Below are 72,089 nucleotides of genomic sequence, written 5' to 3' on the forward strand. Positions count from 1 at the left end.
GCTACTCGGGAGGTTGAGGTGGAAGGATCACTTGAACCCGGTGCATAGAGATTGCAGTGAGCCATGATCACGCTGCTGCACTTTAGCCTGAGTGACAGAGTGAGACCCTATCTCAAAACAATAAAAAAATTGAATTTAAATTAAAAAACAAAGACAGCCTTTGAAACCTGCAAATATAGTGAATTGCATTGCAGAAGAATCCTGAGTATAAAGAGCCCAGGATTTTTATGATGGACAGCCAGCATGAACTTTGCTCTAGAGGAAGACACTGGCTCTGTCTTCCATTGGTTCTCAGCAAACCTGCACTTTGTTGTAGCAGGAACCACTATCTTTATCTTCCAAGTATTAACATTCTAGAAAAGACAGTTTGGAACAGAGGCAGTCAATGTCTCTGTTTACCAGACACGTAGAAATGCAAGAACTCAACTGTTCCTTGTTCCCACCAAAATATCTATCCCTAGTTTATACACTGCTTTGGATTCTGGTGAATTTTCCCATAAAAAACACCACTCTGTCAGTCACTCTGATTAACCTGCCAGAAACAGGCTAAACCCAGATATGTTCATTGTGTCTTCATAAAACCTATTCAGGTTATTATCAACACAATGCCAAGCGGCAGGATGAGGCTAAGCAAGGGTACTGATTTTAACCATGACCTCCTGGGTCCTGGACCCAGACAGCTGAACAAATCTCTCTAACAACTGTAGTATACCTCAGAAAAATCAAATGGCTTTCTCAGCTTTCCGAATTGGCCTTTCTGTTTTGCCTGAGGATTTAACGCAGGCATAGCAGGATGTATTAGTCATAGCACAACTCCTCCATGTCCCAGAAGAAGAAGTCTAGGGAAATTCTATCCTCCATAACAACACTGGCCGGTGACTTGAGGCTAGGGTGGTTTGCCTTTCAGAGATGATGTCATTACCACTGTAGCTAGAACCAGGAACCTAACCCATACCACCATTTCTAATTCAGTGATTCCCACTGTAGGGATAACTGTGCACAGGGCATGTTGTCCCTGTGTGTAACTCCCCACAGTAATCAAGAGGAGTGTCATGTTGAGGAGATCCCTGAAGTCATCTGAGAGCTACATGAATTTCTAGTGATGTTTGCATAAGCACTTAAAAGTCTCTTATTATCTTAATAAGGTGCAAGCTACTATTTTGGGGGGAGTGAGGCAAGTTAAAAATCTCAATTCTATACATAAAGTATTGTCTCAGATTCCTTGAAGGGTAATGTTTACAATTTTTTTGTGTGTGGGAGAGTGAGCGGCACGGACTATTCTTGTAAGTGCACAAGTTGACAACACCTCTGACAGGGCCCTTCAGCTAGTTAGTAAGTCCCAGATCAGTTTCAGTAATTAAGTCTGTTTCTGGTTTTATAAGACATTTCCTGAAGGCAATTCATCATACCTGTACTGCTTGTCCCTACCACCAGCCAGGTAGCATTCACTGAACCACTGAGTCAGGGCCAATGCAATGGGGATGGAGAGACATCGGGAGGTTCCCCATCATGATCACGTAGTTCCTTTAGAGTATCCTGCCTCCTGGTTCTTTTCAGAATTTTTTTGGTTATATGAAAGCAAAATGTTCAGACTCTTCTCTTATTTGGTCATTTTAGAAGTGAAATGATTGTACAAGCTAACAAATATCACTTTAAAGAACCAAAATCATTTTCCCCCAATCTCTGCATATTTTGTGTTTATATATGTATAAGCACAATTCTCTTGGTAAATTATTTTAATATATATATAGAATTGGACTCTCAAGAGAAGATGAAATCTGAGTTGTCTATATGTGTCCAAGTACAGATGATCCCCAACTTAAAATGCTTTGACCTATGATTTGATTTTTTGAATTAGCAATGGGGTGAAAGTGATCTGCAACCTGTACTCTCTTTGATTTATTATGCTAGGGTTTAATGTCCAATAAAACTAACATAAATTGAGAATATGGTAAGTCAAAAGATGTAACCCCATCGTAAGCTTTGTAGCATCTGTACAGAGTTTTGCAGATGATGGTGTTAAACCCAAATGTGGGAAGAGGTAGATTAAGATTATTGAGCTGAGTATGATATGCTAGCATCAACCACTGAACTCAAAGGCTTTATTGGAAAGAGAGGGGTTAATAAAAATAGATTCTAGGCATTTCTATTGGTTGAAAATGAAAACTCATCTAATATAATACTTATTTCATTACAATTTTTATTGTCATTTTTTTTTGTTCAGATAGCTTTCAGTCTTATGGACCTGGATTTACATTGTTATATAAAAGGTAGTTCTTAAAATGTTTATCTTTTTCTGAGTTTTGCAATAAAATGCCATTCTAAAAGTACTGACATCTCTACAACATTTTTAAGTCATGTATTTAGATTGTTTATTTTTTCTTCTATTCTTTGTCTACTTTTCGAGAGAATCAATGGTTTTACTCCGTATACTCATTAAATAAATTGTCTTTGTCTATGAAAGTGTAATTATTTGGAAATGAAAATTAAATTTAAAACATAAATGCGAAAATCCCATAATTGGTCAAGTTTATTGTTAACAGCACTTTTATATTATGGAGGAAAAAATATGTTTTCCATTTTATTTAAATCTTCTTTTCTTGTTTATATCCTGGATTCTTCTTGTCACATAGCCATAATTAAAATAATTGATTCTGTGAAGGGATCCAGCAGTGCAATGCTTAACAGTCCATATCAAAAAGGTCAGACACCAATTACTGTAATTTTGCATAAAATGAAATAAAAAAAGCTGCCCCTTTCACTTCAAGTGAGAAACGCTGGGATAATCAGAATTCTCACAAGGCTTTTTCAATCAATACATGCTTCAGTAAATGATTGCAGCCCCAAAATTGAAAGAACATTCTATTCAAGCCTACGATTATGGTCACACAGAATCTAAGTCTTTTTAAAAGGACTGTTTTATGCTTGAAAAGATTGATTTTGGTTGTCCATAATCCTCATGTTTTCTTTGACATGTATTTTGGATTATTTCCGCAGTTCAGTTCCTTTTGTGAATGTTTGCACTCACTGGATTGACTTTTAACTGAGATGTCTGCAATTCTTTGCAAAAAGTATACTTTTCTCATTTAGACATTCTGGGCTTTAATGATTAAACAAAATTTGTAGCGGAATGTAATACTGCAACCTTGAGAGTACCATGAAAGTCAGTGTATGAAAAACACCATTCATGTTAAAATAGAGCATTGAGCCTGCATAAATTCAATTCCTTTTTTCCAGTAAAATATCATTTTATTTGAGAACCAACTACCCATACGCTGGATTATAAAGTAAATATTTAAAGGGTGAATTTCTAGGTGAAGGCTGAGAAGTTTCAAGAAACACATACACGTGACGAAGCAAGTATTGGCTGACAGCATTTTGTTGAGTGCTAAAGGCACAAAAATTGCCCCTCTCTCCCACTTGCCCATTCTTGTTGAAAACTATAAAACACAAAGTTGGATTGGAATAAGGAGGTATAAAGAAGCCATCAAGTAAGAATAAATTTTCTAAATGTAGAACAACATGACTTATTGTGTTCACTCTGACACTTAAAAAAAATTCAATTTTTGAGGGGTCTTGGATATCATCTAGACCAATTTCTTTATTTTACAAGAAACATACATGTAGTATAACTTTTTATTTTTTTCCTACAACAACTCACCAGCTAAGAACAGGCTTCCGTTGAAGGAGGAGGAACCCCATAGATCTGGAACAGTAAGCTACTTCCTGAGGAGGGTAGAGCTCTGTGGCATTCCCCACAAGCAAATCCAATGCTAGGGTCAAGATGCTGAAAGGAGAAATGAGTGCTGGAAGGGCAAATAAAAAAAAAGCAAAGAATTGCTTCACTTCCCAAATTCTACTAGACTTTAAATTCCACCTACCCTGGAAGCTCACAAACAAAAATGAGAACCCTAGGTCTAAAATGAATTCAACAAATGAAATTCTGATGCTGAATAAAATTGCCACATGCATTTCTGAGGAGCCTTGAAAGTACTCCTATAAAAGGTGGCAATAAATACATGTCCTTTTTCAAAGGCAGACCTTTATCCTCTGTCCTCTCATAACAATGTTAAATCACACACAAATGAATAGGGAATGAGCGAAATCACTCTTGGGAGGGGGAAGGGGGCCCTGCAAGCTATTCCACTTGAGTTTAAAACAGTAAAATATAGCATTAAAAATATGTGCTATTTCACAATTAAAGAATGTCATTCCCCCCACCCCCCACACAGAAAAAATCACTTGCATTTTGAATGACCAGGTATAAATTCATAGAGAATGGCATTTTATATAGGGAAAATATTTCATTTTGCTGGAATTATAGATTTGTGTGGAATCATTTCAGATGGGTCAAGGGGGAAAAAAAAATTACCCTACAGAGAAATTCAGGTGCCTTCAGCGTGTGTTCCTTCTGGAGGCTCTGAGGGAGGATCATTTCCATACTTCCTCCTAGCTTCTGGTAGTTGCCTGCGATCCTTGGCACTGTCTGACTTGTAGTTGCCTCTCTCCAGTCTCTATCTCCATTGCCACATAGCTGTCTTCACTGTGTCTGTGTCCCTTTGTCTTCATGTTGTCTTCTTATGAGGACATCAGTTTTACTGGATTTAGGTTGGACCCTAATCCATATGATTTTATCTTAATGTAATTAAGTCTGCAAAGACTATTTCCAAATGTCACATTCACAAGAGGATACTATTTAATCCATTAGACTATAATAAACTTAAAAATATAAAAATCTCATGTGCCCTAGGTAATCCAGCCAGTTTAGTGGAATAGATCAGAACTAAATTTAGATCTGCTTGGTTCTATACATAGTTTTCAGGCTGCTTCACCTTGATAGTATACAGTTGTAAACATATTCTAAACTTTATAGAAGGCTCATTGCTATTAGAGCTCTTTATTTCTAATATCCAAATCCCAACTCAGACATACATATAAACCACCTTTAATTTTACGGTCAAATTTCTAATGTGGGTAGAAAGCATGAAAATAGCATGTTTGACATTTGTGAAGCACAGGAAGAGAATATAGAGTATCTACTTTGGCAGACTGTATCTGGGCTTGAAGTTTACAAGGGCATATTCTCCTTTTCTCTCTTTTTAAAATTGAATTGGATGCAACATGATTCAGAGGGTAATTCCACAGTGACACTTTACAGGAATGGTTCTCTAAGTCTGATCCCTGAACCAGGAATATCAGTATCCCTTTTCGACCTTTGCTAGAAATGCAAGTTACCATGCCTACCAATCTATCTGTGTTTTAAAAAAACGTTTCAGGTGTTTGTGATGGACACTGACGTTTGAGAACTACAGCTCAAAAAGGGATTTGCTTTTCTTTTACTCTTGTGCATTTGTTAAAAGAGCAAGATAAATCCATGGTGTCTCACCTGGCCCAATTATATACAACAGGGGAAGAGACCAGAAACACATTTGTTCTTTGAGCATAACCAACGGTATTAAAATTCGTATTTTTGCTTTTTTTCTTTTACATATACTCTTCCACACCCTTATGTTGTGGTGCTACTTTAGGGAGTGGTTGGTTTGTGAGATCACAGGAACCTTATGTATTCTATACCACACACATTAAATTTCACCTCATAGTACACATATTTAGGTACTAGACTTATCTCTTTTATGAATATAAACACTTTTAGGGCAGGAATATTATATTGTTATTCTTTTATCCTTCCATAATACCTAAAAATAATAAATTTGCCTTCCACATATTAGCTACTCGGGACATTATTTTAGAGAAAGAGAAGTGAATTAAATATATAACCTTAGCAAAAAATAATTTTGCAAAAGCAATTTTGTTTCCCATGTATTTAATCATATTGGCGTTTTGCAGTATTTATCTGTAGATTTCAAAGCTAATGCCTTTCATTGGAAACAAAATAAAATTATCTACTAAACACATTTCCATAGTTGGGGAAAAAAACCTTTTAGAGCAACATGAATCAAAATGTCCTTTTGAATATAAAGTACAGTGACAGTAATAATTGAAGTTTCTAGAAGCAAGTAGCCATAATGAGCTCCTGCCATAGCTGTCACATACTCACTTATTAAGCACGGAGGAGCTGTTTGCTGCTATGGATAAAAAGAGCTAGACTCCTTGATCATTTGCTTAACTCCACTTTAGATAAAGTCTTTAGAAAATAAGCTTCCATTAAGGAGAATTTCTTAAAACCATTTAACCTGTCCTGCCTTCCATTTAATGCTTAAGATGTCAAATGAATGTGCTTCTTTAGGGTTCTCACTTGCTAATTTATCTCTGTCTTTCACAGAATGTGATGTTTCTCTTCAACCTCAGGAAAAAAAGGATATTGCATTCCTCTTCCATCTTATACTTTAAAATTATTCTTTTTGCTTCTCTACATTTATACATATATATATATATTCTAGTTTCATTATAATTTTGTTGATCTTATTTCATACTTTGCAATTAGAAATTCTTTCAAAAGCTTGTTATTACCTTTGGATAGATCTTGACATATTTTGGAAATTATTTAGAATATTGTAGTAGTCTGTTCTCACACTGCTAATAAAGACATACATGAGACTGGGTAATTTATAAAGAAAGAGATTTAATTGACTCACAGTTCTACGTGGCTGGGGTAGCCTCAGGAAACTTAATCATGGCAGAAGAGGAAGCAAACACATTCTTCCTCACATGGCAGCAGTAAGGAGAAGTACAGAGTGAAGTGAGAGTAAAGCCCCTTATGAAACCATCAGATCTGGTGAGAATTCACTCACTGTCAGAAGAACAACATGGAGGTAACCACCACCATGATTCAATTACCTCCCACTGACTCCCTTCTACGACACGTGGGGATTGTGGAAACTACAATTCAAAATGAGATTTGGGTGGGAACACAGCCAAACAATATCAACTATTATATCCCAAAAGGTAGAATTTAGAATTTAGAATTTAGAATTTTATTGCATTTATCATTGATTACCAGACTAGAAAATACACACTCGCTAATATTTTACAAACTGAATAAATTAATTTCATGACAGGTAAATTTTAATTAGAAAACAGCTACCCAAGGGATAAAGTATTCTGGGACTATTGTGTGTAGTAGGGGAGAGGAAAGCTCCATCTTGGAGCCTGAATGAGACAATACTAAACACAGGCTGTGGGCAGAGAAAGCTGCCCAGTAATTATACAGAGTGTCCCTAAATAGGTAGATATGGGTGAGGTTATGTCAATAATTTATTTTAAATTTAGTCAGCTTTTGGTTAATAATTTGAAAATTATGGCATTATGGAATTTAAAATTCTTGTAAAGCAATCATAGGCAACATCAGTATATGATAGAAACCACCACAACAAACCCATTTGCTGCTGTCTCTCTAAAGAGCAGGTTTTGTCCCTAAAAGCAGAATAAGCAATTTAGGATGACCAGTTATCTATAATTTACACTTACGTCAAGTTTTTTCACTTTTAGACGTCATCCAATTCTTCCAGTCATCAACTAAGTGTAATGTAATTTATCCATAGCTGAACTGGGGTATAATCACCTTAAAGAAGTAAAAATGACTTCTTAGTATAAGAAGATGCTTATCCTCTGACATGTCTACTAAATATAGGTGCAGTCAGAGTTAAGAACGTCCAGATTCAAAGGATCTCATACATATAAATTAGTCCGTTCAACTGTCTTCGCTTTTGCTCAGTCCAGCCAAACAGGTGATTTTCTTCACATTCCCTCTCACCTCATTTTCTGCTCTGCAAGTTACTCATTAGAGGAGCTCTTCCAGAGCCACAGTTTCTAAGGGATAGCACAGACAAGTGTCTGAAGGAATGATTTAACCACCGCTTTTCTTCATTTTCAGATGATTGGTTACTCCTTCATTTTCTTTTTTCCCCTGATCTTATCATACATTTTGTCAACTTTTCACTTAAAAAAAAGCATTGTGTTCCCACTCCATCCTTTATCTTGCCTCACAAAAATATTTTATTTTTGCCTTCTCTTTTCATCCGTATATGGGCCAAAGTTTACCAAATTAGGATTATGTATATGAAACATGCTAAGGATCTATCTGAATCGATCAAATTAAAGCATAGACTTTGGAAAGAAATTCTATTTACTAAAGACCCATTGCCATCAACTGATAAAGTCTTTCAGAATTAGCCTATTTTTTATTTGCCCCATTATAATCTAAATAACTTTGACCCTCCTTGAGCTACAATCTGTAATATTAAAATATACTTGATTCTTAACATTATTAAATTATCCAAATTTTATTGTAACATAGTTTCCATTATTTTTCATTAAATGCATATTATTTTAAATTTAATACCAGTGGAAAATATTATGTTGACCTAATTTGGAAAGCATACCATTCTTTATTGCTCTCATAAGAAAATAATCCCAGTTTAGACAAATGAGTTATAAATGGAATATAAGATCATTAGCAAATGACTACTACTGAGAAGTGTTTGCTGATTCAGAATTGCTACTTAGAAACTTGTTTATGCAAGAAGTATTTGTATTCTTAGTCATCAAAAGGATGGTTAGTACGCAGATTACAGAGTGTCTGACCCTAGAGTTTAGGATATATGAGAATTTGCACTCTAACAAGGTGCCAGATGATGCTGATGCTAATGATCATGGGATCATAGTTTGAGAACCATTGGGGTAGCATGTGCATTCTTCCTAGACCTACATGAACCATAAAAGTAAGTGAACTGCAATTCTTTTGAAAACCCAAATATACTATAGTAGCATACTAGTCTTTAATTTGTTAAGATGTCACTGACAGAGGATAGTTATATGTTTTATATTTATTATGTGAAATTTGTTTCAACGTATTGAAGAATTGTATTCAAGATTCAATGAACCCATAGCATGTTTTCATAGTAAAATTCAAATCTCCAACATTCCCAAATTGTTGGACTCATATACCTTTGTATTACTAAGGTGCTAAATATTTTTCTCTGGATTTGGGGGTTGTAACCTGTTATTGGAAGTCCTTTCTTAAAAAATAATTTTGGCTTTTACTTCTTAGTACAAATACTCTGTTGGGATTTAGAGAGCCGGGGAGACTTTTTTTGACTTGAGAGTATATATGTTGATTATAACTTCTTCATCTGAGTTAAAAAATGCTGGGTGGAAAAAGATTGTAGCGGATTTTAGCAGAATGCTTAATTATGGTAGTGATTTGGGAAGTCAAACTGTTTCCTTCTGCATGCAGAGGGCTGGACTCAATGAAAATCTTATCACGATGAAACCAATCACAGTAGTCAGTTAAAAATTAATTAATTAATAAAATAAAATAAAAACTAAAGAAGAAACTGCAACCCCTCTACTCCTTTGTGCAGTGAACAAAGGAATAACTGAGGAATAGGGACATTTTTACACATTTTTTAAAATTCCTTCATTGGTTCCCAGTTCATTTCCTCGTATTCTGTCTGTCATTATGCTCTCTGCATATGCTCTTCCTTCTTCTTCACTCTTTACTATTTCCTTGTCTATTGAACTGTTGTCTTCAGGACTCACCCTATGCCAACTTTCTCAGGGAAACATTTCTAACCTCTAGTAAAAGTGAATTCTCCTGTCTATGCTCCACAAATATGTAGGTATATTCTCCGTGTGTGTATGTGTGTTTGTATGTAGCACACCATATTATCTCCTTCACAACACTTGCACTCTGATGCTTTTTAACTACTTGTTTATCATCTCGTCTTTCTAGTTAAGTTACAAACTCATGAATGCAGACTGCTTTGGTCAGTACTATATCCTTGAATTTAACAAAATAAATGTTATGTTGGTTATTATGTGCTGGATACAAAATAAGTATTAATTACATGTCTTGATGGGTTGAAATTTATTTTGATACTAAGTATGCAAGTATTTTAGATGTAAATATCCTAACTCCACTGTATAAAGGGGAATATTTCATCATAAAATAAATTAGATCAGCCAATCAGTTCATTTGGAAAAGGTTTGATAATGGTACTATGGAATGGCTCACTTAATACAGACCTATATCCTAAGTTAACTAAGAATATATTTTACATCATAATGTTTTCAAGCCAAATTAATGTTTAATTACATGTTTTCAAGAAATAATTAATATGAGAACTGTAGCAAATACATTGTAGTAGGAATTTTTTTTTTTTATCTTAAAGTGGTTGTATCATTTTTAGTAACTTTCTAAATGTGAAACTCATCATAATTCTGGATTAAGATGGTGGACTGGATGCATATTAATCAATTTAATTTTTGTTTCTTTCTGGGAACCCTAGTAAAAGTTATTTTGGTTTTCATTGTTTCTGTTTTAAGAAAGGAGATTCTTAAGGCAGGGAAGAAAGAAAGAAATCAACAGCAGCAGATTTCTGGAAATAGAGTAGAAGATGAATAACTGGTCATTTACTTGGCTTAATACTAAATGACTTTTTAGCTGACTTTTTAGTTTGGTTGACTTTGTGGTTGTTTTGACATTAATGACTTTTTCATATAGCGAAAATGTTTGGAAACTAGGACCAAATGTATTTAAATGGCAGAAAACTCAAAAGTCACAGGAACTGGTGGCAACTATCACTTCTGTAAAATGAAGGTAAAGAGGCATGACTTGAATATGGAGGAACAGGGGCACATTATTTGGCAGAGTTAGAGCTCTACATCTCCGGCCTTTTACCAACTTCTAGGGATTGCCTTCTGCCCTTGTTCTAAAGTTTAGAGAGAGAACTGGTAGAAAGAATCTCTGAACTGAGAGATTCTAACCATCATTAGAGGCGTGAGCATCCAGCTGAAAATGGTGAGATTAAGGACCATAATCCTTCACCCTGAGATGCCCACTCACCATTCTGTTCATGTTGCTTCCAGAATGCCAGTGGCATCATATAGAAGACACTAATATTGAAGGTTCTCAAAGAGGTGGCCCAGATTAGGTTTGAGATGTGTATCTGACCTTCAAATTGAAATGTAAAGTAGGAATTGGATATTATAGTCCGGGGAATCCAGAAAAGTGCAGGACCAAAATAACAATTTAGGAGTCACTTGTGTACAATAACTAGAAGAAGAAAATAATACAGAGTTCCCAGAAAATACGACCAGTTGGATACCGAGATTAAAAATATTACAAATGAAAATATCATCAATGACATAAAGCACTGCTGAAAGGTGAAGCAAATAAAGATTGAGGGCTGACTACAGGTTCTAAACATATGGAAGACACTGGTGACCTTAGACACAAGAGATAATTTGGAAACAATGGACAAAAATAATTTTGAGATGTTTTTCAGTAAAGGGAAGCAGAGCAATTTGATGATTGTTGGAAAAAGAAGTGGAGATTGAGGTTATGGTTATTACTTTTATTATTATTTAGGGAGGCCTGACAAGATGTTTGTTGGCTTAAGGGAAAGATATATTAAAGATGAGGAAGAGAGAAAAGATAATTGCTAAGAATTATCCTGGACTATGTGAGACAGAAACAGAATATATGAATGGGAGGTTGATTTTCACTAGATTTACTCACGATTTATTCAGTGTAATAGGAAAAATGTCAAATATAAGTGTATCAATATTGAGTGTAATTTTGGTACACTTATACATTTTTCCTAGTACTATTTCCATAAGTAATAGAAAAATGTCAAATCTAAGTGTATCAATTTGAGGGTAAGAGCTTGCGAGATCTTCAATTTTTCGATTTTTATGCGTTAGGACTATTTGGAAAAGATTTTGGTGGCTGGGACTATAGTTGTTTTGACATTAATAGTGATGAGGTATGAGGTACAGGCTTCAAAGTGACAGTTAAGGAGGACTGTTTCCTATTTCCTCAGTTTAATCTTCTCAGGTGAGTTTGAAGGTGCCAAATAACATAGATTCCAGGATTTGGAAAGACCACACAGGTGTACACTGAAGTAATGAAGGATTTAAAAGTTGTGTTGGAAAGAAACAGAGTGAGCACAGAGATGAGATTTCAAGGAATAAGGAGGAGTAAATCACGGTCAGTGCTACTGGCAACAAGAAAAGATTGACTCATGGTATGAAAGTCCAAGCTGAAGGCGGAGAGGGAAGGTTCTAGAAAAAGCAATGCAGAACAAAGAAGTCACATCCTTCACTTTCAAGCCTAGGTGTATGAGTAGTGAGGGAGGAAAGCACGGGCATCCCTGAGAAGCCTGCTGGAGAATCAGCATCCTCAGGGGACATTCGAGTTTCAATCAGAGCAAGAAGGCAGGGACCATTTGGAGAAACTGTTCACAATGAAATACTGTGTTTGTCTTCTCAGTAGTTGTTTATACTTACACATTGTAGAATAATTTCTTAACTTATGCTTATATTTAAAGAAGATTAAATGTCTGAATAATCTGAAGGAAAATAAAATTTTGAATTTTCAAGAGATACATTACAACTACGTGATATGGATATTTAAGAATACCTCGAAGGCAGAGGATTTGTTTCCATATAAAAACATATTACATACTTTATACTTCTCGTTTTTCATATATATGCAACATGCCTGCTACATCGCACACCCTGAACATTGTTATATGTATTTTTATCTGATTGTGTGGCAACATAGCTACTGTATTCAAGCACTGACTCATTGATTAGGAAATTTTATATTGTTAAGGAAGTTCATAGTCTCACATTCCTTAAAAGTAATTTAAAACAGGTCTACTTGAGGCATTTCTGAGTTGATTATTTTAAGTTCAATAACTCCCTTTTCTATTATTCCTCATTATGTTTAAAATTTATTTTGAGGTGATTCAAGGTGTAAGAGCCTCCAGCTATATTTGAATGAGAGCAATAGTTACATAGAGAAAAAGCTTTCTCCCACTCATATTGCCAGGTCTAAGCAACTGCTGCAGTCATCACACTATCGTTGCTTTTCATAATCCCTATGATGTGATCTTTAATAGCACTTTCATCAGGACTATGTGCACCACACAAAACAGAACACCCACATGCTATCACATGTGACTGTGTCTTTTAAAATACTAATCAGGCACAGAACAATCCTTGGCAATCTAAAACTCTTGCAGATGGACTTCGATGTCTGTGAAATAGCTAAACATTAATCTATGACAGCATAGTATTCCTAGATATCAGCACACATTTGACAATAGAATCATAAACATGAGCACAACATATTTATCTTAAACTGTTGTGAAGTCTTGAAACTAATATTTCTTTTTAACTACCAGCATCTGGTTGTCAATTTAATAGGTGACTTTCTTTGTGGCTTTAGTTTTTACCTATAGAGCAGTATTTTACTATTATCGTTTAATGAAGAAGAATTGTTCTGCTCAAAAATATAGACATTCTACATTGAAAAAAGAAATTAAATCAGCAATAAAAGTTGAGACAAGTATATTTCAAAAGATGGTCAATTGAATTTAAAATCGCAGTTACGTCTCTAGTATATATGTTTCCAAAAGTTAATATATAAAATATATGTAAATATATCTATCAGTGAAATTTGCTCAGAAAGGAAAAATAAACTAGTGTATCTTTTTTAATGTCTTAGAGAAAATGCTTTGAAAAATATAAAAAATGAGAAATGATGTGTTAAAGAATAAGGATGATTCTTCGTTCCTACCAGGCTTCTAGTCTTCTTATGACCTATTTTTTGTTACTGACGAAAGTCTAAGCTTTTTCCTAAAGGGGGTGATTACACAGTCATCACTGGTCTCTGACTGTCCCAGAGCACTCTGCTGAGGTTACTTAAATTAACCTTTGCTGGAATAAGTTTGGTTAATACGCTACCTCCAGAGAACCTCTAGCAAATGTTAAGTGTTTTATTGAAGTTTGCCAGAAACATTATATCACATGCTAACATATTTCCCTGACTTATATGAATATTATTCAAACTTCAATTGTTTAATAAACAGAATCTTATTAAATATTCACAGAAGATTTAATAAACAGAATATTTGAAAAAATGCAATTTTTCATAACAGATGGAACCAGAAATATACCAATTTAATTAAGGGAAGAGACCATGACTAACATTAGTTCTCTTTCTTTTATCTAATAGTATCCCAGAGGCGCTTTAACCAAACCCTGGAGAGAGAAGAAATGAGGTTTGAAAACCACTAGACTACATATTTGGATTAGACAGCTATTGCTTAGAATAGGACAGACACTTTTCAAAGAGTGATGTGTGAATGAACTGTCTAGAGATATTAAAGGAATAAAAGTATATTGGTTTAGGGTATCGTTAGACAGCAGCCCTAAAGATGTGGATATATAGGTAGCCCTAATGAAATGCTCCCAGGATATTTGTAAAAAACATGCCTGCAGTTAAGGAGACCTGGAGAGCAGCCGGCTACACTTGTAGCTTGGTTTAAAACCAACCCTTTCTCCTCTTGCCCATTCTCACCACAACTTCACACAGGCAGGCCATTCTAAACGGAGCCCTGATCAAATCTGAAAAGTACCACTAAAGAGTGTTCAGCTATAAAAATATAATCGTCAAAAGATAAACCACATAATCTTGAGTTTATAGTAAGACTGGATAAAACTGTTTTAACAAAGGGGAACACATTCAACAGAAAATGTGCAATATGAAAACGATTTTTATGTAGTGTGTATGGTTTTACATAAAAGCATTTGGTTGTGATAAATAATACATTTAAACTTTTTTTTCTTAAATTGGAATTTTTTTCTTGGCCTCCAAACATTTATAGTTGCATATCTAGATAGAAATACATGTAGTGTCAGTTTTTCTTGAGGTTCAGTTCAACCTAGCCTCAATGTGGACATACTCAAAAATGTAATTATCAAATGAAGTCAGGAAACCATTGGATGTATTTAGTACTTGGTCTACATCTTCATAGTTACTCCTTTAGCATCAGCATGCTATTGTTTGACAACTGCACTGTATATGTCTATACAAGATGAGCCCTGGTGACTGAAGCAACCCTACTGGTAGTCCTCCCACTTAATGCAACTATTTCACAGGAGTTCCATATACATCTCTTCTATGAATGCACTAATCTTAATTCGATGGTGTGCAATGTACATTCTCTAAGATTACTTCTCCAATGTTAGCATTCAGACTAACCACCTGAGGGCTTGTGCATGCACAGAGATTTGGCTCCAGTCTCAAAGATTCATATTCAATAGGATGAGACAGGACCCAAGAATTTCTAACAATGTCCAGATAATGTTGCTGCTGCTGGTGCGTGGACCACATTCTGAGCAGCCGTTCGCTAGAGGAATCCTCTGGCATCCCTCATCTAGGACAATGCATGAAAGCAGGACAGGCTTTTGTGTAGTTTGTAAAAATATTTTATTTGGTTTCTTCTGTCTCCACCCCTGCAGTATATTACTTTGTCGTCTTTGAACACCAAGAACTTAGCATCATCCTCTTGTATTTTGGATTTTGTTTCCTATTTCCTTAGTTTAATCTTCTCAGGTGAGTTTGAAAGACAAAAGCTCTTTACGTGTTAATGGATGAGGAGTTTTAAGAATCTTTAGAAATATTTTCCTGGGTTCTTGTTTCTTGAACAGGGGTAGGAAAAGTATATGTTAATATTGCTTAAGTTTTTTTTTTGATAAGTCAAATTCTGGAAGTAGAAAATAGAGAACAAGAAGAGGAGTTGTTGTGTCCAGACCCTCTATTCCCCAAAGAAGACCACCAGAGTCCAGAGTCAAAGCCAAGCGGCAAGGATCTTTACGACAAGTTCGAACTTGGTCCCTCCATTACACAGCATACAAGAGGGCCCCGAACAATGCGAGTGTTTGCTTTTTATAGCCCAAAAGTTACAGGGAAACAAAGGAATTCTTTTTGGTTCCCGCGCTTTCAGTAAAACTTTGAACGGCTGCCTCCTTATCGGAGACTTTTCCAGGTGGTGTTTGTACTAGGCTCAGGAAGTTTGAGAGATATATGGCGATATGTGGTGGGATGGGAGGATGGGATGTGTTTGTACTGGGCTCAGGAAGTTTGAGAGATATATGGCGATATGTGGTGGGATGGGAGGATGGGATGTGTTTGTACTGGGCTTGTTTGTTTTGAGCCCGGGGCTGAGGAATGTGCCCGGCTCCTCTCATTCCCCCCTTCTTTTCAGGTATCTCTAGAGCCCATCTTGGGTCTTACAAGTCTGATTCTGTTTCAGCGTCTACAGGTTGGTATTGGGCTCTGAGGACCATGAGTTGTACAGTGTCAAATCTTTCTCTAACGAACCGCAAAATTCTGTTAACAACACAAGGTCCTACGGTAAGCAGAAATAGAAGACTCAGCAGGGGTCCAAGGAAGGGGGCTAACAGAGAAAACATAGATGAGTTCCACCATTGTCTGCAGCTGAAGCAAACTGCCGTGTTCTTACTTCTGTGCTTAACTTGCATAACTGTTGGACCCGGTCCTCCACAAGTCCTGATTCATTTATGTAGAAACAACAGTCTTCCTTTAGGAACATACACGTACCCCCTTTTTCAGCAGTGAGTAGGTCTAAGGCCCTCCGGTTCTGCAAGGTTACCTGTGCTAGGGACGTGAGCTGCCGCTGGAGGGAGGCAAGGGACTCAGCTGACTCCTCCATAGCAATGGCAAATTGTTGGTACAGCTTGTTACTTTCTATGAGGGTGTGACCTAAGGCTCCCCCCGCCAGTCCGGCTGCCATGAAGGATGCGGTGAGGGAGATTCCTGCAATGAGGGGGAGAAATATGGCTCGTGCAGGTCTCGGTCTAGGGACTGGGTGAATAACAGCACTAGTCCAGTTACCGGTATACCCTAGGAACTCGCCAGCAGTAAGTAGAGTCAACCGGGGAACTAATGTGACAGGAAGACACAGTAGGTTGGTAACAGAGGGGCTTGATAGGTTTTTAGATAATGTTCCATTACACCAGAAGAATATGCCTGACGGAGCCCTTAAGGTGATATTAGGGGGCGTTGCAGTGATGCTGCAGAGGCTGGAATTAGCTCCTGAGAAACAGTAGGGAAACTTTTCTTGACTGGGGTTTAGGTATAGTGGCACGTTAGGGATAGGGGCATATGAGAGGTTTCGGTGGTGGTTAGCTTGGGCAGAGGTAGAGGATCCCCACGGCAGGGGGACAGCGGTTAGCAGTGGACGCCCTAGAGTGGCACACAGAAAGCAGCCAGACAGGCTGTGAAGTCCTGTAAGGTTAGCAAGTTCTAATCCTTCTTGCAATAATTTTAACCAGGAAAAAGGACGTAAATCTTGTGTCAGGCGGTTTTCTTGTCGCTGGATATTTCCATGGACCAGGGGCCGTACCTGCACTAGACCCCGCCACAGATAGAGGTGACTGCTAGGCCATGTGGAGGCGGAGGAGTAGTATACAGCCCCGTGTTGAGGCGTGGTCCAGCGGGAGTTCCAGGGGTCTCTAACTATCCATGTATATGAAAGGTCTCCATCTCGTCTACGATGGAAGGGCCATCTGGGATTTATCTGTTCTTTTCCACCCCACCATTGGTATTTATGGACGATAAAATAGTTATAAGGGCAGCCGGCACTTTGGTGCCACCAATAGTGCTTACAATTGTATTGAGTCTGATCATACTCGAAGCATATCATTGGTGCCACTGGTTTGGCTATTGGGAAATCGGTAAAATTTAGTAAAATTGGGCTATTGCACCCTGAGGAGGGGCAATCTGCACTGGCCACTAATTTCCCGGGCTTATGAGGTTGCCCAGGGTGGGTTTGGTTTTCATAAAGCCAGAATCTCCAGACAAAGGGATTAGGAGCTGGCTTTATGTTTTCCCCAGCGGCCACTAGGGCGACCAACGTTAGAGTCAGACTACCTAACTGCATGTTTGCAGTGAGCTATGCTGTCGGCGCAGGGTGAGTTTTAAGGGGTTGTTCTTAGCTCTGTCCACAGTCCACGTGTCCGGTGCTTCAGCCGCCGCCGTGATTGGTCCCAGGAGGTCGGAGGTTGGGTCCACCGGCTTGACGTGGGTGTAGTGGATCCACGACGCGATGCCTTCTACCTTTAGGGCGGTGGGTGTGGTTAGGAGTACCTGGAGTGGTCCTTTCCACCTGGGTTCTAGGGTCTCTTGTCGGTGTCGCTTGACCAGGACCCAGTCTCCTGGCTGGTACGGATGGGGTGTCGGCGGGGGACCGGTCTCATATAGTTCCTTCAGCTTGGGCCAGATTTCTTGATGAATTTTCTGCAAGGCTTGTAGGGAAAATAAGAGTTCAGAGACATTTTCTGTTTCAGACTTGAGCAGATCATCTTTTAGGCTGGGAACTAGGGGTGGGGGTCTACCATACATGATTTCATAAGGGGTAAGGCCCAGTCTGTAAGGGGTATTATGGGCCCGGAACAGAGCGTAGGGGAGAAGGACCACCCAATTAGCGCCAGTCTCCATAGTCAATTTAGTTAAGGTCTCTTTTAAGGTCCGATTCATCCTTTCTACCTGTCCTGAACTCTGGGGCCTGTAAGCGCAATGGAGTTTCCAATTTGCCCCAAGGATGGAAGCCAAATCCTGACTTACCTTAGCGACAAAAGCGGGCCCATTATCTGACCCTATCTGGACGGGGAAGCCATACCTGGGAAGGATATCTTCCAGAATTTTCTTTGCTATGACCTGAGCAGTTTCTCTTTTGGTTGGGAATGCTTCAGTCCACCCTGAAAAAGTATCTACAAAGACAAGTAAGTACCGGTACCCGTACTTTCCTGGCTTTATTTCAGTAAAATCTACTTCCCAGTAGATACCGGGCCTGGTTCCCCTGAGCCTTGTTCCTGTTGCAGCTTGAGATTGGGGGTATGCGTTGTTAAGCTGGCAGACTTTGCAACTTGTCACGATACTGCTGGCCGTCTCAGCTATATGTCTGATTTTGAGCTTGGAGCGTCTGATCAGGTCTATCATCCGCCGGGCCCCCAGGTGGGTGGTTCGGTGGATGTGTTCTAACACCTGTTGTCCTAATTTTTCTGGTAGGATGGTTTGGTCATTAGTATCAGTCCACCACCCATTCTGGACTTGTTTCAGGGGAAGTTTGTCAATCCACTGGAGATCTTGTTCTGAATATTCAGGGAAATTTGGCAAGTCCCGGGGGCCCGGGTCAGGGAGCTGGAGTGTAAGGAGTTGGCTGGGAGCCTTTGCCACATTCCTTGCAGTTTGGTCTGCCAGAAAGTTGCCTTGAGCAGTTGGAGTAGTTGGTTTCTGATGCCCTGGGCAATGCACAATGGCTAACTTTTCTGGCCTCCATAGGGCTGTTAGCAGGGCTAGGATCTCTTGCTTGTTTTTTTATCTCTTTTCCTTCAGCCGTCAGTAACCCTCACTCCCTGTAAATGGCCCCATGTATATGCGCCGTTGCAAAAGCATATCAGCTGTCTGTATATACTGTCAGCTTCTTCCCCGCCCCTAAGGTAAGAGCTTGGGTGAGCGCAATCAGTTCGGCCTTCTGGGCCGATGTCCCCGGGGGCAGGGGTTCCGCCCAGATTACCTCAGTCTCTGAAGTCACTGCCGCTCTAGCGTACCTCTGGCCCTGATGCATGAAGCTGCTCCCATCAGTGAACCAGACGAGGTCGGCGTCACGAAGTGGGCGGTCCTGCAGGTCTTCTCGAACTCCATGCACCTGAGCTAGTATCTCGGTGCAGTCATGGAGTGGGGCGTCCAGGTCCGGGTTGGGCAGCAGCGAGGCAGGGTTTAAGGTCGTTGGGGGCAGGAAAGTTATCCTGAGAGGATTTAGTAGTAGTCCTTGGTAGTGGGTGAGCCGGGCGTTACTCATCCATCGATTAGGTGGCTGTTTGAGTACACCTTCGATGGCATGTGGAGTAACGACCCGCAATTCTTGTCCCATGACAAGTTTATCAGCATCTTGCACCATCAGAGCCGTGGCCGCAATCATTCGGAGACAAGGGGGCCACCCGGCAGCCACTGGGTCTAACTTCTTTGACAGGTAGGCAACTGGCCTCCACCAGGGGCCTAAGTTCTGAGTTATTACCGCCTTGGCGACACCCGTATTCTCGTCCACATATAGGTGGAAGGGCTTGGTAACATCAGGTAGCCCCAGTGCAGGCGCAGAGAGTAAGGCGGTTTTAATCTGTTGGAAAGCCGACTCGGCTTCGTCTGTCCAATTAAATGGCTGCTGCCCCCGGGTTGCCTGATACAAGGGTTTAGCCAGTTCTGCAAACCCAGGTATCCATAGTCTGCAAAATCCCACCGACCCCAGGAATTCCCTCACTTGTCGGGTGGATTGTGGCCTGGGGATCTGCAGAACAGTTTGTTTCCAGGCGTCTGTTAACCAGCGCTGCCCTTCTTTAAGCAGGTACCCTAGATATGTTACCTCTGGCTTACAGATTTGAGCTTTCTTTGCCGAGGCTCGGTAGCCCAGATTCCCCAGAGCTTGTAAGAGACCCTTGGTCCCTTGGATGCAAGCTTCTTGGGTCTCAGCAGCAATTAGGAGGTCATCAACATACTATAGTAAAGTTATTTCAGGGTGTTTGTGTCGGTACTCACCCAGGTCTTCATGGAGGGCCTCATCGAACAGGGTAGGAGAGTTTTTAAATCCCTGCGGCAGCCTGGTCCATGTCAATTGGCCACTTATGCCCCTATCAGGGTCATTCCACTCGAAGGCGAAGAGCTTTTGGCTCTGAGGGGCTAAAGGCAAACTGAAGAAAGCATCTTTCAAATCTAAAACAGTGTACCATTGATGTTTAGGGTTTAAGGTACTCAGGAGGGTATACGGGTTAGGCACAGTTGGATGTATGTCCACAACCCTCTTATTGATTTCTCTTAAGTCTTGTACAGGTCTGTATTCTCCACTATTAGGTTTTCATACCGGCAACAATGGAGTATTCCAGGGCGAGTGACATGGGCGAAGGACCCCTTGGTCAAGGAGCCGGCGGATATGCAGGGCAATTCCTTTCTTGGCCTCTATGGGCATCGGGTATTGGCGTACCCGCACGGGGTCTGTCCCAGGCTTAAGTTCAACAAACAAGGCAGGACGGTGTTTTGCTAGTCCTAAGCCCCCCGTTTCCGCCCAAGCTTCTGGATATTGCTGGAGCCAGGTTGCTATGTCCTGGTCAGGGGCCGCTCGCTCCTGGTGGAGCCGGTACTCATCTTCTAAGGTTATAGTCAGGACGGACACGGGCCGATTGTGGGAGTTGGTCACGACCGGCCCTTCAGGGAGGAAATAGATCTGTGCTCCCATTTTCTAATTTCTGGAGTTTTTTTTTAATATCTGGGGCTGCCTGATTTACGAAAGACATTACAACAGCTGCCTGACTTCCTGGAGCCTCTGGATCTATGGGGGTGTACTGTCTAAAAGCTTCCATTAATCTTTCTAAGTAGGTGGCTGGGCTTTCTGTCTTTCCCTGCAGAATAGAATATACTTTAGCCAAATTAGTGGGCTTGCGAGCAGCTGCCCGGAGACCTAGCATTAGAGTCTGGCGATAAAGGTGTAGCCGTCCCCTACCTTCTGCCGTGTTGTAGTTCCACGCCGGCCTGGTCAGAGGAAAGGTCGCGTTTATGAGGTCAGGGTTGGCAGTCGGTTGACCGTCGTCCCCCGGGACCAGCTTTCTAGCTTCTACCTGTATTCTCTCTCGCTCTTCCGTGGTAAACAAGATTCGGAGAAGCTGCTGGCAATCATCCCAAGTGGGCTGGTGGGTGAACATGACACTATCCAGTAAAGCCAGTAAATCTTTGGGGTTGTCTGAAAACCGAGCACTCTGAGTCTTCCAGTTATACAGATCACTGGTGGAGAATGGCCAGTACTGGAGCCTGGGGATTCCTGTGTCATCTGGGGGTCCTATTTCCCGAAGGGGTAAAGCCACCGTGGAGTCAGGCGGCTGGGGGGGGCTAGCCCGCGAAGTGCGCCCTTGCGTCCGCCCCGCTGGCCCTTCAAAGTTACCTTCCCTGTCAGCCAGCCCGTGTGTGCCGGCCGCCTCCCCTCCACCTGCTCCCTCCCGCGACTCAGCCCGGGGGGCCGGGGCCTGGGGCCCGGAGAGGTACGGAGGGTGTTCTGTGAACAGTGGGTCCCCACTATCAGGTAGAACAGGATGGGGGGGGGCAGTTGGTTGCTTGGATTTTAGTGGTCGAGCAACCAGTGTCTTACAGGGTTCAGAGGCTAATTGGAAAGGGGACAGCCAAGGAGGCGGGTTCTCAACAAGGTCCTGCCATATGAGGATATATGGGATTTGATCTAAGTGGCCCGCACGCCCAGGTAGGAAAATCTTGGACTTTACCCTAGTGATGACCGCAAGTCGGAAGGTCCCTTCGGGTGGCCACCCTACATCAAAGGCAGGCCATTCGGAGCGACACAGAGTAATTAGCTTTCCTTTCCTGATTTCCATACCAAGATCATGGCCCCTTGCTCTTACTTCTTTGAAATTATTTGTAAAGAGAGATAGAGGAGTGCTCTGGGTATTACCCATCCTGTAATAATTTGTAGTCCCTTCCTGTAAAGGAATGTGGGTTTGAATCCCTGCAAAGGAAATCTGATCTTATTAATGATATTTGGTCGCGATCATGCTCCCACAGCCCAGATCAGAGACAGTTACTGCCCAAACCGCAGACCGGCGCTCGGGGCAGTTCAGGTCAGAGACAGCTACTGCCCAAACCCCAAACCGGCGCTCGGGGCAGTGCAGATCAGAGACAGCTACTGCCCAAACCCCAAACCGGCGCTCGGGGCAGTGCAGATCAGAGACAGCAACTGCCCAAACCCCAAACCGGCGCTCGGGGCAGTGCAGATCAGAGACAGCTACTGCCCAAACCCCAAACCGGCGCTCGGGGCAGTGCAGATCAGAGACAGCTACTGCCCAAACCCAAACCGGCGCTGGGGGCAGTGCAGATCAGAGACAGCTACTGCCCAAACCCCAAACCGGCGCTCGGGGCAGTGCAGATCAGAGACAGCAACTGCCCAAACCCCAAACTGGCGGTCGGGGCAGTTCAGATCGTACTAGATCAGACGAGCGCCAGGGGACGTCTCCCACCGGTCCCCGCTGGCTGTCCTATAGCGCGTCCGCCAGGACTGTGCCAGCTCCAGTTTCAGACCTCGCGAGTCACAGATTCAGATTCAGAACAGACACAGACAGACAAACGGAGACGAGCCGGCTCACCTATCAGTGGATCGATCCTAGTAGATCCGTTGACCAGGGGTCTGGTGGGCTTGGAGGAATCCCGGACGAGCACCCAGATGTTGTGCCCAGACCCTCTATTCCCCAAAGAAGACCACCAGAGTCCAGAGTCAAAGCCAAGCGGCAAGGATCTTTACAACAAGTTCGAACTTGGTCCCTCCATTACACAGCATACAAGAGGGCCCCGAACAATGCGAGTGTTTGCTTTTTATAGCCCGAAAGTTACAGGGGAACAAAGGAATTCTTTTTGGTTCCCGCGCTTTCAGTAAAACTTTGAACGGCTGCCTCCTTATCGGAGACTTTTCCAGGTGGTGTTTGTACTGGGCTCAGAAAGTTTGAGAGATATATGGCGATATGTGGTGGGATGGGAGGATGGGATGTGTTTGTATTGGGCTTGTTTGTTTTGAGCCCGGGGCTGAGGAATGTGCCCGGCTCCTCTCAGAGTCAGACTAGGAAGTTAAAAAAAAAAAAAAAACTCCTGTAATCCCAGCACTTTGGGAGGGCTAGGCAGGTGGATCACCTAAGATCAGGAGTTCAAGACCAGCCTAACCAACATGGAGAAACCCGCCTCTACTAAAAATACAAAATTAGCCAGGCATGGTGGCACATACCTGTAATCCCAGCTACTCGGGTGGTTGAGGCAGGAGAATCATTTGAACCCAGGGGGCGGAGGTTGCAGTGAGTCGAGATCGTGCCCTTGCACTCCAGCCTGGGCAATAAAAGCAAAACTCCATCTCAAAAAAAAAAAAAAAAAAAAACGCATTAAAACAGAGCGCATTAAAGAGACCAGGAAAGGGGTAAAATAATTTTATAAATGTAAAATACTTTATGAGAGGTGATTTGTAGTATCAATGATTTTCGGTTAATAGAAAAATGCATAAAAATGAATAAATACAAGTGTGCAATAGAATAAAAAATAAAGTGATATAGAAATTAAATCTAGGTTAGGCAAAGATTGTGTATAACCACTATTTCTATGGGGGAGAACACAATGAAAAAGTAATACAAAATTAAGAACACAGAGCTGTGTTTTTTATTCGTTTATTAGAATAACGCTTTTATTAGAGCTGAGTTCCTAATATTAAAAAAAACCTTCTAAAAATAAAAGACTATCTTACACATCTAGGCAGAACACATTTAATTCTTGAAGCTGTGGAGAAAAGTGAGACAGGCCTCACTTCTCATAACACTAGACAACAGAAGATGGTAAAATATAATTTTCAAGTTTTAAAGACACATGGATATGTTTAACATTTTCTACCTATCCAGAATATTATCCAAGTTAAAAGGAGCAGGAAGATGTTCATATGCACATAAGCACTGAGGAATTATAACATTCACAACTTGAAAAATTTAATTGAATTTTTGTTCCAGCAATCAGTAGAGATAAAATAAAAACTAATAAGTAAAGTCTTCATGAAAGAGCTGGCTACTCTTTTTAACAATATTTTCTTTAAACAGTTATGGCAGTTATATTAGATTGAGTCCTAAAATCTATTAAGTCAATGATAGGGAGTATGTGTTTTAAAAATTATACTACCAACCAGCCAGTTATATCCATGAAAAAGCACTAAAGATTACAAAACAGAGTACACACTTAACCATATTTATGACTGTGAAAATCCACAAAAGAAGCAGAATTAAAGCAGTTACATTTTGTCCTCAGAAACTGTGAGATACTATTTAAGTAAATTATCATTTTGACCTACACCAGCCAATACAAAGTTCTTAATTAAAACCAGAAAAGTTCTAACCAAGACACACTAACATTAGAGCCTATGAGGGCTTGATAACTAACCTCTTATTTCTGTTTTTTTTTTTCTTCTTCCAATTTTGACTCCAGTCATAAGTCGTAAACATGGCCTTGGTTATTTCCTTCCTTATACCCATGGCTTGTTACAATGTGACTTTGCGGTTCTTCCCCATCAGTAAACAGAAGCCATTTTCTTACTCCTTGCCTCTGGATAGGCCTTGTGACTTGCTTAGAGCAACAGAATGCATCAGAAAGTGACCTCATGCCAGTTTCATGCCTTGGCCTCAGGAGGCCTTGAATAATCTGATGCTCCTTTTGAACCTTCTGAGTCACTGCTTAACAAGCCCCAACCTCTCCAGCTGGGAGATGAGGCATAATACAGAGGAGAGGGAAACTGTCCTAAAGAGACCACCCTAAGCCAACCCGTCCAGATGACAGGAGGTTGACCTTGACACATGTGTAAGCCCAGCCAAGGTCAGCCAAACCTAGTACAGATCAGAAAAACCATCTATCAATGCTCAGCCCAAATTTCCAACCCACAGAAATATGAATTAAATAAATGATTGTTGTTTCAACCGTCTTGATTTTGAGATGCTCACACAACTGACAGCTGATTGAACTGCCATCTGGCTACTTGCCAGGTTTAAAAATCACAGTTATGTCTGCATATGCACGCTATTCTCACTATTTTGGATGGGCCTTTTCTCATGGGATTCTCTTTCTCAAACACAATTGAATTATCTTTTTATTATGTTTTCTCCATCCAATTTCTAATTCTTTAAAATAAACATTCTGTGTGGTTTTCTGTGACCCCAGGTCACAAAAACCTATGAGGTTTTGTCTAGAAATATGAAGGAGAAAAAGAAGCAAATAAGAAAAAAAAAAAAGACAGAATAAGAAGAAATCTTCTAGTAGAGAAAACACACACACACACACAATACTTCAATACATGAAATAGCCCAAGGGATAGAACAGAAGCCACCGGTTGCAGCAGAATGAAGTAGAGGCAAGTGACTACATAGTTTCAGAAAACTGGGCAGGCTAAATTGTGAAGCGGCCTGTAAACCATAGTAAATTTTTTGGTATTTGTTTCTTAATTGCACCGGGTAGCAACTAGAATATTTTAGGTAGGAAATTGGCATGAACTGATTCATATGTCAAACATATTATTATTGTTGTATGTTAAGTGAATTTTGCGTAGAAATTGAGGAATAGTTGAGTCTATTCCAGTGGTCTGGGGAAAAGAAAGTTAAAGACTTAGATAAAAATTTTGCCAGTGACTATATAATAACATTAAAATATATTTTGAGGGATAAAGTTGTCAAGACTTGATGATGAATTGGATTTGTGGAATAAGAGGGAATAGGAAAGAATAATGAACTAAAGTTTTGAGCTTAAGCAAGTGGATAGCTGCTCATTACTCATTCTTTAAAGAACAGATTTAGGTAGAATTGTCACATAAAAAAATTAAAATAATAATTGGCCATTAGGATGACATGTTTTCAATGTGTTCCATGGTGGGCCAGATGAATATTACAATCATTTGGGGTAAGTCAGCTACTAAACATTATTCCTATGGAAATGGCTATATGGATAGCACAAAGTTGCTTGATAATTTCTGTTCATATCGTAGAGGGATAAACATAGTTTCTGTTGAAATGTAATTAATTCATCAGCTTTATTGAGTGCCTACTCTGTTCTAGGCAATATGTACCGTCACTGTACGTTTTGTAAGAAGAGACCTCATGTCTAATTTAATCACTAAACCTAACACAGCATCTTGAATGTAATAGTTGATTATTAATTATCTTCGAATGAAGAAAAAAAATGAATAACAAATGGATAGAGAGATAGGCAATTTGAATGAAGAGTGAAATGTTTCTCATATTGTGGTTGTTTTTACTTGAGAGATTGCAAAGTGTCCATCTAATATCAAACATTTTCTTCAGAAGGTTATGGTGATGGTTAAAAACCAATAATACAAATTGATTTGGACTCACAGGATCAGTTTTCTGTTGCCTCATGTGAAAATTAGTCACAGAAAATACTCTCCAGCAGGCCCACTGGGAAAGTGAGGACAAATGAAAGCAGCCACCAGAAGTAGCCCACAGCTGCATCTGTGATTCTCTAATACTGGTGGATGAAGATAATTTCATTCAGGGTAATATTCACAGTATAAACTGTTTTCACTAATTGCTAGAGTATATATTAAAGAACACTTAAGATAATTTCAGCAACTATTTTATAGTAAAAGGGGAGCAGTTAGCAGTGACTGGTTGTTGATAACAACAAATGCCCACATCCCATTCTCCAGAATTTGTGAATATGTCACCTTACATAACAAAAGGGACTTTGCAGATTGAAGGGGTGGCCTGCCCCTCCACACCTGTGGGCGTCTCTCCTTAGGGTGGAATGAGAGACTTGAAAAAAGAAATGAGACACAAAGTATAGAGAAAGAAAAAGTGGGCCCAGGGGACCGGCACTCAGCATACAGAGGACCCGCGCCGGCACCAGTCTCTGAGTTCCCTCAGTATTTATTGATCATTATCTTTACCATATTAGAAAAAGGGAAGTGGCAGGATAATAGGATCATCCTAGGGAGAAGGTCAGCAGTAAGACATATGAATAAAGATCTCTGTGACATGAATAAGTTTAAGGAAAAGTGCTGTGCCTTGATATGCATATGCAAACATCTCCATAAACCTTTTTAGTGCACAAAGAGCAGCATTGCTGCTAGCACTTCCCACCTTCAGGAGGTTTTCTCCTTTCTCAGTAAACGGAACATACAATCGGGTTTTACACCGAGATGTTCCATTGCCCAGGGACAGGCAGGAGACAGATGCTTTTCTCTATCTCAACTGCCAAGAGGCCTTCTTTCCTCTTATATGAGTCCTCCTCAGTACAGACCCTTCATGGGTGTCAGACTGGGGGATGATCAGGTCTTTCCCTTCCCACGAGGCCATATTTCAGACTATGACATGGGGAGAAACCTTGGACAATACCTAGCTTTCCTAGGCAAAGGTCCTGCTACCTCCTGCAGTGTATGTGTCCCGGGGTACTTGAGATTAAGAGAATGGTGATGACTTTTCACAAGCATACTGCCTTCAGGCACTTGTTTAACAAAGCACATCCTGCACAGCCAAAAATCCGTTAAACCTTGTGTCACCACAGCACATGTCTCCTGCAAAGACAGGGTTGTGGGTAGGGTCACAGATTAACAGCATCTCAAATACAGAACAAAATGGAATCTCTTATGTCTACTTCTTTCTATATAGACACAGTAGCAGTCTAATCTTTCTTTTCCCCACACAGATGTAATAAAGATTAATGATTAGAGTTGGGAATATTATTCTAGAGTATCCCTGAGGGCCCAATCTAATCACTTGAGTCCCTAAAAGTGGAAGATGAAGGTAAAAGAGTGATTAGAGAGATGAGATGGAAGAAGGAGCAGAGACAGTTTAGCGTCAGAGGAACTCAATTTACGATTACTGGCTTTGGAGATGGAGGTACGTGACCATGAACCCAGGAATGCAGACAGCCTCTAGAAGACTGGATCCACCTCACAGCTGACAGCCAGCAAGGAAATGGGACTTCAGTCATACAACCATATATAAATGAGTTTAGCCAACAATCTAAATGAGCCTAGAATCAGATTCTCTCTTAGAGCTTCCAGGAAAGAATGCAGTCCTAGTCCTAGCTAGAGCAACTGAACGAGAGACAGAAATAAAGAATATCCAAATTGGAAAGAAATCAAATTACCCTTCTTTGAGATAATATGATCTTATATTTGGAAAAATGTAGATACTCCACCAAAAAACTATTTGAACTGATAAATATACTCAGTAAAGTGGCAGGATAGAAAATCCACAAACATCAACCAGTAGCATTTATATATGCCAATAGTGAACAATTTTAAAAAGAAGTAAAAATAATAATGGCATCTACTATAGCTACAAAAAAATTAAATACTTAGGAAGTAACTTAACCAAAAAGTGGAACCTCTGTATAATTAAAACTATGAAACACTGATGAAATAAATTAAAGAGACACCACAAAAATGGAAAAATATAATCATGTTCGTGGATTGGAAGAATCAATATTGTTAAAATGTTTGTACAATACAAGGTAATCTATAGATTCAATTCAATCTTTACCAAAATACCAATGACATTCTTCACAGAAATAGAGAAAAACTTCTAAACTTTATATGGAATCACAAAGACCCATAATAATCAAAGCTATCCTAAGCAAAAATAACAAAACTGGAGGAATCATATTACCTGACTCCAAAGTATACTACAGAGGTATAATAACCAAAGCAGCATGGTACTGGCATAAAAACAGACACATAGACCAATGGGACAGAATAGAGAACCCAGAAATAAATCCACACATGTACAATGAACTCTTTTTTGACAAACGTGTCAAACACATACACTGGAGAAAGGACAGTATCTTCAATAAATGGTACTGGGAAAAAAATAGATCTCCAGATGCAGAAGAATGAATCTAGATCCCTCTCTCTTACCACAAACAAAAAAATGCAAATCAAAACCACAATGAGATACCATCTCACACCAGTTAGAATGGCATTATTAAAAAGTCAGGAAACAACAGGTGCTGGAGTGGATGTGGAGAAATAGGAACACTTTTACACTGTTGGTGGAACTGTAAACTAGTTCAACCATTGTGGAAAACAGTGTGGCGATTCCTCAAGGATCTAGAACTAGAAATACCATTTGACCCAGCCATCCCATTACTGGGTATATACCCAAAGGATTATAAATCATGCTGCGATAAACACACATGCACACATATGTTTATTGTGGCACTATTCACAATAGCAAAGACTTGGAATCAACCCAAATGTCCATCAGTGACAGACTGGATTAAGAAAATGTGGCACATATACACCATGGAATACTATGCAGCTGTAAAAAAGGATGAGTTCATGTCCTTTGTAGGGACATGGATGCAGTTGGAAACCATCATTCTCAGCAAACTATCGCAAGAACAGAAAACCAAACACCACATGTTCTTACTCATAGGTGGGAATTGAACAATGAGAATACTTGGACACAGGAAGGGGAACATCACATACCGGGGCCTATTGTGGAGAGTGGGGAGAGGGGAGGGATAGCATTAGGAGATATACCTAATGTAAATGATGAGTTAATAGGTGCAGCACACCAACATGGCACACGTATACATATGTAACAAACCTGCATGTTGTGGTCATGTACCCTAGAACTTAAAGTATTAAAACAAACAAACACAAAAAAGGAATTAAAGACTTAAATCCAAAACCTCAAACTATGCAACTACTACAAGTAAACATTAGGGAAAATCTGCAAGACATGGTTCTGGGAAAAATTTCTTGAGCAATACCTTGCAAACACAGGCAACCAGAGCAAAAATGGACAAATGAGATCACATCAAGTTAAAAAACTTCTGCACAGCAAAGGAAACAATCAACGAAGTAAAGAGATAACTCACAGAATGAGAGAAAATATTTACAAACTACTCATCTGACAAGGGATTAATAACCAGAATATATAAGGAGCTCAAATAACTCTATAGGAAACAAATATATAATAATTCAATCAAAAATAGGCAAAAGATGTGAATAGACTTTTCTCAAAAGAAGACATACAGATGGCAAGCATGACTATGAAAAGGTGCTCAACATTGATCAAATGAAATGAGGATCAAAACTACAGTGAGATATCATCTCACCTCAGTTTCAATGGCTTATATCCAAAAGACAAGCGAAACAAATGCTGGCAAGGATGTGGAGAAAAAGGAACCCTCATTCACTGGAATGCAAATTAGTAAAATCACTATATATGGAGAACAGTTTGGAGGTTCCTCAAAAAACTAAAAATTCAGCTACCATATGATCCAGCAATGCCACTCCTGGATATATACCTCAAAGAAAAGAAATTAATATATCGAAGAGCTAGTGGTGCTCCGATGTTTGTTGTGGCACTGTTCACAATAGCAGAGATCTGGAAATAACCGAAGTATCCATCAACAGATGAATGAATAAGGAAAATGTGAGTACGTATACAGAATGGAGTACTATTCAGCCATAAGGAAAATGAGATTCTGTCCTTTGCAACATGGATGGAACTGGAAGTCATTATGTTAAGTGAAATAAGCCAGGCACAGAAAGACAAACATCACATGTTCTCACTTCACTTATTTGTGGAATCTAAAAACCAAAAAATTGAACTCATGGACATAGAGAGCAGAAGGATCGTTACCAGAGGCTGGGAAGGGTAGTGGGGGGATGTGAGGCAGTGGGGATGGTGAATGGGTATAAAATATAGAAAGAGTAAATGCTCAAGCCTAATTTTCTAAAAGTCCTGTGTTTTAAACTTTTTTCATTGCATATCACAAACACATCTGAAAATTTGCACGACTTATTGGATATTAAAAATAAACTGTAAGCTGCCAGGCAATGTATATGTAAGTGTGTGATATAGTTTATATATATGAATACAGTTTGTATATGCAAATATACTTTGTGTATCCTCTCACAGTTTGTATATTTGTCTCCATTCAAATTTCATGTTGAATTGTAATTCTTATTATTGAAGGTAGAGCCTGATGGAGGTGATTGGATCACAGGGATGGACTCTCATGAATCATCTTCTTGGTACTATCCTCATGATAGTGAGTGAGTTCTCACAATATGTGGTCATTTAAAAATGTGCAGTTGCACCTCCCCCTTCACTCTCTCTCTTGCTTGTTCTTTCACCAGGCGATATGCCCACACACCCTTTGCCTTCTGCCATAATTGTAAGCTTCTTGAACCCTCCTTAGAAACAGATACCCGTATTATGCTTCCTGTACAGGCTGCAAACTGTGAGCTAATTAAACCTCTTTTCTTATAAATGGCCCAGTCTCAAGTATTTCTTTATATTATAGCAATGCAAGGACAGCCTAACACAGTGTGAAATTGATAATTCAATTTCTGGGCCACACTTTGAAGATCCAAAAATGAAAAAGGTGGAATTTGATCTCTAATACTCTCAGTGATTCTCACCTATTTGTCAATACCTTTGAGATAAACAAATACATACCAGACAATTTATGATGTTTACAGCTGTGTCTTCAAAGCTATGACTTCAACAATATAGTATGCAAGGGCACTTACTTTACTAATATGGTGATTTACAGGTCAAAATTTTTTGTGACACTGTATATGATCAGACAAGAATTAAATATAAAAATCATCAAAATACACTGATTACACTCCTGGTATTACTTAATGCATTATATTGGGTGCTTTAATACATTCTTATAATTTCACAGTGATCCAGTTAGGTTGGTACTAGTACCCTACTTTGAGATATAAAGTTCAGAGCATTGTAGCTAAATTTCTCAAGAAAATATATTTTATATATAACATCATATAATTATATATTGTATTATATATTATATAATAATATATGTTAATACAGTCTAATCTAATATATAATATATATGTATATACAAGGTTAGTGAAGAAACTAGAACCCAATCTTGAAATACATTATACTGGTCGGGAGCAGTGACTCACAGCTGTAATCCCCGCACTTTGGGAGGCCAGTGCAGGCAGATCACGAGGTCAAGAGATCATGACCAACTTGGCCAACATGGTGAAACCCCGCCTCTACTAAAAATACAAAAATTAGCTGGGCGTGGTGGCGCGTGCCTGGAGTCCCAGCTACTCTGGAGGCTGAGGCAGGAGAATCGTTTGAACCCAGGAGGCAGAGGTTACAGTGAGCTGAGATTGCACCACTGCCCATCAGCCTGGCAACAGAGTAAGACTATGTCTCAAAAAAAAAAAAAAAAAGAAATACAATATATTGAATTTCATTTGCTTATAAGTAAAGCACAGTATACACTTGGTTCACTGAATTGTGAAATTCAATATTTTTTTTCTTCAAGGTAATGGAAGATTTTAAATAAATGACATTTTGTTCCACTACATTATATTTGGTGGTATGCCATAGATAAGTATGGGAAAAAAAGCAAAACTTTAAAGCATTTACATTTTTTAAAAGCCTGCTGTATAATCTTTGTAACCTCCAAGGTATTTTTCTTTTACTAAAATAAAAAAAAAAAATCTTTAAGTTTGTACTGTGTGTGTTAAGTTAGCTATTTTAAGATGATAAGCATTTCATATATTAGACATTTAGCATAGCTAAAAACCAACACTTTAAAAAATGGACTGAGGGGTTGCCTACCAATTAAAATGTATTATGCTAAAGTTAATGGCAAAAGTTGAGATGTAATTAGCTCAGAGCATAAAGCTGTGAGAGAAACCTGTCAATACACACCCCCTCATTCCTCCTACCTCCACTCTAGTTTAAGCTGTGAATACTCACTCTTAACTCTTTTGCAACTTCCTACGCTTTCCTACTTACCATGTGAGATCCACATCTGTTCAATTCCTCCATGTATCTTTCCAATCTCTCAATCATTTAATCATTTTTAAATTAATTACTCATTCTGACCAACTCTTCTTTGTGGGCTACCAGCCACTGGATGGAAAAGATCCCTTGCCTACAACACGTCATGTGAGTCGATCAACAAAAGTAGACAAGTCTTTATGACTGCATGGAACTCTCACAATTCTAACATTGCATATATATCACATTTATAAATCAAAATTTCATTCATCGCACTCTGTAAAACCTCGGATGCAGAGAGATATGCACAAGGGTGCTATTCCGAGGACAGACAGACAACACGTACTGTCTGTCATCATTGGCCAGCTCTCCTTCTCAAGAGGGAGGAATTTCACTTCCCACCCACCTAGTCCAGGCTTTCTTATCTCTTGTGCACATTTCTGCATTTTCTGCATTTCTCCATCTCCAAGCTCATCAGCCTTCAGCTCATGCCAACACCACTGCCACAGCCTTCTTCCTAAAATACCTCTTTGCATATGCTAAACTTCAGCACCAGAACTCCATGTTTTATCATCACCTGTAGAGTACAGTTCTAATTGCTACACTAGATGTTCACAACTCTCCAATGATCAAGTCCAAAGTTATTTGTTAAACTACTTCTGCTATTCTAAAAGCAATCTCCATACTTCTGAGCTGGTCTTTTTAGCAAACATTGAAACGATGTTATATATTTTTCCAGGCCCTCAAAATGTTAGGCTTAGATTATCTTTCTCCTTATCTACACGCACCTTTCCTTCAAAGCTCAGACCAGTTCCCACATTGCCCATGAAGGTTATGGCCACCGCTTTTAGTGATATCTTCCCTGTTGAACTCTTATATACACTATTCTCTGCCTTGATCACTTGACTTTTGGTAAATGCTATCCCACGATGCTAATTTTATGTATATGTATTTTTCCTTACTAACTATAAGCTTAGTGAGACTAGGAACTAAATACATTTGTTTCAATTTTGATAGAAAAATTAAGATTATATGGCCATATTTGCAATTAAGGACCTTGAGGATTAGGTTCTAAATAATCAATCAATTAACAAACCAATATTTATGAGTGACTACTTTGTTTATGAAAGACACTAGATGGCAGGAATTTTAAAAATGAATAAGAAATAGCCTTTGTTCTATACTCAAGGGAATAACAATGTATTCTTAATAATATACATGAATATAAATTATTATACTTCAAAAAGTGCAACTTATTATAAGATAGATAGAGAAAGAATTAATAATGTACCTTGTATTTCATGTTAACCTTCAGTTTACCTATCAAAATGTCTTTCATTGGTAGATGTCTCCTTGAGATGTGAAGAATTTGGAACAGCATTTACATAAAAAAGAACGGCAATTAGATTCCTTCTTAGACATGTCTTGAATGAACCATCCACACAAACTTAGATACTGCCAGGTGCTTAGAACAATCTGAAATCCTGAATCCTGATGTTTTAGTCCCAGATTTTATTTTACTTAGTACAATACTATTAGGATCTATTCTCATAAATATTCCCAAGACCCCTGCTAATTGACAAGATCCTGCAATTTGGGTGTATAACCTCTATCCTTCCTTACCAGACTGCGTAGATCAGGACAATTCTGGAATCCATGGAAAGTAGGGGGTGTGGAGAGAGGTTCAGTCTAGTTGCAATCCTTTCATGAAACTACTGTCCAGATGTACCCATTGGGACAGGGGCGGTAGAGGGTGGAAGCATTGGTAAGGGAGGGTGGTACATGTCTTCGTCTAGTAAGGAAAATTTTGAAAATGTGGGAGTTTGGAGTTATCACTCTTACTTGTGTTTGCCCACTTTCCTCATCTTGTAATTGAGATTCTGACTCTTGGCCCACCAACAGCCTTCATACCCTGGCCTCAGATGCCCAATAATGGCGTGCATGAATTGAAACTGTGGTCTGGTCTGCAGGGGTTTCCATCAAGCCCTGAGCCTGAGGCTCAAACATGACTTATATTCAGTTGTACGCATTATGGAACATTTTTGAAGCTTCCACAGAAGATTTCTGGTTTTCCTCTTGTTGTTACATGATTTGGGAAATGTTAAAATCTCAATTGTCCTTTTCTCAGTGTACTCTTTTAGGGCAATTCGAAGCAGCCAGTCACTTTACAACCATGATAATATCATCTTTACCATCACAAATAAGCACTATGGCCACATTATCACTTCCTGTGTTACCCTTCATTCCATGCCCTCAACAGTGACAACTTAAGTAAATGTGACACTACCACAAGACACATGTTAACACTGTATCACTTTTCCTAGCAATTTACATGTTAATGTTATCAAATATTTGCATAACCCATTTCCAGAATCCCACTTTGAGATTCCAGCCCTGCCCACTTATGGCCAGTCTTAGTACTCATTCCAACCCCAGCCACTTATGGCAACTCTTAATACTTATTTTATTATTCAACGTTCCCACAGAAAGTATATGTCAACACGAAATTAGTGATTAACAAAAGTTTAGTGATTAACAATAGTGACTCTTAAAAGGATTAAGAGAAACCAGTAAAATGAAGCAACCCACGGTTAGAGTGTGTGAGAATTTTTCCCTAAGACTGAATGGGCAGCAGCTCCCGCAGTGTGAATCTGAGATCCCACCTTCCACACCCAACCCTCAGGCTCCCTCTTGCCAGGGAATGCAGCAGACTCTTCATCTATAGACCATTTGCAGACACTGAGCCCTGATGAGCCGGGTGTCTACTGCACATTCCCTGCCTTCGTATTGGTGCCAATGCCCACCCACTTCTGGCTCTCACAGCTCCAGGGTTCCTGTGGCCACAGATACATCCTGCTGAAAATGAGGTGTGGGGATGAGCCAGGCCCCAAGAACAACTGTGATTTTGTTTTTTAATGTGTTGACACTTCACACTTGTGCAGTACTAAAGACCAGGTTGTGCTGCCTGTGAGATAGTGAACAATCCCCAGGCTTGCAAAGGAACTCCAGAGTGACCTCGGGGATAGATCCTTCGGAACCAAAAGGTCAAGCTGTTAGCAGAGCACGGAATGCCCTAACTACGGTTCTTCCCAACCCCCTGCCCTCTCAGAACTACCCAATCCTTGCAGCCTCAAAGTTCGCCTTTTCATTTCAAGCATAAGGCCATAAATGCCTGCAGCAATGGTGGGAGAAAGTAGTTGCTGGTCAAGAAGAAAAGGCAGTTTCAAAGCCAATTCATTTGAAGAAAGTAATTTCCACCTTACGCTTTGAACATTCACAGTCTCAGTATCTGTCTCTGGGCATAAGCTGATCCCCATCTATTCAGGAAAATAACCTCACTGGGTTTGTAGAGACACAGCGTATATGCCTGTTTGAAGCTTTTTCCTCTTGGGTCCAATGGAGTTACTTGGTTGAGGTAGCAAAACGTTGACTCTTCTGGGTTTGTTTGTTTATTTCTTTACTGAGAGTTCTTCCCCGACTTTGGACTTGAGAATGATTCTTATTTGTACTTGAAGCTGTCTCCTTGCACCTCACCTCAAAGCAAATCTCATGTCTTTGGAAAAGAGATTTTTCAGACCACAGATCAAAAATCACTTCTTAAGGTGATGGTACTGGGCGCCAGGAGGAAAAGGTGCCTGCTGTGTACTCTGGGTCAGTGGTGTTGAAAACAGCCCTTTTCTCGGCTTGCTGTTGAGAAATACGTGCTTGTGTCTTGTCTCTCATGACACTTGTTTTCTTCCCTGCCCCTGTGGATTGGCTTCAAGCTATTGACATCTGGTATTTGCAGATTTTGCAATGTGGTTCTACTTCTTTTTTGTCTGTAGGTTATTTCTCCGGGAGCAAAGAAAATAATTTCCTAAATCCATGCACATATGAAGAAATGTAGTATATTACTGGTTTTTATTCTTGTCATTTATAGAGCAAAACAGAAGTAGAAAAAGGAAAAAAGGACTCAACTTTTGAATTCACCAAGCAAGTTGGAGAAAGTTGGACAGTAACTATGCTGTAGCAAATGAGGAACAAACACACATCAGAATTTCAAGTACACACAGAAGGCAACTCTAATGTCTCCTTCCATTACAACTTTCAATAGTCATTAAGCAATATAATAGTAGAATATATATATATGTTTTACTATAAATTATCACTCTTTTATCCAGTAAGTGAATAAAAGCATTGCTTTATGTAAAAGGAATCCCTGATGCAGGTAACTTTTATGCTTGAAGAGAAATCTCCAGGGTAAAGAGTAAGTTTCTAAATAATTAAGAAGCAATGAAATAAAATTGTATTTAAGACTGCCTTCTATATTTAAGATGCATGTAATTTCTGAAACCAAAGTATTTAGAGTTGTGTTTTTAATAGGAACAACACCCTTGTGAGTCCATGAACCTTTGAGAGGAGATGATGGTAAGGCACTTGAAGTTATGATAGAACCAGATACAAGTGGGTCAGCACTAGGAAGCTCACTTGAGCAGGTCTGGGGTTACAGCTGAGAAGGGTGAAGTGACGTAACAGAAGAGTGAAAACCAGGCACGACTCATTTACTAAAGACTGAACGAATTTCTGCCCTACTTATCTGAGGTAGAGGATGCACACCCTAAATTCTTAACCTTTTGGATATGGTGCAATGTAATGAGTGCCCTTAGGTATGTTACAACAATGGGAATTGTAGATTGACTAATGCATATTTAGAGAATCAAGTGCAAAGAAAGTGGAAATGGGCCATCAACAATACATCCTAACTAAGATGCTGGGAAAGAAAGGCATTGATGTCACTACTCCTTAAAAAAATTAAAATTCCAAAACACAAACAAAAAGGAAGAAGATTTGAACCTCTATTTCCACAAATTAGTATGTGTTTTCCGACTATTTTTTAAAATTTCATTTTCACAGCCGCTTATTTTCTAGAGCCTCTCCAGCCAGGCTATGTGGATGTGGGTCTTAGCTCCACCATTGACCAGTGGTATAAACATCAACAATTTCTTTAACATTTCTGTGTCTCAATTGGAGTAATAATCATGCCCTCCCCCCACAGAGAGCGTCACTCTGCAAACAATGTGGTTAGAAAACACTTAAGATAGAAGAGAAATGAGCATATAGTAAGTGCTTTATGTGTTAGCTACTTTTACTATTACATGTAAATACAGTAGAATTAAAAAGCAAACAAGTATACATCTGTCATCAAAGCTTAAATGGGATGGAGCAATGTGAACAGAAGGAAAGAATGAAGCAGTAATATATACAAAGGCAATATTACAAAGTATTAATTTTAATATTTATGAGGGTATACTTACTTCTATTGAAAGCAGTCAAAATTTACACATGACACAAAGAAAAACTAGGTAGAAATGAAAGGAGACAGTACATTTTTAAAGTTAATAACTAATAATAAGTCTAGTTTCTATCTTAATATTTAATATAAATTTAAAACATATTATTAATGCTACTGAGCAACATAACTTACAGATATTAAGAAAAAGTAAAAGGAATAATGTGTATTATCATAATTGATAGCAAGAAAATGTTATATTTAAGAGAAATCATATAATCTTATAATACATAATATGAATTACAATATTAAATATATAACCTTAGCAAAGAATAAAGATGAAAACTAAGTCCATCTTTAAACTCTATTAGTTTTCATCTTTACAATTGCAAAGAACAGTGTTTTTAAAAAGCAAGGGAAATTAGGTATAGGAAATGAATAAATAAAACATGTGTCAACTGAAATATAAAACAAAATCTTGTTGAAAAAATAAATGTCTGAAAGATTGGCAAAATTGAGTAATTCCACCTAAGCCTTACTAAGGCAGAAAGAGACAAGATAAGAAATAAAGTCAAAATCATAGAGTAGATACAGAAGAAAGTAAGGGAATTATAGGCAAACACTAAGTGAACTATATAGTAGCAAATTTTTAAATTTAGAAAAAATTATGTATTAGCAAAATACAAATTACCAACATCAAAACAAAAAATGGGAGAATGTGGATAACAATTTACCATTGAAAAAATTGGAAATATCCTCAAAGCTCTAATATTGAAAAGAGCACCCAGGAACAGATTCATCAATGTTTTTTGTTTGTTTGTTTGTTTGTTCATTTCTGTCTGTTGAACAACAGAAAATGCTATTGTTTACAATATTCCAGGCCATGGAAAAGATTCTAATTTGTTTTATGAGTATAACTTACTCAAATAACCGACAAAGTTCATTCCAAATACTAGTCTGATAGAAGAGTAGTTATGCAGATATAGCAAATAAATATTAGCACAAAGATCTAAGAAGATACAAAAGGATATTATTTATATTATTCAGTATTTTTATCAGGACTGCAGAATTTGTTCAATATCAGATTATTTGCATGTTTTACCTCGGTTAAAAAAAAAACTAAAGAAAACCCGTATAAATATATTAATAGATACAGAGAATTACTTGATTAAAATTCCATGACTATTAATAAAATCGCTACATAAAACAGAAAAAAAATTCATTGGGAAATTAATAGGATTCTCACAATATTTTCTGCTAGAGAGACTCGCACTTTATTAGATAATAAATGTTGCTCCTGGAAGGAAAGGATGTGATTACAAAAGACCATTGGAGCTTTTAACTTTATTTCAACATCACTTAAAATATTAAAGATGAAACATTAATTAAACATAGAGAGATATGGTTTAAACATTAACTTGCAGAAAACTAAGAGTTGTGTTAAAAGGAGAATGAGAGTCATTATCTAGTGACTGCTTGGGGAGAGATTAATTCTTCCTCTGCATTTTACTTCACGACAATGTCTTTCCCACACAGGTGTGCGTGAACTGCAGCTACTGCTGCAAAATACAGTGTGAGAGCCAAGGGAGTTTCCATTCCAATGTGTAACTCTGATGTTTTCCACGGTCTCATTTAGTATATTATCTTATAAGATCTAAGGTGGAGCAAATATTTACTCAATGGTTGCCATTTATTCTCAGAAAATGGTCCCCTGAATTGGACTACAGCCATTGAGATTTAATATGAACCCTGGAGTTTTCTTTAAAGTTCCTGGAAGTTTTGTTTCAGTTTATTATTGTATATACTCTGCCAATTAAAGAGAAAGTAGGTATTATCTTTTTTTTTTTTTTTTTTTTTTGAGGTGGAGTCTGGCTCTGTCACCCAGGCTGGAGTGCAGTGGCGCGATCTCAGCTCACTGCAACCTCCGCCTCCCGGGTTCAAGTAATTCTGCCTCAGCCTCGTTAGTAGCTGTGATTACAGGTGCCCACCACCACGCCGGGCTAATTTTCTTTTTGTATTTAGTAGAGAGGGGGTTTCACCGTGGTCTCAATCTCCTGACCTCGTGATCCATCGGCCTCGGCCTCCCAAAGTGCTGGGATTACAGGCATGACCTTATTTGTATCTTTGTGCATTCAAAAAAAGGGAAGGGAATAATTAGTTGGTCATACCAGCTAAGATTTTAGAAAATATCTATAAGCACTATCGATTAAAGTCAACTGAATGTAATGGTGCCTTGATATTATTAATTGCATTCCATTTGCACATCCATTTGCTGTAATATAAGTATATTAGAACTGTGTTTGTAATCGTAAAAAAATGAATTAAATATACAATATTTAATTAAATATAAAAAAGTGAACTTGTGCTCTTTAATGAGATAAAAGAAAACATATTAACTAAGCTGTTCAGAAGATGCTGTATCTAAGACAGACTATTCCAAAAAAGTGAGGGGGGATATCACCCTATCCCACTCAAACAAAGCCTTATCTTTCTACCAATTTAATTAGTAAAATTTAAACTTCCAAGTTGCATATAAACTATTAGCATTATCTACCTCAGTATGAAATCACTCTCCTAAAAATAATTACTCCTAAATCACTTTCCTAAAAATAATTACCCAATGACACCAATCATGTATTCATAAAGTGAATGAATTAGATGTAAGGTTTTTGATAACAGCAGTCTTATCCCAACATAACTTACAAGAAGAGAAGCAGGGAGTCTTTAGGTTCAGAAATCTTCATTTAACAATGATTTTGTTTCAGGACTTGTGCTCAGCCCTGGAGATGAGGAGTGGAAACACTCTTCGTTTGTTGGAGAAAGGTCCGGACTAAGGTAGGATACAAACACACAAATCAAAACCTGTGAGATAAGAGCTGTGGTATAAAGTGGAGTGCTATGACTTTATAGAGCAGGGACATTTCATTCTGTGAGTAAAAGGAGACATCCAAGGGGAGAACATTTGGGGTAAGAGGAGAAAGAAAAGATAATTAGCAAGGTAGAAAACGGCATTTCAGGCAGGGAGAAGATCTTATTCAAAGACCCAGCTAATGAGACAGTATGACTATGCAGAAAATAGTTCTGGTACCATAGCAACAGTAGAGGAAAGGGATAATGACAACCCAAGCTAAGCAGTGGCAACTGGCAAAAAGAAAAGAGAATAGAATCTAGAGCTATTTCAAAGTATAACTTGTAAGACTTTCTGGCTAGTTGGATGGGAGAAGGAAGTTGGAAAAAGGGTTCATCTAAAATAACTAATCTAAAAACTGGTTAAAGAGCAGAGCAGTGCTACTCACTGAGATATGGAATTCAAGAAGAATATGGGTTTGTTGTTGGGAGAAATGCCAAGCTCAGGTTGCAACACGTTGAGTTTAAGACTCACTATCTGGCCAGAGATGATGGTAGGGAGATGGATAGTTAGACCTGGAGAAAATCATTTGGAGACAAAGGAATAATAGCCAAAGCCATGGATGAAATGTCTATAAACTGTGGGAAGAATTAGATATCAGGTTGAAATTATTAAAGGTCACCAAGTCTAACCATCTATATAACACTTCACTCTGCTTTTAAGTATTTACCTGTAACAAATCCAAAAAATAGAACATCTTATCCCCAAAACCAGTCTGTTGAAATTTTTTTGTTATGGTTCATTAAAATCACTTTTTAGATTGAATTACTTTTCCTTGATAATCTCTTTTTATCCCCACCCATTTATTTAGGGACACCAACTACACGTATTTTGTCTGCTTGAAGTTGAAGCACAACTCACTGTTGCTCTGTGCATATTTTTTTGTGTTTGTTTTGTTTTTCTGTGCTTCATTTTGGATAGTTTCTATTGCTATGTCCTCAAGTCAACTAATCTTTTCCTATGTAATGTCTATTTTGCAGTTAAACCAACAAATGTGTTTTTATTGCAGAAAGCGCAATGTCTATCTCTAAAAGTTGAATTTGGGTCTTTTTTTTTAAAGCTTTGATGTTCTACACAACATGCCCACTCTTTATTTTAGTTATTTTATATGTAATGTAGTTAAGATAACTGTCTTAATTCTCTTGTCTGCTAATTCTGACATCTCTGTCCATTAGACATTATTTTCAATTAAATAGCTTTCTCATTATCTTGGTCAATTTTCCTGCCTTTTTTTTTTTTTGCAGGGTTAGTAACTTTTAACTGGATAGCAGACATTGTACATGTTACCTTGCCAGGTGTTGGATATTTTTGAGTCCCTATAGTCATTCTTGAGCTTTCTTCTGGGAAACAGTTAAATTACTTGGAATCATTTGAACCTCCAGGGTCTTACTTTTAAGATTTGTTAGGTAAGACCAATGTAGCACATACTGAAGGGCTAATTATTCATAGGGTTGCCAAATTTAGCAAATAGAAATATTGTACATAAAGTTTGAATTTAAAATAAATAATATTATAGTATAAGAATTTTAGTGTAAGAATATGAGTTGTATTTGGGATGTACTATAGCAGCCTGCTTGTACTCCAAGTTGCACTGTTTGTGATGGCCATGCAATATTTGGGACATATTTGTACTAACAGTTATTTGCTATATATCTGAAATTTAATTGGGTACACTGTAGTTTAACTGGCAATTCAAATTTTTCTTTGTTACTGAGGCAAGACCTTTCTGAATTATATCCTGTGCATTATAGAATTTTTTGCAACCTGGCTGGTGCAGACAGGCTGCATTATTTTATGCTGTGTGAGCACCAGGCACTGTTTCTTCTCTTGCTTTTTTGTGATTCTTTCCCATTTCTCCGGTAGTTTTCTTACATGGATGCATTGATCAGTGCTGAATACTTGAGACCCACGGAATGTCTGTGGAATTCTCTCTATGCTGCTCTGTTCTCTCTGGAACTCTGCCCAAAAGTCTCTAGTCACTTTATGGCTACAGATTCTCTCATGAACTCATGGAGTCTTCCAGGTTCTTCTTAGCTTCGCCCTCCCTCTAAAAGGTCCTGGAAACTTAAGACAGCGAGTTGTGCCACTTGTAGGGCTCACATACTTCGTTTCTTATTTCTCAAGAATCACTGTACCTCATTGCCTGATGCCCAATGTCTTCAAAAGTGTCATATATTTTGGTCATATGTTACCTACATAACATAAATACATTAGTAAGATCATGAAAATAGAGGTTATAGTGAAGAGCAAGTCACATACAAATAACAAGTGTGTGATGTCTAGAATACAAATGAACTCCTGCAAATCAAAGACAAACGCACAGACAATCCAGTATTAACAAATGGGTAAAAGACACTTCACAAAACAGATTGTTTAAATGGAAAATAACCATATGAAAAAATTCTGGACATGATGACTTATCTCGGAAATGAAAAATTAAAACCACAGTGCGATTCTTATTTACACTGCCAGAAAGACTTACTTTTAAAAAATGGCTCATATCAAGTCTCACTAAAACTATGATGCAACTGAAATTCTTAGATTGCTGGTGGGAGTATAAGTCACAAAACGATTTGACATTGTCCACTAGAGACTGTGCTGGAAATTTAACCTGTAGATAAACAAATACAAACGCGTATGTGTACCAAGAGACAGACAAAGAATGTTGATAGAAGTATTGTTTGCAATGGCCTAAAACTAGGGAAAAATTCAAAATTCACCAACCACAAACTGAAGGAATAAGTTTGCTATTTGTATGCCAAGGAATGCTATATGGCAATGCAAATAAACATACACATTGATATAAAACAACATGGATGAATTCGCCAGATAAGGAAGAGAAGCTAGACATAATAGAGTAAGAGTCTATGACAGGAGACAGCAGAGTGTTGATGAGTGCATGATTAGATAGGAAAATTACGACGTAAATCAAGAAAAAAATCACCATAGGAAACAGGATAGTGGCTGTCTTTACAAGGGAGAGATGTGGTTGTATCTGAGACAGGGAACACCGGGGGTTTCTGATATGCTGGTAATGTTGTATTCCTTACTATATTACGATCATTAAACTGTCCATTTACTCATTTTTCTGAGTGTTTTTAATTTCACTAATTTAAAACAGTTTAGATAAAAAACAAAAACGTCTTCATCTAGCACAGAAGCCATGAATCAGCCTTTATGACACCAGGTGGGCACCGTCATCATTCTATAATAATTACATCTATTGATTGATAAAAGTCAGTTTTCTTCTAAGATACATTCAAATGTCTTCTAAAGATACAAATCAAGAAATAAAAAATTTAAAAAATAAATAATGTTTTTCTTGTTTTCTCTCCAGAGTGGACAACCCAACAAGAAATAATAGTACAGGACTCACTGATAACATTGTATGTGTTATATGTTCCATGTATACAGAAGGAAAAGAAATTTTTCAGAGATGTTTCACATCATGGATCTATAAATTTTTCTCATTCCTCCATTTATATTTTAATAAAAAGCAGAAGTTTTGGGTGGGCTCAGTATAGAGAAAAACATTTCAAGGAACAACTAGACTTTTCATTTCAGCTCTGCTATTCACCAATTGTGTGATCTTATGCAAATTATCCAACATCTATGAATCTGTTTTATTATTTGAAAAATGGGAATAGTGATATCAAACTTTATGGTTTTCTGAGACTTAAAATGTATATAGCATCCAACACCCTGTCCTGACATTCAGCCTCAAGAGTAGCTGGGACTACAGGTGCCCGCCACCACGCCCAGCTAATTTTTGTATTTTTAGTAGAGATGGGGCTTCACCATGTTGGCCAGAATGGTCTCAATCTCTTGATCTCGTGATCCACCTGCCTCGGCCTCCCAAAGTGTTGAGTTTACAGGCGTGAGTCACCGCGCGCGGCCTCAGCCTTTCTCCTAAGCCATCTCACATCCAGAACTCAGGTACATGGCCATCCCGAGCAGCAAAAGACCTCTCTCCCACGCACTCACCTACCCAACCCAAAACTGGAGATCCTATTACAGTAGAGAAAGCCAGGAGTGGATCTTTGGGAAACATTGGCAGTCTCTGCTTTAAGATGTTGCTGCTTCATGTAAAAGAGAGAGAAAGGCAACAGACTGGTGTAGATCTGATAACTGCAGATCAGATACATGGCTTTTTTAAAACCTTAAGCTTTCATGAAAATTCAATTCATTTATTCATTTGTTAAACAAGTGTTAATGAATCTCAAATGTTCTGGTAGGGACTTGGGAGATTGGAGAAGTGTATAATGAAGTAGGATATAATGTTTTGTTCCTTGAGGAATTTATAATGTAGGTGAAAGACACGCAAGAAAAAAACTAGAAAATAATCTTCAGCAATAGACGAACAGATACTGAAACTATTTTAGAAATTTGGTTCAGTGCCAAAAAAAGGTAAGCAACAAGTATCTTTACAAACGGAAACCTATTACTTATACTGCATATTGTTTTACAGCACATCCCACAGCATATCATTAGAGTTTGACCTGGCTAAAGAACACATACACAATGCTCTGCACAGTGTGGATTTTTAATGAATTGACAGTGACATTTGCCCCAGGCAACTTGTAGAAGCCCAGTTCTCCATACAAGTGCTTTAGTTGCATGAGAGTCTTTTCCTGAGACTTATTACCATTCTAAGAGTGCAGTGTGCAATAGGATCCACTTATTTTATTCAGACAGAAGCAGAAATCTAACATAATTACTCCTTCTCATTATTAAGCAAATTTAAGAGCAATAATTTGTAAAAAGATCCATAACTGAATTTCCAAATATTTTTCCCTCAAGCCACTGAAATTGAGTAGTAATTGAACTGTATATATCTCCTGTTAATTTGGCTTCTTGGACACTTAAATAGTGATGTGGAAAAGGAAGGTTATTTATTCAAAACTGTATAAATTAATACAGAAAGAAGAATATGACATGTATTAGTTATTCTCCAATGGCTCATTTAACTTTGCATTAATCCCCCAAATTAGGATCAGCTGAAGTTAATTATGGTCCTTTAAATGAAATATAATTACGGAAAAAAATCTGCCAGTTTAACAAATGTCTTGCAGGATAATAAAATTTTATAAAACAGATATATGATCACATAAACACATATATGTATGTTTCTATAATCATTTATGTGTTTATGTGTTATACAAAAATACACACACACGTATGTGTGTGCAATTGGTTGGGGATTGTGGTTTAATGCAGAATATAGCCAAATCTAAAATCATGTGACTTTTAACAGTGTTGCATTCCTCAAGACTATCACCAGTGCTTGAAGCAATTAATCTTTTATATTTCAGGGCAAGATTCACTTCTATTGCAGAAACTTTAAAGGACTGCCTTCAGTTCAGAAAATTATATTTCACTTATTAGGAAAGATAAAAATTTGGCTTAGAACAGTTAAATGGTCAAATACTTAGAAAAATATTTTCTTCTTATTGTTACCTGCTAGATTTCCGGTGAGACTGCTATTCACTGCGCAGTGACAAGTAGCACGGGGAGGAGACGTTCATGCACTGTGGATATGTACAATGTCTGAAAGTATATTAGATGGAAATCCACTAGGAGTTTAACTAATAAAAATACTTTCAAACATGTGTGACTTTCTAGTATGTTACATTTTCCAGAAAATACAAACTAAGGGTAAGGCCCTAAAAAGAAATTTTCATTGACATCTCTTTCTTTTACCTACTGAAATCATTGTGTTTGCGATATTTCAGACATAAATGCTCAGGTTTTAAAATGTGTCTATTACATTTACAAAAAGATGAAAAAACCATAAAATACAGTGGCACAACAGGAATACTTAATATTTCAAATTGTAATTAACATTCCAGATGTAAAGAATATGAATCCAATTATTGTACTCCTTGATATTATTTCTCTATTTACATAAACTGAGTATTTTTCTACACATAAATCTTTATATCCTTTATGAAATACCTAATTTTCACATGTCCCTTTGTTATTTTAGACAAAGAACTTTTAAGTGCACAATGATTTCCATAAAAACAAATTCTGCAACCATTTAGTTTCTATAATTTTTGATACTTAACCCCTGCCATAGAACCATCTCTTTCAGTATGTTGCCTGCAGCAATAGGGAATAACTCAGTAGTAGTCTTAGAAGATGAAGAGCTCCCAGCAGGGTTGTAAGCTACTGCAATAACATCTAGAGAGGGGCGTGGAGAATTGCTTCCTGATACGATGGTGATTAACCTACACAACAAAGAGATTCCTTCATCATATAACCTTAGTCTACCAAACTTTCAAATATTGCAGCACATGCATAATTGTAAAATATAATTAAAGCATTGTTGGTATACCTTTCTATTATAAGTTGTAAAGGTTTATTTTTTATTTGAATAAAAAATGCACCCCCTAATTTTCTCTAAATGCATAGTCTAATGTTTGAGAGAACACATTTAAGGACAAAATTGATCATTTAAGCAAATTAATTATCTATGATGTCTCCTATGTCCAACAACTATTAAAGCTTCTTTTCAACAGTTCTTAGAAGGCTAGTTTGATAATCTACCAACTACCTTTTAGTGCCTTTTATGTATTTGTGTCACTTCACATTGCAAATTACAAATTTAAAACACTGTGGTTTACAATGAAATTTACAGGTAAAAATCAATGCTAAAAACATGTTTGATATCCTATTAATAGTGACACATTGTTAAGTTAAAAACAATATAGATAGGAACATGCAGACATACACAGTTGTATATTCATACAGTAGAATGCTACACAGCATTAAAAAAAATTTAGGAGTTTTAACATCGTGAAAAAATGTTGACCACACAGTGTATAGTAAAAACAAGCACTTCTCAAAGCAAATGTAATAATCATTTTATTTAAAGAGGAAAATAACAATTTTTTAATAGAGCAGCTGGGAAGACATCACCTTAATCAAGTGTTCTACTACAAAGGGACAAATCAAAGTGTGTGCCTCTTACAGGGGCACTCAGGAAGCATCTCTTCTTTGACCTCCTTGTCAAACATTCTGCTATGGTTTAAATTTTTGTGTCAACGCAAAATTTATATGTTGAAATCTTTACCCCTAAAGTGATAGTATTAGGAGGTGGAGCCTTTGGGAAATAATTAGGTAACAGGGGTAGAGCTCTCATGAATGAGATTATTGCCTATATGCAATGGAGCCCTGAGAGCTCTCTTCTTTCTTTCTGTCCTAAAGGAGACAGATAAAGGAGAAGTCAGTCCCTACAACCAGAAAAGGACGCTCACCAGAACCCAACCTGCTGACACCCTGATCTCAGATTTTAGTTTCCAGCATTGTGAAAAACAAATGTCTGCGGTTAAGGCCCTCCGTTTATTGTATTCTGCTACCATAGCCTGAGCTAAGACACGTGTGTAACCAGGATTTCACTATGATGAAACATTAGTCCAACCCAGATTGAGACACACTTATTGAACTGGTCTGTAATCTTCAAGGTCATGAAAATCCAGGAAAAAAAAAATTGAGGAAAAGTTATAAATTGGAGACAACTAAGGAAAATTGACAAATATATCAAGATTCTGGACATGGATTCTTTTGCTATATAGGACATTATTTAAAAATTGGCAAAACTTACATGATCTCTGAGAACTAGATAGTGAGAGTGATGTCGATTTCCTTATTTTGATGGCAAAATTGTAGTTATGCAAGATATTTTGGTTTACAGGAAATAACAGCTTTGGAGCATGATAGAGCATCATGTTGAAATGCATCCTGAAATGATTCTGGGGAAAAAAGATACTCTTTACTGTTCTTGCAGCTTTTTTGTAAGCTTTAGTTTGGTGAAATAATAAACAAAATTATTAACCGCATGCCACCTTGTTATATGAATGACTGAGGAACAAAATTTATCTAGTGTTTCCTCCTCTTGTTTGTTCTATTATTTACTCCTCCCATGGAAATTTCAATGAATTTTCAAGCATTGCTTTTTTGTTCTGCAAATCCACCCCTAGGATCACAGGTCATTTTTCCAGCCAATGTCTCTCCAAACCTCTGATCAGCCGGAGCCAGCAGACCCCTCAGGCTCCTCCAGGCTGCAGCGGCTTCCTAGGCACCCATTCCTTCAAGGGTTCTCACCGTTAACTTGGTGTGTCAACCTGGCTGGACCACACTGCTCAGACATTTGGTCAAACACTCCTCTGGATGTTTCTGTGAGGGTGGTTTTGGATTAGATTTACACCTGAATCTGTGGACTTTAAGTAAATAATTGGCCCTCCATGAGGGTGAGTCTCATCCAGTGAGTTGAAGGCCTTCATAGAAAACAACTGATCTTCCCTGAGCAAAACTCTGGCAGTGTATGACCTTCAGACTTGAACTGCTTGAACATGACCTTGAACTGCTGCATCAGCTTTTCTCTGGGTCACCAGACTGCCAGCCTACCCTGCAAAGCTTAGACTTGCCAGCCTCCATAATCATGTGAGCCAACTCTTCGAAATCTCTCTCTCTCCTTATATGTATAGAGATAAATGTGTGTGTGTAAATATACATGCATATACATATGTGTATATGCACACACATACAGACACACATACATTATATATACACACAATAGGATTTGTATATGTGTGTGTGTATATATATAAAGAGAGAGAGACAGACAGACAGACATAGAGACACACACACACACACACACACACACACACAGAGGGAGATGGAGAGAGATGAAGATGGAGAGAGATAGAGAGACATGGAAATAGAGATGGAAATGGAGAGAGATGGAGATGGAGATAGACCTGGAGATGGAGATAGAAATGGACTTGGAGATGGAGATGGAGATGGAGATGGACTTGGAAATTGAAATGCAGATGAGGTGGAGATGGAGAGGATGTAGAAAGATACACAAATACTACATAGGCTCTGTTTCTCTGGAAGATCCTGACTAACACAAGTGCTAACAAGGACCCTCCCCTACTTCTCCCTGAGTATACCTGAGATGTAACTATTCACAAAACTTTTCTTAAAAACAATGAAAATGGCTTACAACTACTTGTGCAAGGACCTACTTGGGGGACCTGAAAAGAGCAAATCCAGGAAGAAGCCTGTGGAGAGGAAGGCAGGCCTCACAGGGCGGAGTGCAGTTTCCATGTCTAATGACTCCATTAGCAAATGTTCGCATCAGGGCTTTCACCTGATGATAAATTTTACTCCCTCCCCTCAGTTTTAAGGGGCCATTGCCTTTTCTACCTGATTGAAAATTACACATCTGTGTTCCTTTGAGGAAAGTTCGTAGATTTTCTCAAAACTGTAATCTAGCCCCTATTTCCCAGAAGGGGTCATCATTTATCATTTCGTCTCTAAAATTTTCTACATTGCTTAAGTTTTCAACAATGAGCATGTAGTAATGAAAAAGTTACTTTAAATACATTAGTTATACATTAATTATGAACCCGCTGCCCAATAAATGGTGGTGCATAGTTTTGTCACTTTCCCTGCAACACTAATCACATTATAAAATGTGTAACTGCTGCCATGTGCTTCAATTCCTGGCACATGTTATCCAGTATCCTGCTGAACCACTTGTACTTTGTGTCTAATACATCTTGTAATTCAGAATATCCTCTTAGCAGAAAGCCTGCAGCATTTGAGAAATTTCCATTGATTTATTTTTAGATGCCTGGCCGGGCATTTTATTGCCTTACGCTACCATGTAAACTAGAGCCACGTGGAGTCTTTGTCTACATTTTTAATTTTACTTCTCTAAACAAAGGCATCTCATTATGCTGGGATGACCTGAATAGCTGCATGACACAGGTAGTGATGCTGCGAATCAGAGATGGACCACAGCCTGTCATGGTCAGTTGCCCAGAAACAGTTAAGCATGAGTTATGGATAAGCATCCATGGAGATGCTCCCCCAAGTCCAGTCTAAACTCGAGGAACATGTAGGAGTGTGTGACATGCCCTGCCTGGAGAAGACTGTCCATGCTTATGGCACTCTGGGAATGGCCATAGTGTCAGAATTGATCCTATCAATCCAGAAACCTCAGCCATCCCTTCAGCCCCTGTACTCATTACAACAAGTGTCAGGGCCCGTATGGTATTCCTGGGGGCAATTAGGCTGTAGCTGTGCCTTTCAAGACAACTTTGACTTAAAATTGCATCGTTAAAATAATTCCTGTAGAAATGTAATAATACCCTTGTATAACCAATTCTATTTTTACCATCTTAACCATTTTTAAATGTACAGTTCACTAGTGTTAAGTATAATCATGTTGCTGTGAAATGAATTTCCATGATTTTCATGTTGCAGATTTGAAACTCTGTACCCATTAAACAACAAAACAACAATCTCCCTTTCTTCCCTCTCCCTGGCCACCATTTTCATGGATTTGACTACTTTAGATACCTCACATAAGTAGAATCATAGACTCAGACAGTATTTGTCTTTCTGTGACCGGCTTATTTCACTTAATATAATGCCTTCTAGGTTTATCCATGTTGGTGATGACTGAGTGATAGGATTTTCTTTAAAAAAAAAATCTCAGTATTATTCCATTGTGAACATATATATATGTGTGTGTGTATATATATATATATATATATTTTTTTTTTTTTCTTTTTTGAAACAGAGTCTCACTCTGTTGCCCAGGCTGAAGTGCAGTGGGGCTATCTTGGCTTACTGCAACCACCACCTCCCAGGTTCAAACGATTCTCCCTGCCTCAGCCTTCCAAGTAGCTGGGATTACAGGTGCCTGCCACCATGCCTGGCTAATTTTTGTACTTTTAGTAGAGGCAGGGTTTCACCATGTTGGCCAGGCTGGTCTCGAACTCCTGACCTCAGGCGATCTGATCTCCTCTACCTCCCAAAGTGCTGGGATTACAGGCGTGAGTCACGACATCTGGCCATTCCACATGTTCTTTACCCATTCATTTGCTGATGGCACTTAGATTGTTTCCATATCTTGGTTATCATTAATAATGCTGCAATGCACATGGGAATACAGATATCTCCTTGACATACTGATTTCATTTCCTTTGGACATACGTCCATTAGTGGGGTTGCTGAATCAAATAGTGGTTTTATTTGTAGTTGTTTGAAGAACCTCCAGACTCTTTTCCATAGTAGTTGAACTATTTTACAATCCCACTAACAGTGCACCAGGGTTCCAATTTCTTCATATCTTTATAATACTTGTTATATTCTGTTTATTGTTTTTTAATAGCAGTCCTCCTAATATATGTAAGGTGATACCTCATTGTAGTTTTGTGTTTCTCTATTGATTAGTGATATTGAGCATCTCTTCATATGCTTGATGGTCATTTATATATCACATTTTGAGAAATGTATATTCAAGTCTTTTGTCCATTTTAAAAATTCAGATTATTTGATTTCTTGTTGTGGAGTTGTAGGATTTCTTTATACATTGTGGATATTGACCCTTATCAGATAATCTGCAAGTATTTTCGCCCATTTTATAATGTCTTTTCACTTTGTTGATTATATATTTTACTGTACAAAATTTTCTGATTTTCTGTTGTTAAAGTTTGAGGTAGCCCCCCTTGTCTATCTTTGCCATTATTCTCTGTGTATTTTGTGTCATACCCTAGAAATCATTGTCAAGGCCAATGTTATGAAGTTTCCCCCTATGTTTTATTCCAGAAGTTTTATAGTTTAGGGTCTTACATTTGGGTCTTCAATCTATTTTGATTTAAATTTTGTACATGATGCAAGACAGGGTTCAACTTCATTCTTTTGCATGCGGATATCCAGTTTTCCTGAAAGTATTTGTTAAAGAAACTGTCCTTTCCCTATTGAGTGGTCTTGCCACCCTTTTCAAAGACTGGGGATATTAGTTTGCAGTTTGCTTTCTTTTATTGGCAGTGTCTTTGGCTTTAATATCAGAGTTATGCTGGTCTCACAGAATGAGTTTGGAAGAATTCTCTCCTCTTCAATTTTTTTTGATAAAGTTTCAGGAGAATTGATGTTAACTCATTTTTAAATGTTGGATAGAATAATTCTCCAGTGAAGCTATCTGGTTTTAGGTTTTTCTTTGTTGAGAAGTTTTTGATTCCTGATTCAATTTTCTTGTTTATTATAGTTTGTTCAGGCTATTTCTTAATTTTTCAGTCTTGGCAGGTTGTGTTTTCTAGAAATCTGTGCATTTCTTCTAGGTTGTCAAATTTATTGACATATAATAGTTTATAGTCATCTCTTATAATCATTTTTATTTCTGTGGTATCAGTTGTAATGTCTTATCTTTTATTTCTAATTTAGTTATTTGAGATTTCTTTCCTTTTTTATTAGTTATTCTAGCTAAAGTCTTGTCCATTTTGTTGATCTTTTAAAGAAACCAACTCTTAGCTTCATTGATTTTTTTCCTATTGCTTTCCTATTCACTATTTGATTTATTTCTGCTCTAATCTTTATTATTTGTTTTTCCCTTTTACTTTTGGGTTTAGTATGTTTCTTTTTTAGTTTCTTAAGGTACAAAGTTAGATTGAGTTTTTTCTTTTTATTACACATTTGTGTTACAAATTTCCCTTTTAGCATGCTTTGTGCATCCAATATTTGGCTGCTTAATATCAGGTGTTTTATAAAGTACATTTATTTCTTCTCTTTTCTTCTACCCTGGATCCTCATCCTTTTATGTGACTATTTTAATTGAGTGCCTTCTCCGAGCCAAGCAATGAGCTGTAACTGGTGAACACCATACATAAGCAAAACAGTGGTTATCATGCCATGGACTTTAAGGAAGGTAGTGTATGCTGAAAACAGAATATGTATGACGAGTCCTGTACCAATAACAATGTTTTTTTCTGAAATCAGAAAATCTAAGCCATTATGACTTAAACAATAAACACATGTACTGCGTTGAAGAATTAGAAGTTCAGAGGAATATCAAGCATTGAGATTGTCTTTGTGCGAAAATTCTCTCTCTCTCTCTCTGTGATTATCCCAGCTCTGTCCTTCTTTGTGTGCTGGGTTCATCTTCCGGCCAATAACAATGAGGCTGCAACAGTGATGGGATGCATATTCAAAAGGAACCATGTCTAAAAGAAGCAGAAAAACTATTGCTGGTAGGAGGGATGAGATTAGCATCCCTGATTAGTGGGTTTCGACAAATGTTTCAAGAGACACTACTCACAATTTTGTGTAATGGACTGTTATTTTCTACTCTATCTCATTTTACAAACATTCTTTCACCACACACTATTAATAAATTTATTTTATGAATGACCAGTGGAGCACTCGCTACCGGTGAACTACAATTACTTACCTTTATCAGGGTCCACCCCTGGGGCTAAGTACAGTCACCAAAACTGTAGAGTGTTGGAGGGTGATGGGAAGATGTCAGGGAATAGGACATATAATGTCCACCATAGTCTCCTGACCCAGACTTGAATGGTTGTGATGGGAGATGGAGGTGTGGGAAACAAAGTAACACACAGTGAGGTGAAAAGCAGTTCAATATGGCCAGGATGTGGAATGTCAGAGAAGAAATCTAAAGACAGATATTGAAAAAAATTTAAGAAGTTGGGACTTTTTGAGGCCATTAAAGATTTTAAAGTTGGGTGATTATAACAAAAAGATAACTCTAGCTGTGGTGTAAAGACTGTCTTGAACAGCTGTTTCATCTACCTGAGATTATGGTGGGATATTAAGGGGATGGGTATGTGGATGAAGAGGGTAAAAGGATTTTTTAAAAGAGTCTCAGGATCTGTAGAATATAGCTGGGAAAATATTAGCCATGAGTTAAGAAACACAGGAATACCAGCTGATTTGAAGGAAATAACGGTGAGCTAAAGTTTAGAAATGCTATGTTCTTTCATCTTTGGGGCTTCAGGAGATAAACCTGGAGCCTAAAAAGGGATTTGAATAGTAGTAGCATGCAGAAAGAAATGGGATAAACTTAAAGACTAGGAGAAATGAGAAGAACCAGCAATGGAACCCTAAGGCCTGCCAATACTTAAGGGCTAAGCAGAAAATAGGACTCACAAGAACTGGAAAAGGCAGGTGAAGGTTTTGAGAACATGGCCACAAAGAAGCTGAGACAACAGAATGTAAAAGAAAAAATGAGAAATGCTTTAAAGGATATTATTTAAGATAAGAAGGGAAACTGCCTGATGTAATCGGGGGAGAGAGAGTGAGGGAGGGGGAGAGAGAGAGGGAGAGAGAGACAGGGAGAGAGAGAGAGAGAGAAGGGGGGAAAGAGAGAGAGAGAGCGTGCACGAGCATGCAAGCACTAGCCATCTTGGGAGCACATTTCCGCTGAAGCACCACATGACTGGCAATCTGCCCTGTGTTGAAAGAGTGCATTGGTGAGTGAACAAATTTTCTATTTCCATCTGCCAACTTGGACTGTGAAAGGAAGAAATGAGAGAAACCTAGCTGGACAAAGCCATAGAGTTGAGGGAACACTTTTATTTTTATTAAGATAGAAGCGGCATGCAAATAACTTCAGTGAATATAACAATACTTTGTAGCTAGTAAGTAGCTCAGCCTATTGCAGCCAGAAGATACAAAATATGTCCTGAAGAGACATATATTTCAACAGGTCAAAAGGAATTAGTGTTTGGAATATTGCTCCTCCTTGTGTTCTGCACAGTCAATGTCACCTACTGCATTTTTACCAAGATAACACTTCTTCTCTGTGCCTTTCACTCAGAACAGGCGCTGGCCGAGGAGAGCCGTTACACTTCTGCAGAAGCCATGCCACCACATTGTTGCAAGTAAGGTAGAGCGGCAAAGTCTGTGAATATTAAAGTATCCCTGAGGTCAAGGACAGCTCCTGTCGGCAGAGCATTATCCAAAAACACAAGTGGTTTGATCTCCCTGTCCGTCCTTCTTCAGAAAAACTGGAATATAAATAACTGCAAGGAATCCTTCTTGCTGGTCATAAAGATAACTCTCAATGGTGCAAGGAAACCACAGCCTTTCCTAGTTCATCTGAAGGCACTTGCATTATTTTATGTGTGTGTATTTGTCTTCTAGAGGGTACTGGGCATCTGCATTAATAAAACGCACAGTTAGCATTACTACAGTATGTAGACACAGAACATCTAATTAAAGAAGATCAGAGAAAGAAGCTTGCTCCAAAGGCTCTCAATGACCACTAAGTTCTTATACTCCTTGTTTAGTACCAGCCCCATAGTCCTCATCTTTTACAGGATGTCAGCTCACTTTGCTTGCTGCTCAAGGATATGTGAAACTAGGCTGTAGACCACCCTCTGACACTGTTTTTCTGGCCATATGTAAGAATTACTCAAGCCAATTTGTCTACCTTCCTAGTGCCTTATCTTTTTATTTTAATTCACATACAAAATTGTATGTATTTACTGTGTGGAATGTGATGTTCTGAAGCATATATATACTGTAGAATTACTAAATCTAATCAACCTATGAATCACCTCACGTAATTATTTTTGTGGTGAGAACACTTTACATCCACTCTTCTGGCATTTTTCAAATAACACATTATTAACTACAGTCATTGCATTGTACGACAGGTCTCAACTTAGTCCTCTTGTCTAACTGAAATTCTGAATCCTTTGAATATCTCCCCATCCCCCCCAACAGCAACACCCCAACCCCAGGTAACCACCCTTCTCCTCTCTGCTTTTATGAGATCAATGTTTTCAGACGCCATATAGGAGTTCACACAGGTCACCTTTGGATATGCAGTTCATGGGGCCAAATATTCTGTCTCATTCTCTTCCCCATTCAGTTCTCCCCAGCCACCAGGTCTCACTCTCTATTTCATACCGTCTTCTCTCAACATCCTACCTGTGGTCATTCTTCTCCCCATCTTCTCTTAATTCCTTATTGTACAGATTTTTATATCAACTTTATTTAGAGATCATATGTAGCTTCTGATTATCTTCCATGTATGCATTCAACAAATATTTATTGAGAAGTTGGAGGGGGGCCATTCCATGTGCTCAAAATGTTCTTGGCTTCTTACAGCAAAAGTTATAGTAGGACTTACAAAAGAACAATTACATAATTGCTTTTCAAGTCTGCATCTTTTGATCCCAACGAAACAGAGAACTCTGGAAGATACTATGTCGTATTCAGTGAAGGATGGACTTTGGAGTTAGCTGAACCTAGTTCGTGCCTCAACTCTGTGTGAAATAACGTAAGTGAATTAACTTCTCTGTGTCCCTCGGTTGTAGAATGAAGCCATTACTACCTGTTTCATAGGTTTATTGAAAGGATTAGCTAATGTAATATGTGTAAAGTTTTCTTACACTAAGCATGTTCTCATTAAACATGTACTAAAAGAATGAATGAATCTCTCGGTCCTTGTGAAATGATAAAGGTGGCATATATAAATAAAAATCAGGCTTAAGAATAAAAAGAAAATAAATTGTGACTTCCCATAACAAAAGACAATGAACATAAAAAAAGTTATGTCAAAAAAACTAAATGGAAAAATAAACAGCTCTCTTCTTGTTATTCACAGAGTGATTATTATGTGCCTAGCCCTGGGCTAAGATATTTACTTATATTATCTCACTATGTTAGTCTTTTTTTGCATTGTTGTAAAGGAATACCTGAGACTGGGTAACTTATTTAAAAAAGAGGTTTATCTTGGCTCATGGTTCTGCAGGCTGTACAAACATGAGACCAACATCTCGGCTCCTGGTGAGAGCATCAAGGAGCTTCCAATTATGGCAGAAGGCAAAGGGGGAGCCAGCGTGTCACATGGTGAGAGAGGGCGTAGGAGAGGAGGAGGAGCTGCCAGGCACTTTTAAACAGCCAGATCTCATGTGAACTCAGAGTGAGAACTCACTTATGACCTAGCGATGGCACCAATACACTCATGAAGGCTTCCAGTGACCCAATACACTTCCCACTAGGCCCCACCTCCAACATCGGGATCCCATTTTAACATGAGATTTAGAGGAGACACAGATCCAAACCATATCATGCCCTTACTTCTCAAAACCAGTCTGTGAATAACCTTACTTTACAGATATCAAGTTGAAGCTTAGAAAGACAAGTAACAGAGCAAATAAATGTCAGATCTGTTTGTGTAAGCTTTACTGCCTAGAATACTGACCACTACATCACAAGAGATTTATTTGGCATGCATACAAGAATTTTTACAAACATATGAGAATAAACTGCACCAAGGTTGCCACTCTGAATTATTACATTTCTGCATTTTCTATGTTTGACTGACTTGTTAGCATTCATTGAATGCTCAGTAAGTTTTTAATAAACACATGAGTAAAGCTTTATGTCTAAATAAATGTTCAATCCAAAGTAGTCCTTTGTAGTTTTAAGGAAGTCATTTGTATATTTCAAGTATTTCAATACCATTGATTTTTAAACTCTCAATATACATTTTCTTTAGAATTTGTGTACTTTTTTTGCATTTGTGAAATTATTAAATTCTCATCTTCTAAAAATGGATGATTTTTGAAGACGGTCAAAACTTACTGAAGGCCAATGCTGAAAATAGGAGTGTGAGTACCATGAATACTACTATTTTGACATTGCTATAAAGTCACACAACAGTCTCACTCTAAGTAGAATTTAGATAAAAGGATTATAAGAAATATCCTTTTCTACTATGCATTTGTCCTCACCTTGTATTGTTTGACAGATTTAATTGACGCAAAAAAACATGCCATAGAAATAATGCAGTTTACTTCCATCTTTATTGTCTATTCCTTTGGAGGAAATGTGTAATAAGCCCCATGTAGCATCGCTAACAGAATCTATCTCAGCACACCACCTTCATCTGACATTGGGAGCTAGAACACCGCATTTGCAGTGATTTATCATTTCAACCTACCCTGTCGTAAGTTAACTTCACAGTGCCTCTAAGGTACAGTAGTTGATACTTTCACTTCCTTTTTTCTCTGTAAGCACTGTAATAATGTTTCTTCCACATAAGGCTTCTGCCACATCACTCAAATTTTAGAGATTAAGTAATTATCTTTGTGGGTTTTTTATTTTTTTATTTTTTTGCCTTTTTTTTTTTTTTTTTTGCAAAGTTTGCTTGCTTTTATTCCTCATTTATGTTGTTTATAACTTGGTTTGAAGTTTTAAATATGACAACATCATGCATGTTCAGAAGAGCTCCTTTCTCCATGCAAAAGTCAGCACACGCTATAATATAATTATACCAAAAGCTATAAGAGTAAACATAGACTAATGTAATTATAAAAATCAAAATTTAAAAATCTTCCCATCACATAAACATCACAGATGAAGTCAAAAGACAGAAGACAAACTGGTAAAGTCATCTGGCAGCTTTACAAGACATTATGAATTACAATATGTTGCACTTGTATGATGATTTGTGGTTTTAACACAACAAGAGTATATATAAATATATAATTAAAGGCAATCTTTAACATAACTGTCACAGTTACTTCATAATTTAAGGAATGCTAAATATGTGCCCCTCCTATGACATGACACACAAATATTCTTCCACGATCTTGGTAACATACCACTGTTGGTGTTAAACAGCAGCCCTGATCTGTTACCTCATCTCAACCCCGCAAGGTAGGAACCACTTTGTGTGGCATCTGACCATATGACTAATCCATTTTAAAAGCATTCACTTTATTTTGAGTCACCAGAAAAATCAAGAACAAGGCCAGAAATTCAATAGACAGATGGACTACAGATATGAACTGTTCACAGAAAAATACGCATTGAAGTATGAAAGGATACTCAACCTCACACACACACACAAAAAGAAAATAGCAATTAAAACTATACTGCAGTGCCATTTCTCAACTATCAGAGTGGCAAAAATATCCCAGTTTGATAACATGCTTCAGTGGTGAGGCAGTGGAGAAACAGGCTCTCCCACATATTGCTGGTACAAAGACAGATGGTACAACACTCTATGGGAAGAAATTTGGCAGTGTTCATCAAAATTGCATATTCATTTACCCTTTGATCTAGCAATCCTACTTCTGGAAAAATATTTTAATGATACATTTGCAATTATTCAAAATGATACACATATAAAGATATTCATCTCAAAATTAGTAATACTAGTAGAAAATCAAAAATTATCCAAATGTCCATCAGTAGGGATTGAATAAACTTGGTGCATCCAACATACCCTTGAAGAAATGATGTTTTCTTAGTTCTGTCAAAAAACCCTAGAAACAAAGACATGTTATGAGCAATAAATAACATCGGATTCTAGAATTGAATTATCTAAATATTATTTTGAATAATAAAAAACAAGTGCTTCTTGAGAAATGGGTGGTACCAGGTCTATAGCAGAAAATGCATAAAATAAACCCAGAACATGTTTTGTGCCAGACAGTAAGGAAGCTACCATTGACTAATGGAATTATGGCAAAAGACCATATGAAACAACATTAAGCATTCTAAATTCAAGCATCAGAAAGAACAATGATGACAGGGATGAAAAAAAAATCATCAAAGATGTTGAAATACATGAGTTATTATTGCTACTGATAATAGTAATGAATAACCAACGGGTCACTACTGGAGGTTACCAGGGTCCAAAATCATGACTTTGATAATTGTTAAAAGCAACCAGTTGCAATTTCCTTTACCTGTATCAGTGTGACTAAGAGACAATGTTTATTCATGTTCTATTCCATTCTGAGGAAAAATAACTAGGGACCCATGGTGAAATCCCATTAGTACTTTCTCTTGTGTTACTTGGAATATAAAGCAAAAGTATATTCCATTAATGACATTCAAATAAAAAATAGAGTCAAGCTGATTCCCAAAGGGAATTTTAAGAAGCAATTTTTAGATTTTGTTTGGTGTCGGTGCCTATATGCAATTCTTTTTTAACATGAGACCACAAAAAGTCAAAATTATGTTCTTTGTTTCTTTTTCTTTTTAAAGCACAAAGACCATGCTCACCTTGGTTAAGAACTTTGATTATAATTTAGTAATGCTGCTCTACCAAGAAGAAAAATAGAATTCCATGATGGTGTCAGAATTTTCAGGCCCTATTCAAAGAATACCATACAAATCTTTCATAAAAACAGCCTAGCTGGAAATAATGCCCTATTCCATTGAAATTCTTGTTTCGGTAAAATGATGTAAGATTCATAAAGGGAAATTTTCAGTGAGTTTTGGGGACTTGGGATGAAAATTCTTATGGAGTAGTGGACAGATAGGGATCATGGCAAGCCAACATCAGGGATTATCAGAAATTACAAGTGAACGGATGAGAAAAAAAAAAAAGAGGATGAGGAAGAAATCCACAAAGTGTATATGTGTATAAATAAATATATATTTATTTTTAATTATTTATATATTATATATGTGTGTGTATATACACACACACACACACACACATAAAATAGAGAGAACTAATCAGTTTTCTGTTGTCTGTCTCTGGATCTCTCTGCATCTGTGCATTTCTGAGGCCTACTTTCTCACATTTCCCAAAGGACATTTGAGAGGTTCCTTTACCCTAAAAACAACAACAACAACGAAAACAAGAAAACATCTTTCTTTAATTTGATTTAATCTAAGTGGACTTCTGTCACTGTGAACCCAAAGACACATAATGTAAAGACTGGATTTTATTCTAAGTATAATGAACAAACAGTGAAAACTTGTAAGTGGGGGAGAAATCCAGCAGAACTGATCTGCCAAGAGGGGCATTGAACAGAGGGCTGGAGAGTGAAGATTGGCAGGAAGGGCAGGCAGGAACGGCAGAAGCCCAGTCTAGGGTGGAAGAAACAGATGCAAGATATATTTTGAAGATTTAGTCAAGAAACTTACTGATAAGATAGATGTGAAGGATTAAGGAAAAAAGAGTAATCAAAGAGGATTTCCAAGTTTCTGATTTTAATGTTTGGAGAGTTGGTGGTACCATTTAGCGAAACACCCAATCCTGGGGGAGGTTCGTATTGGAAAATTCTATCTTTTGATGAGCTAAATTTGAGATGTCTATGATTCAGCCAAGTGGAACTGTTAGGCATTTAAATACATGGCTTAGGAACTCAGAGAATTTTGGACGAGAAATATAAATTTGGGTGTTGTTACTGTCTAGAGAATATTTAAAACCAAAAGAATGATAGGAGAGCATATCCAGAGAGAGAGAGAGGGAAAGATGGAGACCCAGAGCTGAACCTCTAAAAACTGAAAGGTCAGATTGATGGCCAACCCACTCATGAGAATGTCAAGAGTGGATATTAAAAAAAAAATCAAGCTAGGATCTTTAATGAATAAAAGGAGATAATCGAAAATTTGGTAGGCGACAGCAATAAAGAGGGTAAAATGTCTATGTTGCATGCCAGGAAATAAGGTGTGAACTGGCCTGACAGACATCATATTTTTGGTGGGAGATTGTGTGGAAAGTTTTTGACACTGCTGTCAGGACACTGCATTCTCAGGGAACAGCTTCAATCATAGCCGGGAGGTAGAAATGCTACAAAAGGATTGAGGAAGGAAGTATGCTGATCAGTGGAAGGGTTTAAAACAGAAAGGTGAAATGGGTCAAAATAAAGACTATTCAAAGCAGTATGTTTTAGACATAAGAATGGGAACAACAGACACTGGGGACTACAAGGAGGGGAAAGGATGGAGGAGAGCATGGATTGAAAAACATCCTATTGCGTACTATGGTCAATGCCTGGTGACAGGTTCAATCTTACCCCAAACCTCAGCATCACACAATATATCCTTGTAACAAACCTACACATGTACCCCTGAATCTACAATAAAAATTGGAAGAAAAGAAAAGCTGTGTGTTTAAGAGAATCCCAGGTGGTCTCCAGGGACACTTGCATACTTGGCCATCAGTGAGTTACATAGAGATCTAAGAGCGAATAGAATTGGTCCAGAAGATGCCTTAGAGGAGAACAGTATCATGCTTCTAACCTTTCATGCCTCCCTCATGGTTTTCTTCCTATGATTCTATATCATGCCTCGTGTGAGCGCTAATAACTTACCATAAAATGTATGTGTCATTTAGTAGAACATGAGCAATGGAGGCCCAGTACAAAGTTTGTTAAGCCCTAAACCCCCAAACTCTAAATGAGAGCAGCATATGTGAAAAATACTCAGACCCTGAAGCCAGAAGACCTGTTTTTGGAATGCTGAACATCCATGTCCCTTTAGACTTGAGCAAAGTGCCTAACCTCCAGGTCACATATTCCTCATAATACCTATCTCATTAAGTTATTGAGAAGGGAAAATTAGGCAAAATATATTATCAACATGTATTATGGCCAATGTTGGGGAACTACAATTTTTTTAAAAAATTTCTTTCCAACCCAGAATACCTCTTCACAAATGTAGAAGAGATAAAAATATATATATATTGAATAAGCATGAAACCGTGCGGTGTGCATCACAAGCATTCTTCTAAAAGATCGTAAAGATGAATGGAAATCTCACCATTTTGCATAGCCAAGCAGATTCAACCCATTACACACATGCTTTCAAGATAAACCACCACTAGTCCTCAGGTAAGAGAAATTGATGGCACAATTTGTTGCCCATAGCTCAACCTAAATGCATTTGGTAATTGGGGTGAGGATCTGTGTTTGCCAATTGACTTTACACAAAGAAAAATACATTTCTTAAATCTTTATAACCAGAAATCATTTTGAGAGAGGTGTCTGCTGAAGTGAGGCTCCTATCTTTCCATAAAAAATGAGAGATAGAGGCACTGTCTCCCTGAATGATTACACTTCGAAGAGATGGCTCTCAGGGACTTAAGAAAGAAAATCCTGAGTCATAAAGAGGCTTATTTAGCTCTAAAAAAAAATTCTATACATTTCAAAATGGCAGAGAAAGAAGCTACAGTTACAAGTTTTCTGAAGTAAATATTCTAAAATACGGGGTGAAGTCTCTTATCTTCAAAGGAAAAATTTAGCATCTAATTTTTATTAGTATTTGCCCTTACTAAGATTAGTCTTATTAATAATCACCATCATCACCATTATTGCCATCATTGTCTCCATTATCATTATCACCATCATCGTCTTCATCACCATCATCATCGCTGACTAGACAATATTTAAAAGGGAATAATAGGATGACAGCACACAGAGAGAGAGAGGGAAAGCCCATCAAAATCTAGACTTAGATGATGAGAGACTTTATTCAAAAATATTATTGCAATAGAGAGAACCCTTCTATCTCAGAAATCTGCAAGTGTCTCATTCAAATAGGAAAGGCTTTTAATTTATAAGGAAAGGGGGAAAGACCTTTGCAGGAATTTTTGTTTGTTTTTTGTTTTGAGATGGAATCTCGCTCTGTCACCCAGACTGGAGTGCCATCACGCAATCTTGGCTCACTGCAACTTCTGTCTCCTGGGTTCAAGCTACTCTCGTGCCTCAGTCTCCCGAGTAGCTGGGATTACAGGCATGTGCCACTATACCCAGCTAATTTCTGCATTTTTAGTAGAAAGGGGTTTCACCATGTTGACCAGGCCGGTCTCCAGCTCCTGACCTCGTGATCCGCCTTCCCTTGGTCTCCCAAAGTGCCAGGATTACAGGCGTGAGCCACCATGCCTGGCCCTTTGCAGGAATTTTTAAGGGGAAGTTGGGCATGCAAGGGGCCATAACTGGTGGAATCTGATAGGAAATTCGGCTATCCATGGTCAGTCGATGCTCAGGAGAAGCAAGTCAGGGGACATGTTCTCAATTTTAGTGCTTGATCGAGTTGGGGAGGAGAGAAGCTTGATTAAATTCCAGTCAGGACAAGGCAGAGAGTAAGAAATGGGCAATTGTAACCACCCAGGCAATGGTAATTATGATGATAAAAAGAGAAACTGAAAAATGCAAGCATCATATAGTAGTAAATGGATACTCTTTCCCACAGTCAGTTCTTTGGACAGAAGGACGCTTTGCATTCTGCAGCCATATGTTCTTTTGCTAGTTTGTTCATTCCAAAATCCAGTAGAGTTATTCTAATAGTTTTAATAAATAAGCTCTGAACGTTATTTTCAGCAAAGTAGCAGGAAGTCTCTGAGAAGAACCGAGACTGTGAAGAGCAAGGGTCTCTGTTGTTTCTAGCTATTTGGCAGCATCACTTAATCATAATTAACAATTAATAAACAAAGACATTTTACATGATAAATGCCTTTCAAGTGTCCAAGATACTTTGCAAATGATTACTTTCACAGAGACATTTACAATTTCCACCTGTGTCTGTCCCTGAAGTACAACAATCACAAACTAGAAGCCTAAGAAACTGACTGTGCAAATAAAAGTAAATATGGTCATACTGGACCAGATGTAAGTTACAGCTTTATTTCAGGGAAAGAATGAAAAGAATATTCTGTGAAAAATAAGTTAACACTGAGAGAAAAAAATAAAAGAGATAAGATAAATAAAAATGTGGAATGGACTGGTCTGAAAAAACGTCTCTTCAATTTGCTGGAAAAGTTTTTTATAGATCCTGCATTACTAAATTAACTCATTTGTGTATATTATTCAAAATGTTTAGCTACAATGGTAATAGCTAAGACATATTAAAAGTCTACTGTGGGCTGGGTGCGGTGGTTCATGCCTGTAATCCCAGCACTTTGGGAGGCTGAGGTGTGCTGATCACAAGGTCAGGAGATCGAGACCATCCTGGCTAACACAGTGAAACTCCATCTCTACTAAAAATACAAAAAAATACAAAAAAAAAAAAATTAGCCAGGCGTGGTGGCGGGCGCCTGTAGTCCCAGCTACTCGGGAGGCTGAGGCAGGAGAATGGCGTGAACCCAGGAGGCGGAGCTTGCAGTGAGTCGAGATCGCGCCACTGCACTCCAGCCTGGGCGACAGAGTGAGACTCTGTCTCAAAAAAAAAAAAAAAGTTTACTGTGTTCCAGACAATATTTTACGTGCTTATTGATTAATTGGTTTAACTTTCACAGGCCACGTGAGGGTTCTACAATCTGGGGAGGGAGACGTCACAAAGTCCATCATGTTTATAATTCCATGGGTGGAAATGAACATTTTATTCCTTTACTGAAATGATTTTGAATTAAAGTCAAAATATTCATGGAAAATGGCATTATTAAGTCCTGACTTTACATTTCAGTGTAAAGGAATTCATCTGTCCTTCCTAAGAGTCTATTTTGATGAAGAATATATGAGAAAACTAGAAAACATTTACTCTGGTGAAAGAAACAAGAGGAAGAAGAAAAAGGAAAAGTACCAGAAAGTGTCACAGTTCACTAAGACAACCCAGATATGAGGTAATTTACAATAGCTCCAAGTTCTTGAGAAGGTTCTTTGAAAAAAAATATACTATTCATCATTTTATTTTGCTGTTGTAAAACTAAATGAGAATGTATATGAGAGTAATGAGAAAGCAAATTTTTACCTTTAGGAAAAAAAAGGTAAGTTTTAGGGAAAAAAAAAAAAACTTGCATTATTTCACTAATGTATTTTTTCAAAGGAAACTACAGAACGTACATGCTAGTACCTCATTCTTAATAACCTGCAATTTCTGACATTATATTGTTTTGTGTATCCTAAGTTGTTTTTAAATGCCCTAAAAATGAATGGGGAATAGAACCATGGAAAAGCCACCTCTCAGCTTAGATTTTTGTGAGGTATCTGTAAAATGACTGTTAAGGACAGTATTGTATTACCCCCTCAAATCCATATGTTGACATTCATATGTATGTTATTGACTGCCAGTACTCTAGAGCGTGTCTTTATTTGGGGATAGACTCTTTGTAGAGATAACTTGGTTAAAATGAGGTCTTTGGTGTGGGCTGTAATCCTATACAAGTGGTGTTCTAACAGGAAGAGGAAAATGTGGACGCAGATACAGACAGAGGGAAGACAACGTGAAGTCACAGAAAGAAGATGAGAAGATACGCATCTACAAACCAGAGAGAGCGCTGGGACAAGATCCTTCATGGGCTCTGCCAATACCTTGATCTTGAACTTCCAGCCTCCAGAACTGTGAGACAATAAATTTATTTTGTTTGAACCACCTGATATATGGTACTTTCTTCAGGCAGTCCTAGCAAACCAAGGACTGAGCCACATCTTCGTTCAAATGGCACGTTTTTAACAGCTATGATTAATGTCTGGAACTTTGGGGGAGATGGCATCCACATAAAAGACGAAAAGACATACAGGAACATTACAGCAGCAACAAAACATTTAGTGATAGGACCACAGGTTATGGATTTTCTCTGGGCATGCAGATGTAGTCTTTCTGAAAACTTCCGGGGAATTTTGCCATCTTCATATTAGAAAACAAAGTTGGCCGGGTGCAGTGGCTCACGCTTGTAATCCCAGCACTTTGAGAGGCCGAAGTGGGTGGATCACCTGAAGTCAGGAATTTGAGACCAGCCTGGGCAACATAGCAAACCCTCATCTCTACTAAAAATACAAACATTAGCTGGATGTGGTGGCAAGCACCTGTAGTTCCAGCTACTCCAGAGGCTGAGGCAGGAGAATAGCTTGAACTTGGGAGTTGGAGGTTGCAGTAAGTGAGATCACACCACTGCACTCCAGCGTGGGAGACAGAGTGAGACTCCATCTCAAAATAAATAAATAAATAAGTAAAACAGAAAACAAAGTTTAGTTTCTGCATGCATCAAAAGAACTCCATTTCATGCCATTTCTAAACAGAAAGCTCAACACATGATTTGTAACTAGAATTAAATGGTACAAATATATATATTGACTTCTGTATTTGCCACTAGATTTACTATTTATTTAAGAAGCCTTAAGTTGAGATTGGAGTGAACTATCTCAAATATATAATGGAATGAACGAGGGCTGTGTATGCCTTTTCCCCAGCAGCAGAACATATACTAGGAACAAGCAATTGTTTGATGATGTGTGGGACACAAGCAGATGTATTTGTATTCTGCCCTTTGAAAATAGTTCTTGTATATACATATTTTTATGCCTTACAGCTCAAGGGCTGGTGATTATCTCATTTTTAAAAGAACTGCTAACCATTTCAGGAAATTGTTGAATCTAATATCTGAAAATGATTCAGAGTGTGAAAACATTTTATGCACTTTGCAAATCAAATGCATTCGACTGGAAGGGACTAGCTTATGTTGCTGACTCTATTTTGCATGGTTTTAATACTTACGAGTCAGAGGGTTTGACTTTGGTTTCTTTGATAAGATGCAGGTGCAATTATATTGATACACCTCAGTAAGTATCCTCTCTTAATGTGAGTTTTCAGGTTTGCCTCCTGATAGGACACTTTCTGCTAATGATAGAATAGTAAGAGAATTAGTGGCTTTTTTTCCTAAAAGTTTTTTTTTTTTCCTGCTTCCAGTCACACCTAGAGTTACTAAACATAAAAAGGTCACTGAAACTGATCCAAAAAGAAAAAATAAACAGTAAAACCAAAAGCAAAACCTTCTTACAAATTGGGGTTTGAAGCCAGTTTTAGAAGAAAACCTAAATTAGTTCATTTTTTTTTCTGACAAAGTAAAACCTGAACAAGGGAAAAACAGACATAGCCAACTCGCCTAGGGTCCCTGTTTCTTTTAATGAAGGTAACTCGGTGATTGGGTGGCCTTATCACATCCCTATGAGATATGACCTTGGGACTATACTGTCTTCTCCTATAAATCAGATCACTTGAAAATACACGATTCTATCCTGTAAAAGACAATATTAAGAGAATCAAAAGACAAGCCACAAACTGGGAGAAAATATTTGCACAACAAATATCAGATAAAGGACAAGTACAAAGAACTCTTAAATCTCAACAGGAAGAAGAAAATAAACAACCCAATTTAACAATGCACAAAAGATCTCAACAGACATCCTACCAAAGAAGATAACAGATGGCAAATAAGCACATTAAAAGATGCTCAGCACTATATATCATCAGTAAATTGCAGATTAAAGCAACAATTAAGTACTGCTATATACTTATCAGAGTGGCTAAAATCCAAAACATTGGCAAAACCAAATACTGTTGACGACAAGGAGCAATAGGAATTCTTATTCTCTGCTGGTAGGAATGCAAGGCGGTACAGACACTTTGGAAAACAATTTGAAAATTTCTTACAAAATTAAGCATACTCTTACCCATAGAGTCCAGCAGTCATGATCCTTGGTATTTACCCAAATTAATTGAAAACTTAGGATCGCACAACAACCTGCACTGAAATTTTATAGCACCTTTATTCATAATCGCCAAGATCTGGAAGCAAACAGATGTCCTTCAATAGGTGGATGAATAAATAAACTGCAGCATATCCATACAGTGGAATATTATTCAGCACTTATAAGAAATTAGCCATCAAACCATGAAAAGACATGGATGAAATGTACATGAACATTGCTAGAGGAAAGAAGCCAATCGGCAAAAGCTACATACTGCATGATGCCAATTATGTGATTTTTCTGGAAACAGCAAAACTATGGAAACAGTTAGAAAACAAGAAAAATTAGTTGTTGCCAGGGGTTTGGAGGGAGAAAGTAAGGGATGAATAGGTGGAGCACAGGGGCTTTTAGGGCAGTGAAACAATTCTATATGATACTGTAATTGTGGATACATGTCATTATACGTTTGTCAAAAACCCATAACATGTACCACACAAAAAGTGGGCCCTGATACAAACTATGGACATTAGTTGATGTGTCAATATTTGCTCATCAATTGTCACAAATGTATCACATTAATGGAAAATGTTTATAATAGGGGAAGCTGGAGGAGTTAAAGAGTAAATTAGAATTCTGTGCTTTATGTGCAATTTTTCTATAAAACTTAAACTACTTACAAAATAAAGTATAATAACTTTTTTTTTTTTTTTTTTGAGACAGTCTCACTCTGTCGCCAGACTGGAGTGCAGTGGCGCGATCTCGGCTCACTGCAACCTCCACCTCCCGGTTCAAGTGATTCTCCTGCCTCAGCCTCTCAAGTAGCTGGGACTACAAGTGCGCACCACCACGCCCAGCTAGTTTTTGTATTTTTAGTAGATATGGGGATTCACCATGTTGACCAGGATGGTCTCAATCTCTTGATCTTGTGATCTGCCCTTCATGCTAAAAACGCAATAAACAAAGTATTGGTGGAACATAGCTCAAAATAATAAGAGCCATTTATGACAAATCCACATCCAATATCATACTGAATGGGCAAAAGCTGAAAGCATTCCCCTTGAAAACCGGCACAAGACAGGATGTCCTCTCTCACCACCCCTATTCAACATATTATTGGAAGTTCTGGTCAGGGTAATCAGGCAAGAGAAAGATAGGGTATTCAAATAGGAAGAGAGGAAGTCAAACTGTCTCTGTTGGCAGGCAACATGATCCCTAGAAAACCCCATCATCTCAGCCCAAGAGCTCCTTAAGCTGATGAGCAACTTCAACAAAGTCTCAGGATACACAATAAATGTGCAAAAATCACAAGCATTCCTATACACCAACAATAGACAAGCAGAGATCCAAATCATAAATGAACTCCCATTCACAATTGTTACAAAGAGAATAAAATATCTAGGAATACAACTAGCAAGGCATGTGAAGGACCTCTTCAAGGAGAACTACAAACCACTGCTCAAGGAAGTAAGAGAGGACACAAACAAATGGTAAGATATTTCATGCCCATGGATAGGAAGAATCAGTATCATGAAAATGGCCATACTGACCAAAGTAATTTACAGATTCAATACTATTCCCATTCAACTACCATTGACATTCTTCACAAAATTAAAAAACAAAGCTACTTTAAAATTCACATGGAACCAAAACAGAGCCTGTATAGCCAAAAAATCCTAAGCAAAATGAAAGAAGCTGAAGGCATTATGCTACCTTACTTCAAACTATATTACAAGGCTACAATAACAAAAACAGCATGATACTGGTAAAAAGCAGACACATAGACCAGTAGTACAGAACAGAGATCTCAGAAATAAGGCCACCCATCTATGACCATCTGATCTTCAACAAACTTAACAAAAATAAGCAATGGGGAAAGGATTTCCTGTTTAATAAATGGTGCTGGGAAAACTGGCTAGACATATGCAGAAAATTGAAACCAGAAACCTTCCTTACACTTTATACAAAAATTAACTCAAGAGATGGATTAAAGACTTAAACGTAAACCTGAAACTATAAAAACCCTAGAAGAAAATCTAGGCAATACCATTCAAGATGTAGGCACAGGAAAAGTTTTCATGATGAAATCACCAAAAGCAATTGCAACAAAAGCAAAAGTTGACAAATGGGACCTAATTAAACTAAAGAGCTTCTGCACGGCAAAAGAAACTATTATCAGAGTGAACAGACAACCTACAGAATGGGAGAAAATTTTTGCAATCTATCCATCTGACAAAGGTCTAATATCCAGAATCTACAAGGAATTTAAATTTACAAGAAAAAAAAATCAAAAAGTAGGCAAAGGATATAGACATTTCTTAAAAGAAAACATTTACGTGACCAACAAACTTATGAAAAGAAGCTCAACATCACAGATTATTAGAGAAATAAAAAATCAAAACCACAATGAGATATTGTCTCATACCAGTCAGAATAGTGATTATTACACCGTTGGTGGGAATGTAAATTAGCTCAACCATTGTGGAAGACAGTGTGGCAATTTCTCAAAGATTTAGCAACAGAAATACCATTTGACCTACAATCCCATTACTGGGTATATACCCAAAGGAATATAAGTCATTCTATTATAAAGATACATGCACCCATATGTTCATTGCAGCACTATTCACAATAGCAAAGACATGGAATCAACCCAAATGCCCATTTTTGATAGACTGGATAAAGAAAATGTGGAACATATACACCATGGAATACTATTCAGCCATAAAAAGGAAAAAGATCATGTCCTTTGCAGGAACATGGATGGAGCTGGAAACTATTATCCTCA

Source organism: Theropithecus gelada, chromosome 18 (assembly GCF_003255815.1).
Source record: "Theropithecus gelada isolate Dixy chromosome 18, Tgel_1.0, whole genome shotgun sequence".
In the NCBI taxonomy this organism is placed as follows: Eukaryota; Metazoa; Chordata; class Mammalia; order Primates; family Cercopithecidae; genus Theropithecus; species Theropithecus gelada.